The sequence below is a fragment of the Dama dama genome, chromosome 20, assembly GCF_033118175.1.
Source record: "Dama dama isolate Ldn47 chromosome 20, ASM3311817v1, whole genome shotgun sequence".
NCBI classification, from domain to species: domain Eukaryota; kingdom Metazoa; phylum Chordata; class Mammalia; order Artiodactyla; family Cervidae; genus Dama; species Dama dama.
The window spans coordinates 13,987,627-14,059,715 of NC_083700.1; the positions used below are offsets into that span (position 1 = coordinate 13,987,627).

Below are 72,089 nucleotides of genomic sequence, written 5' to 3' on the forward strand. Positions count from 1 at the left end.
CTTTCTACCAGAAGGGTGAAACCATCTGCATATCTCAGATATGCAGAAACCTCAGATAACCATCTGCATATCTGAGGTTATTGATATTTCTCTCAGCAATCTTGATTCCAGGTTGTGACTCACCAAGCCCAGCATTTCAGACAATGTACTCTGCATATAAGGTAAATAAGCAGGATGACAATATACAGCCTTGACCTACTCCTTTTCTTGTTTGGAACCAGTCCAGTGTTTCAGGTTCTAACTGTTGCTTCTTGACCTGCTTACTAGAAGTATAAAAGCATGCACCTTTTATTAACCAACACTTTCATAAAGGTGTTGTGTTTTTAGCATTTTCAACATAACCATATCTCTTTGTAGTCTATTAGTTGCAAGTCCAAGAATCTAAAGAATTTCTCCAAATGATATATCATACTGATCCTCACTCATACTCTACTAGCCAAAAATTATTACCAGTGCCCAAGCTCTAGAGCCCTGCTGCATAACTGTTGCATCCATTGTCAAAAACAATGTGTCATATAATTAAAAATTCATTAAGAAGATAGACATCATGTAAAGTGTTCCTTCTATAATAGAAAAAGAAAGGAAAGGAGGAAGAAAGGAAGGAGGAAAGAAGAGAAGGGAAGAAGAAAATAAAGAAAGCATGATGGAGAACACACCAGACTCCTTTCAGCTCCTGTGATACTATAGTTTAAGGAGAGAAAGGAACATCATACATGTTGAGTCCTGCCCCAGGCCACAGGTGAGATGCCTTGCAAGGCCACAGAAGCAGAGCCCAAGGTCATCTCTGAAGCTGAATGAGACCCACTGTAACCATTGCCAAAAGCCCTTGATTATCAGTAGCAAGCTTCCTGACTCCTAGTTAGGCAAAGATGTCCACTCCAAGAAACATCCTATAGTCTCCCAACCAATCACCTAATGCCAACCTTCCAGCAGGAATTTTCTTTGTCTTGAGGCCATAAGAATTAGCTATTAAACCACAAAAACTGTCTGCTCTCCCTGGTCTGTCAGGAGGTCAGCCCTCTGTGCTCACAGTGCCCACTTTATCTCTGTTCGTTATTCTTAATAAACTTACTCCTTTCTGCAGTACTCTGTGCCTGGAAATTCTTTTCCAACCTGCACTTGGACTGCCTCAACAATGCAATCACATAAACACATACAGAAAAACAAAATTTGGTAACTGTCATGGGGGGAAAGAATAGAAAGACATTTGTTGAAAGAGGACTTCTTTCCCTTGTAGCCTCAGGGTGGCCTCCTCAAAGAAGGGAAACTTGATCAGAGATTTCTCTGTTTCTAATATAAAAATGTCTTTGAATGGTCATAAGTTTCTATCCTACTGAGAATGGTCTGTCTCTATGTGTAGAGCATGCTTTCCCAGCAGAGGTGATATCAACCTCAAGGCAGCAAAGACTGGTCCTTTTAGAGGTGAAAAAAAAATCTTATTTTTTATGTATAAAGCATATATAATAAATACATAAAGATATACAGCATATCTGTGCTATTGCTTCATACAGTAGGGAGGTGGTTAGGGAAAAAAAAAAAAAAATCTAAATAGGCCCTTTGGGATGTGCTAATGAAATAAATGTCAAGAAATCCTGGTCTAGAGTTTTTCATAGTTTCTTTAAAAAATAATTATTAAATGCCTCCCTGCAAGAGAAAATTGGTAGAGGCACAGGGGATACAATGTTGGGTAATATAAGCATGGGCCCTTAAATGTTAGCTGAGGAAAAGACATAAAAGCAAGCAAGAAAACAGAGGAAATAATTACAAATTATGCTGTGAAAAAAGGGTACAGAGGCCTGAAATAGAAAATAAACAGCTGATCTCTTTGAAAGTTTAGGGAAGGCCTCTCTGATAAGGGCTCTGGCTTTAAAAACAGAAGTTTCACAGTATGAGGCCTAACACCTGTCTTTCCTTTGTAAGGCAAACCCCTAACTTAAACTTTGTTTGCTGAGGCATCCACTTCAAAGAACTACTTTGAATAAACATGTTTCCAGCCGCTGGATAAAAAGGCAGCATGAAAGCCCATCCCCCAATCCCAGACTTCTTAGTTTTAGAGACATTGGTTGATTTTCATAACTGACAATTTGGGCTTGCTTTTTTTCCCTCTCTCTTCTTGTGCTTTAAATTCTGGCTTTTATGTTTTAAATTCACCAATAAGGACTGAGCCCTCAAAAACACTAGGCTCCCCCCCCCCCCCCCCGCCCATAAATAAAAGCAGAACCCCAGGCGCTTGACCTCATAGTATAGTTTCAGGCGTGCCACGTGCTCTCCCAGATCTGTGAGTAATAAACTTTTTTTTTTCAAAGTTTTTTCGTGCTTATTGCTGAGGGTTGTCAACTACAAATTGGCACTTGCTATCTACCTCTACGAGGATCAAATCATGTGCTGTTGCAGTTGCCAATTTTCAATACCCTCTGAAAGGAGTTCAGGGTGGAGATCAGAAATGAGGCACTCTGTGCTCAATGGGGGTGAGACTGGCTGGACAGGTCCTCAGATAGTTAGATATTTTCAGGAGCCGATTTTATGAGCCTAATTCTTGTATCTGCTCATATCTAGAAAAGCACATGATGATGACTATTCCTTACAACTAGCAGAAAGCTTCACGAGACTAGTAGAAATCGTCTGGAAAAATGTGTGCTTGATTGTAGATATTCCCCCTTCACCAAAATCACATATATACCGACCTTTCCCCACTGCCTCTTTGGAGAAGTTTCTCAGAGCTATCTGACATGCTGTCTCCTGGGCTGCAGTCCTTATTTTGCCCCCAAATAAAGCTTAACTCACAATTTTCACATTGCGCTTTTTTCTAAGTCAACAGTGTGTCTTGAGATCATAATCAGAACCACAATGTTCTGCCCAGCCACACCACTCGTTATATAGGCTGGGTGTTTGAGTGCTAAGTTGCCTCTGACTCTTTGAGACGCTATGGACTGTAGCCCATCAGGCTCCTCTGTCCATGGGATTCTCCAGGCAAGAATACTGGAGTGGGTTGCCATGCCCTCCTCCAGGAGATCTTCCTGACCAAGGAACCTGTGTCTCTTATGTCTCCTGCATAGGCAGGTGTGATGTTTTTACCACTAGTGCCACCTGGGAAGCCCAGTTATAGGCTGAGGTGGGCACAAAACCGTTTCCTATTTAATTCTTGTTCATTTATCTCCTAATTTGCACAGATCTGGGAGGACTTTAGGGACAGACCCTTTAGCTAGTCTGTGAATTAAAAAAAAAAAAAAAAAATTCCTTTTCAAACACTTTATGCCAGTTCGCCAAAAGGTTTTCATGTCTGCCTTGACACTTTGACTCTTTGTGACTCACACCACAAATCATAGTGGTACACCACAATCTATATTAGGATTAGTATGAATTCAAGGTAATGAGGGTTTTCCCCTTTAAAAAATGGAAAAAAAAAAAAAAAAAGTTATTTAAATACTAGCAAACCCATAGCATGACTAAAGAACCCAGCACAACCTTGGAGACAATTCTCCTAAGAGAGCTGAGCTGATTGAGAGCTGTTGAAAGATGACTGTCAACATCTGAAAATGCACAGCTGCCGGGGTTGAAATACAAACAACATTAAAGAAGGTAGCTATGTTAATTTTTCAGAACCCAACGTGAAATATGATTCTTTCAATTCCCTTTTTCTAATTCTTGCAGATCTCCTCTGAGTACCTCCCTTCTGTCTTCTTTGTGGATGGAAAATAAGCCCAGCTTTGGTGAGACAGATTTGCCCTGCCCTCAGCCACGCCAGTTCCCCATGTTTCTGTGGCTGCTGCTGCTGCTGATCCTGGGTGAGTAGATGGGCTGGACTGGACAGGGGCCTCTGTTCCTAATATCAGCCAGGGAAAAAACAAGGAACTTCTGTCTCTGCTTCTACTCAGGGTTCAGAGACATATAGCAAGTGTCAACCAAAAGAAAAATGTACAATGTAAAAGTGAATTAAGATTTATTCGGGAACCTTACTGAGGACCATCAACCAGGAGACAGTCTCTCAGATAGATCGGAGGAACTGCTCTGAAGAAGTAAGGCAGAAACCAGGATATATATAAACTTTTTTGCTGGGAAAAACATGTAGTCAAGCATCAAAAGATCACTGCTGTTCACAAAGAACAGGAATCTCAAGTTAGCAATTGAAATGCTTTTCAATATATGGGAAGATGAAAAAGTCGAGTCATTTGAATTTTTTTGTTAGTATTCAGCTTAACTATCTAAAGATAACTAAATCCAAAGCACAGAATGTTTTCTTTTCTTTCTTTTTTTTTTTCGTCCTGAATTGTCCTCTGAGCCTACTGCCAATGGGCAACCACAGCAGCTAATGGCTTGATCCTTGTATACCTGGAATAGCAAGCAACAGTTTTTTCCTTACAGTGCCCTTTGTTGGTCATAAATTTGACCAAGGTTTGGGAGGCGTTTCACGATAGATTTATCCCGTGGTGCTAAGAACGCTTACTCCTAATTAAGGCAAAGATCTCCATGATAGGCCATTCATGTACTATATCTGGATTAGGCCCTGTTAGTAACTCAAAGTTCTCTAGATCATCTATCTTACTAGTCTATTATGATCCAGGAAATGTTTTTCCCTTGTTACTTTTCCCCATGTCTAGAGTTGCACGATAACAATTGTTCTGTATAGAGTTATAAGTGTGATCATTGCTTCAAGACTTTTAGCCATCATTAATTTTGTTGGAGGCTTAACTATGCACAGTAGGTATTGTTGTCAAGGGACAACAATTTCACAAAATAGACAGAGTATAAGTAACAGAACTAGGAACATTAATAGGGTCAGACTAGAGCAGAAAGAGAAGCAAAGCATAGTTTGAAAACAACAAAGAGAGAACAGACTAAAATGATTCGTATAACTAGGTATAACCTGGATCACAATAAGTCATGAAGTCCAGAGGGGGGCCAGCTGCAAAAGCCAAATTCTGGAGGATCAGGTAGAGAGAAAACTATAAATGTTTCATATTTGTTTACAAAGGTATATGTTATCAATTGGTTGTAAGTCATAGTGTTAAAGGAAAGGTTTTCTGGAAAAATAAGGATGAAAAGTCAGCAATACTTCAGAAAAAGTACAAATTATAGGGACTTCCCTAGCAGTCCAGTGGTTAGGAGTCCACACTTCCAGTGCAAGTGGTGCAGGTTCGATCCCTGGTTAGGGAACTAAGATCCCACATGGTACATGGCAGTCAAACTTTTAAAAAAATTGTATTTATTAGCTATTTCAGTCCCATAAATTGATTCTTATTGATCTGGATGAAATCATTTTTTTTTTTTTCGTTTTGCAATTTCTTACCCAGTTCAGTGGTATGATTTAAAAGTCATCAGAAAACTTATTTGTTAAAAAGTCCTTTTTGTGAATCTTCTTAAAGATCTTCATTTTGTAAAACCATCAGAGTAAAACAATGACTGCCTATAAAAGACAACAGATTTTAAATGGCATGGTTAAATATCTGATTGCTATGTAATTGACAAAGAATGTACAATATTTTGCAACATACAACATTTTGAGATAATAGTTGGAATGATAACTAATAACATTATACCAGGATATATCAAATTTTTAGAAATTTCATATAGTTTTTGGAATCTCCATGTTAATGACATATATCCATATAATAAAACCTAAGAAGTTTTATCACCACTTATTTGACAATATTTCCCATGTATTAATAATTTAACATACCCAACAAACCTAATTAGTTTAATATTTCTCTTTACTTTGAAACATCTCAAAGTTAGCTAGACGTCTAAAGAACTTCATTTGGAATTTGACGTGGGAAGTTCATTAAAGATATTAAAAACTTTTTAAAATATTTGGTTAAGTACAACCATAGGTCACTGTGAAACAATACTTATTCATCCAACTAAAGTGATAATAAAAGATTTTAAAGGCAAATACAGACAGAAAGTTACAACAAATTACTTAAAAGGTAAAGAAACTTTACAATCCGTTAACAAAAGCAGATCAATATTCCAAAAAAACTGTTCTCTGAACATAAAAAAAAAAAATTCTAGCTTTGTACCAGCTTACTTTTAATATTTAAATTTATTTACTCAAGTTTTATTTTAATCTTAGCCAGTCCTGACCATGCGCAAAACTCTTTTAAAGCTCCTTTCCCACAAACTTTCTATAACTTTCTTTTTTGCTTTCAGATTTTGCCCTGGGATTTTTCTTTCTTTTTTTCTCTCCGGAATAAAATGACTACTTTTTTCCACAACAAAATGACTTTCCATTCTTTATGTCCTTTTCCTTTTACACAAAGATATTGCCCTTAATTATTTTAGTACTTTAGATTTTATATAAATTAGAATTCTTAACTTTTAAGTACCTTAATTTCTAGTAAACACTAAGAAGTAAAAAATGATGAACTGTCTTTTACATTAGCATTCTGTAGATTGGAAAGCATAAATATTATTTATGATTCCTAAAAATTTGTGCTTTTTATGGGATATTTTTTAGTGTGGCACCAAAATTTTTATTAATAGTTCTAAGTATCTATAGTTTCTCTGTAAAATGAAGCCTATATTTAGTAATCAATTTTCATTATTTTATTTGCAAATGATCTGACAATTAATAAATTTTCATCATTTGAATTCACTTAGAAAAATCCTAAAGCTTTAAGATATCAAAAATCTGGAAAAAAAAATTTTCAAGTAGATGTACCATAAAACACAATTATTTCTTAAGTGTTCACCTCAAAATTCTTACCCCATTTGTATCTATTAAATTAATTTGTTTTCAACAATTCTGTTTAGCTTATGCATGAAAACTTTATGAGATATGAGACCAAGTCATCCATCATCCCAAGCTATTTTTCTTGCTGATAAATTTTATAAGAGATAATATGATCTTATTTGAATTTTAGTAAAACTAAGTGTAATAAAAATAAAACATGTCTGTATTAATTAAACCAACAAACTTGAATATAATACCTAATGTTAATTTAATATTAAATATTTCCCAGATAGTGTGAATTTTAAATTCACTTGGGTAAGTTTCTAAAACATTTAAAAATATTTAATTAGTAAGTATCTACTTTTAAGCCAATTAAATAGAGAGCTGTTATAAATTTAATTTTGATAATATTATCTGAAGGTAAAGATATATCATCTGTATAACATACTTAATTCAGTTCAGTCTCTCAGTCATGTCTGACTTTTTGCGACCACATGGACTGCTGCACACCAGGCCCCCCTATCCATCACCAATTCCTGGAGCTTGCTCAAACTCATGTCCATCGAGTCGGTGATGCCATCCAACCATCTCATCCTCTGTTGTCCCCTTCTCCTCCAGCCTTCAATCTTTGGCAGCGTCAGAGTCTTTCCCAAGGAGTCAGTCCTTCATATCAGGTGGCCAAAGTATTGGAGCTTCAGCTTCAGCATCAATCCTTCCAATGAACATTCAGGACTGATTTCCTTTAGGATGGACTGGTTGGATCTCCTTGCAGTCCAAGGGACTCTCAAGAGTCTTCTCCAACACTGTAGTTCAAAAGCATCAATTCTTTGGTGCTCAGCTTTCTTTATAGTCCAACTCTCACATCCATACACAACTGCTGGAAAAAACATAACTTTGACTAGAGTGACCTTTGTTGGTAAAGAAATGTCTCTGCTTTCTAATACGCTGTCTAGGTTGATCATAGCTTTACTTCCAGAGAGCAAGCCATCTCAGGAGATGAGAGAGCCAGCAGTTTGAGTTTTAAGAGGTCTCTTTTTTCCTTTTTTCCCTCTTCAGCTTCAGATTCAACCTGATTAAGTTAATTAGGCTCAGTCTCAGGTCATTGTGAGTTGTATTTTCTGATTTGTAGCCATCTGAGGGATGAAGACTGTTGCTTTTAATTCCCCAAAGAACTGGTCTGCTGCCTAAATGATTTTAAAAAGTTGATTTGCCCAGCTACATCCAGCTATATTTTCTTTAATTTACTTTTTTTTTTAATCAACAAGATGATATTCAGCTAAACTGAAAGTCAAGAGTTCTATATTCTAGAACTTTAGGATTCAATTTATTATGTCTTCAAAAGTGTATACAAAATATTCAATAAGGACACTCTTTGTGAGTTGACAAGTTAAACATAGCAATTTATCCTAGAGAGAGAAAAAAAAATTTATTGCTTTTATTAGTCCCTGAATATTAGCCCCAGTTTTCACTTTATACTGTGTGGTCTCAGGTAACTCTATTGGTTTCTTTTAGTATGTTTAACTAATACTGCCCAAGGGGCAGATGTTTATGTCCCATCTTATAATATGAGGCAAGGGAAGCATTGCTCAGAGATGTAATGTCTATTCCACATTATAATTAGGTGAAAGAGATGTAACCATCTTCTTGAAAGCTCATTCAAATACTCCAGTTTTTATAAGATTTCATCTCAGTTTTATAACTCCTGTACCTTTAACTTTAGCTTCCCTCCATCAGGACCCCATCAACAAGTCTTGGTCTTAAAAGGAGTCCTGAAACTCTCCTTTTTATCTCCCTGGCCATTTAATCCATTTGTGTGTAAAATGTTTTTGGGTCACCAGTGAGGGGTCAAGCCCAGGGACACAGGCCCTTTTGATAGTCTTAACTTGATTAATTGATCTCACTGTTGTCCCAAGTAAATGCTAGTCAGGTATCTCAGCATAATTTTCTTCCAGCCTTTAAATTTTGTTTTTGTTGGTCCTTTAATGGACCGGAAGCTGGTGGTCTGGAGTCGACGACAAGAAAGCAAGAGAGAGAAATAGACTGATATCCCCTGGTTTACGGGAAAGCCAATAGAATCCTGTTCTTAGGACTCGTGCTGCTGCACGTAGGCACCGGGCGCCCTGTCAGGTGGGTGAAGGTGCAGTGCGCCTTCTCGAGAGGGTCTTAGAAGCCCGGGCAAGAGAGTGAGCTCAGCGGGCCTCCGTGCTCCAAGGAATTAGCCAGAAATAGAGAGAGAGACAGAGAGAGAGAGAAAGACAGAAAGAAAGACAGAAAGAAAGAATGAAAGACACGGGGAGCTAAGCTCTGATGGAGCAAAGGTGTTTTCATCAACATGGTGTGGGCATATATACTGTCTTACAAGGTGGTTATTCTCAGCAAAGATAAAGATTAAAATTCCAGACTTGCAAAACATAAGTCAATCCCTATTAAAGAGAGAGTTGCAAACAATCACATTTTCATAAGAAGGAAGAGGGTACTTATTACTGTAATGAGAAATGCCTGGATTCCTCAGCCCTGGGAAAGGCGTGCCTCTCTTCTTCATTCCTGAATATTCAGGAATTAATAAGGGCCAGAGGGTTCCTGACAGATCCAAAACAGCCAGAGGATGCCTCTTGCTAAATGCTTCCTGACAGTTTTAAAACAGGGATAAGTAGACCGAATTACACTGTTGCAGGGACCAACTGGGAGGTCCCTTTGGTCTATCCGACCTCAGTTCAGTCGCTCAGTCGTGTCCCACTCTTTGCGACCCCATGAATCGCAGCACACCAGGCCTCCCGGTCCATCACAAACACCCGGAGTTTACTCAAACTCAAGTTCATTGAGTCGGTCATCGGTCATCTCATCCTCTGTCGTCCCCTTCTCCTCCTGCCCTCAACCCCTCCCAGCATCAGGGTCTTTTCCAATGAGTCAACTCATCGCATGATGTGGCCAAAGTATTGGAGTTTGTTTCAGCATCAGTCCTTTCAATGAACACCCAGGACTGATCTCCTTTAGGATGGACTGGTTGGATCTCCTTGAAGTCCAAGGGACTCTCAAGAGTCTTCTCCAACACCACAGTTCAAAAGCATCAATTTTTCGGCACTCAGCTTTCTTCACAGTCCAACTCTCACATCCATACATTACCATTGGAAAAACCATAGCCTTGACTAGATGGACCTTTGTTGGCAAAGTAATGTCTCTGCCTTTTAATATGCTGTCTAGGTTGGTCATAACTTTCCTTCCAAGAAGTAAGCGTCTTTTAATTTCATGGCCGCAGTCACCATCTGCAGTGATTCTGAAGCCCCCAAAAATAAAGTCAGCTACTGTTTCCACTGTCTCCCCATCTATTTCCCATGAAGTGATGGGACCGGATGCCATGATCTTAGGTTTCTGAATGTTGAGCTTCAAGCAAACTTTTTCACTCTCCTCTTTCACTTTCATCGAGAGGCTCTTTAGTTCCTCTTCACTTTCTGCCATAAGGGTGGTGTCATCTGCATATCTGAGGTTATTGATATTTCTCCTGGCAATCTTGATTCCAGCTTGTGCTTCCTCCAGCTCAGCGTTTCTCATGATGTACTCTGCATATAATTTAAATAAGCAGGATGACAATATACAGCCTTGACGTACTCCTTTTCCTATTGGGAACCAGTCGGTTGTTCCATGTCCAGTTCTAACTGTTGCTTGCTGACATGCATATGGGTTTCTCAAGAGGCAGGTCAGGTGGTCTGGTATTCCCATCTCCTTCAGAATTTTCCACAGTTTATTGTGATGCACACAGTCAAAGGCTTTGGCATAGTCAATAAAGCAGAAATAGATGTTTTTCTGGAACTCTCTTGCTTTTTCAATGATCCAGCGGATGTTGACAATTTGATCTCTGGTTCCTCTGCCTTTTCTAAAGACAGCTTGAACATCTGGAAGTTCATGGTTCATGTATGAGCCATGGCTTGGAGAATTTTGAGCCTGACTTGGAGAATTTTGAGCATTACTTTACTAGCGTGTGAGATGAGTGCAGTTGTGTGGTAGTTTAAGCATTCTTTGGGGTTGCCTTTCTTCAGGATTGGAATGAAAATGGACCTTTTCCAGTCCTGTGGCCACTGCTGAATTTTCCAAATTTGCTGGCATATTGAGTGCAGCACTTTCACAGCATCATCTTTCAGGATTTGAAATAGCTCAACTGGAATTCCATCACCTCCACTAACTTTGTTCATAGTGATGCTTTCTAAGGCCCACTTGACTTTCCAGGATGTCTGGCTCTAGGTGAGTGATCACACCATCGTGATTATCTGGGTCATGAAGATCTTTTTTGTACAGTTCTTCTGTGTATTCTTGCCACCTCTTCTTTATATATTCTGCTTCTGTTAGGTGCATACCATTTCTGTCCTTTATTGAACCTATTTTTGCATGAAATGTTCCCTTGGTATCTCTAATTTTCTTTAAGAGATCTCTAGTCTTTCCCATTCTGTTGTTTTCTTCTATTTCTTTGCATTGATTGCTGAGGAAGGCTTTCTTATCTCTCCTTGCTATTCTTTGGAACTCCGCATCCAAATGGGAATATCTTTCCTTTTCTCCTTTGTTTTTCACTATCCAACCTCAGGTAGTGTTAACTCAAAACCTTTGTTTTAATCCCATCAGCAGCTATTTTATTAATCTCATTTCCCGATAACCATCTAAAGATTTCCATCCTATTGAGATAAGTCCCTTTAAAATTTCCACCTTGTTAGAAAGAATTCTCTTGACTTCCCTCAGTTTCTTATTTCTCTGTTAATCTATCTATTTTACATTAATTAAGCAAATGTTTTATTAGCATCTTTAAGGCTTATTGAAGGGAACCTGATACCACAAATAAAGCTTCTCCAAAAAGCCTTTTTTTTTTTTTTTTTAAACTAAGGGAGTTTTTAAGATTAGCTGTTACATATGTGTAGTATTTGGAAAACTCAGCAGTGGCCACAGGACTGGAAAAGGTCCGTTTTCATTCCAATCCCTAAGAAAGGCAATACCAAGGAATGCTCAAACTACCACACAATTGCACTCATCTCACACGCTAGTAAAGTAATGCTCAAAATTCTCCAAGTTAGGCTTCAGCAATACGTGAACCATTAACTTCCAGATGCTCAAGCTGGTTTTAGAAAAGGCAGAGGAACCAGAGATCAAGTTGCCAACATCCGCTGGATCATCGAAACAGCAAGAGAGTTCCAGAAAAACATCTATTTCTGCTTTATTGACTATGCCAAAGCCTTTGACTGTGTGCATCACAATAAACTGTGGAAAATTCTGAAAGAGATGGGAATACCAGACCACCTGACCTGCCTCTTGAGAAACCTGTATACAGGTCAGGAAGCAACAGTTAGAACTGGACATGGAACAACCGACTGGTTCCCAATAGGAAAAGGAGTACGTCAAGGCTGTAATTGTCACCCTGCTTTATTTAACTTATGTGCAGGGTACATCATGAGAAACGCTGAGCTGGAGGAAGCACAAGCTGGAATCAAGATTGCCAGGAGAAATATCAATAACCTCAGATATGCAGATGACACCACCCTTATGGCAGAAAGTGAAGAGGAACTAAAAAGCCTCTTGATGAAAGTGACAGAGGAGTGAAAAAGTTGGTTTAAAGCTTAACATTCAGAAACCTAAGATCATGGCATCCGGTCCCATCACTTCATGGGAAATAGATGGGGAGACAGTGGAAACAGTGTCAGACTTTATTTTTTTGGGCTCCAGAATCACTGCAAATGGTGACTGCAGCCATGAAATTAAAAGATGCTTACTCCTTGGATGGAAAGTTATGACCAACCTAGACAGCATATTAAAAAGCAGAGACATTACTTTGCCAACAAAGGTCCGTCTGGTCAAGGCTATGGTTTTTCCAGTGGTCATGTATGGATGTGAGAGTTGGACTGTGAAGAAAGCTGAGAGCTGAAAAAAGTTGATGGTTTTGAAGTGTGGTGTTGGAGAAGACTTTTGAGAGTCCCCTGGACCACAAGGAGATCCAACCAGTCCATCCTAAAGGAGATCAGTCCTGGGTGTTCATTGGAAGGACTGATGTCGAAGCTGAAACTCCAATACTTTGGCCACCTCATGGGAAGAGTTGACTCATTGGAAAAGACCCTGATGCTGGGAGGGGTTGAGGGCAGGAGGAGAAGGGGACGACAGAGAATGAGATGGCTGGATGGCATCAATGACTCGATGGGCATGGGTTTGAGTCAAGTCCGGGAGTTTGTGATGGACAGGGAGGCCTGGCATGCTGCGATTCATGGGGTCATAAAGAGTCGGACACGGCTGAGCGACTGAACTGATGTGTACTATTTTTCATAGGCAACAATAGAACAGCTCTTTATTTATTTATTTATGTAATCTTTGACTAGCATTTTTATTTTTTTCCTTTTATTTTTATTAGTTGGAGGCTAATTACTTTACAATATTTTAGTGGTTTTTGCCATACATTGACATGAATCAGATATGGAAGCAACCTAGATGCCCATCAGCAGACAAATGGATAAGAACAGCTCTTTAATTTCAGAGTTCTCTAAAAATTTACCAGTTTAGAAGTTTCTCCTATTTAAAGAATCCATTGTCTGGCCATTGATGAATATTATCTTGTGAGCATGCTAAGTTGCTTTAGTTGTGTCCTACTCTGTGGCCCTCTGGACTGTAGCCTGCCAGGTTCCTCTGTCCATGGGATTTTTCAGGCAAGAATACTGGAGTTGGTTGCCATGCCTCCTCCAAGGGGATCTTCCCAATCTAGGGATCGAATCCTCATCTCTTACATCTCCTGCATTGATAGGTTGGTTCTTTACCACTAGTGCCACCAGAGAAGCCCTGAATAGTATCTAAATACTGATTCAAACTAATAAGACACAAGAGGCATTCTCAGAAGAGAATGCAAAGGATGCCAGCTTCACAAGATACAGAAAGCTTATTCCCCAAAATAGTCTAAGAAATTAATGCCTTTGTTGTACAGGTAGACACAGCAAAGATTGAAATGACAAAGGCCCTTTATGGGCTAGGATTCTTTTTTTTTTTTTTTTTCCCTTTCTTTTAATTGGAGGCTAATTACTTTACAATATTGTGGTGGTTTTTTGCCATACATTGACACGAATCAGCCATGGGTTTACGTGTGATCCCCATTCTGAACCCACCTCCCACTTCCCTCCCCATCCCATCCCTCAGGGTCGTCCCAGTGCACCAGCCCTGAGCACCCTGTTTCATGCATCTAACCTGGACTGGCGATTTATTTCACATATGATAATATACATGTTTCAATGCTATTCTCTCAAATCATCCCACCATTGCCTTCTCCAAAAGTCTGTTCTTTACATCTGTGTCTCTTTTGTTGTCTCGCATATAGGGTCATGGTTACCATCTTTCTAAATTACATGTATATGTGTTAATATACTGTATTGGTGTTTTTCTTTCTGACTTACTTCACTCTGTATAATAGGCTCCAGTTTCATCCACCTCATTAGAACTGATTCAAATGCATTCTTTTTAATAGCTGAGTAATATTCCATCATGTATATGTACCACAGCTTTCTTATCCATTTGTCTGCCTATGGTTGTCTGTCTAGGTTGCTTCCATTTCTTGGCTATTGTAAACGAGGCTGAGATGAACATTGGGGTACAAGTGTCTCTTTCAATTCTGGTTTCCTCGGTGTGTATGCCCAGCAGTGGGATTGCTGGGTTGTATGGCAGTTCTATTTCCAGTTTTTAAAAGAATCCCCACACTGTTTTCCATAGTGGCTGTACTAGTTTGCATTTCCAATAACAGTGTAAGAGGGTTCCCTTTTCTCTGCACCCTCTCCATCATTTATTGTTTGTAGGCTTTTTGATAGCAGCCATTCTGACCAGTGTGAGATGGTACTTCATTGTGGTTTTGATTTGCATTTCTCTGATAATGAGCGATGGTGAGCATCTTTTCATGTGGGCTAGGATTCTTTATGACAAATTTTTCCAAGAGCTGGCATAGCCAGACAAAATGGCAGCTTGAAATCCCAGTTGATTCAATTGCCTGCCAAATGTACACCATATGTATACCTTCCCATGGCAGAGACTTAGCTCTCAAAACACAGAATCAAATGCCTAAGAAGTCAAGACATAACATTTACATCTCAAAGGCACAAGGAGAGAAATGCAAGTTCCCCCTGGATGGGCTTTGTTCCTTTAAGGTCAGAAGTTGAAAAGATGTTTTATCAGGCTGACTTTCTTCTAATCAGTCTTGAAATGTCAAAAGAAGCTTATCTTGGCCACTTTAGGACAAGATTTCCTTTGATTTCCAATTAAGCAAGTACCTATAAGAATAAATTCCATAGGTACATAAACAAGGCTTGAGTGTTAGTTGGAGGCTGACTTTCTGTTGCCCCTCATTTCACCCAGTCTAGACCACTCAGTGTCTTTCAACTGAGTAAATCCTCCTGGCTTTCAACCAGGCTCCCCCAGTATCTTTAAACTGGGGTCAGGGGAGGCGGAGGCTAGATCCCTGTTGTATACCACAGAATAAAACTCAGGATCATCAGCCAATAATTGGGAGATCCAAGAACTAGGAGGGACTCATCCAAATTTGTCTAAGTTCACAGAGGAGAAGAATGGGACAAGAGTTCTTGATGGTATCAGGGCTCCAGATCTTTGTAGAGTTCAGGCAAAGGAATGAAGTCTGTGATCACCAATGCCATTGAATGAAAGAGAATGAAAGAGAAGCTCACAACGTAAAATTCGAGTCAAGTTTTATTTGTGCCCTTACTGAGGACTATAGTCCAAAAGATAGCTTCAGATAGCTCTGAGGAACTGGTCTGAAGAAGTAAGGCAGGAGCCAGGACATACACACAAACTTTTTTGGTGGGAAAAACATGCAGTCAAGCATCAAAAGGTTACTGCTAACCACATGGAAGAGAAATCTTATAATTTTATAAGATTTATAATAATTTTAGTGCTTTTCTATGTATGGGAAAACATAAGAATCATTTGAAAGTTTCCCTTAGATATGTATCTTAACTATCTAAGGAGCCAATATACCCAAAGCACAGAATGTTTCCTGTCTTTCTTTATCCTGAATTCCCTTCAGAGTACACTGTCTCTGGGCAACTGTAGTGGCTAATAGCTTGATCCTTGTACAAACTGGAATGGCAGGCAACATTTTTTTTTTTTTCCTTTATACAAGAGATGGAAAATGAGCAGAGCTGGGTCCCAGGAAAACTAAAAGACTCTACACATAACCAAGATGGCAAATCAAGTATATTACCCTTGGTTCCTCAACCAATTTTTTTTTTTTTTCATTTCATAGGAAGTTTGGATGTTTCTTTCTGTCAAACCCCCTCTATATCCCTCAAATAAATAATTATTTTCAAAATTTAGGTGAGTAAGGGAAGATCTACTGAGAAATATGGCTCCCTTCTTGAGACTTGAAGCCATAATTTAACCAGAGATCAAAAAAGGAGGAGGAACAATGCCCAAGAAATGAGGGGAGAATAAACCACTTCTACAAGCCCTTCTCTACATTGCTGAGTTCAGCCTAGAGAAGAGTGGAAAGGAATGAACTATGAAGCTGCTAAGAGGGTTGTGGATACAAGTCATTCATATTTATAAAGCAAATTACAGGCTATTCTTTTTTTGTTTGTTTGAGGACTATGGGAATCATAGAATGGGGGCAAAGAAATGGGAAGAAAAATGGAAAGAGTGGTGGTGGCTGTGTTATTGGAACATTTCTTAAATTGTCTAAGTGAAATGTTTGAAAAATTTTGCTCTGTGCTAATCTTTAAATCTTGGCTCCCTCACAGCTCCTGGAAGAGATCAATCAGGTCAGTTTTCCCTTTTCTCTGTTCCTCCCAGTCTCTGGGCGTTGGTCCTCCCAGCCAGCACTACCTGTCCCCATAAATGGGGCCTGTGGTAATGCACCAACATCAGTGGTGTTGCTACTCTGAGGTCACCCCTATTGTGATAGTGGGTGAGCAAACCCTCCTCTGATTTTTTCCTGTCTTTAGTTCTTTCCCTATTACTGAATGCCACAGTGTAGAAGGGAAGAAAATGTTTGCAGGAGGAAAGACAGAGGCAGGAAACTGAGGTTTAAAGAACCTCAGATCTAATCTCTATTCCCTAAGACCCCACCCTCTGTATGTTCAAGCTGGTGCCACTATCAAAGAACACAGAAATAGCTCCTATTCACAGAGGCCAAATCTTTATATATCTCCAAAAGAAACTCATGTCACTGAACTGTTTCAATTTCTGGTCCCATTGGTCATTTGCAATTATATACACAAATATGATTATGCAAGTAGTCCATGCCCCTTTGTTCAATCTTTTTTTGTGTGTCATGTGTCAATTGCTGATTATGTTCACCTTAGGTGGAGAGTTGAAAAACATTGCCCTCTCCATAAAATCTAAAATTAAGCAAGGTTTAAGAGAATTGTAAGTGAAAAAAATCTTGCTCATTAAATATTAACAACCAAGGAGGAACTGGTTTTTCAGTCTAGAAACTGCTTCTGAGGTATATACATCCCAGGTTCATTTTACCTTGACAAGAATGTGTAGGACAAGAGCTTTCAGAATCAGCCCAATTACAGAGGCCCTCAGCTTATAGCTCAGTCTTCATGCATCTATAAATCATATCTCCTGAACTTTTCTGAGCCCATTCCAGGAATCTACCCCCACTACCACTAGGCAAAAAAAAAAAAAAAAAAAAAAAAAAAAACCACACCAGATTCTGTATGAAGTATTTCTCCAAGTTAATACCTCCACATGGAGGTATTACTCCATTTCCAATCCTGTCCCTGATAGGAATTAGTCCAGAAAAACTTCTAGTTGCAGCTGGGCCTTTCCCTATGTTCCACCCACCTCCCATTCACCTTCACAGGCCTTCGTCTTCCTATTTCCTCTTTAGGAGTAACTCCAAAAGCTTTCCTTCTCCTCAACCCTCCATGGTCCACAAACTTCCACAAAGACAAAATGACTCTCACATGCAGGGGTTCCCTTTCTCTACCCCCAAGGAGACATATCTTGGTATTGTAATGAGAATTTGTTGAATAAAAAATCTGAAGAGATCCAAATAGACAAGACTGGGTATTACAAATGTAAGACCCAAAGATCTTCTCTCAGTGACCCCATACATGTGGATTTTTCACTTGGTGAGAAAGGAAAGGGGGTGGTTTCTGAACTTAAACCCCTGGGCAGCATGTCTAAGGGCTGGGCAAATGCAGGGAGCTAAGATAAGATTGTAAATAAGCATGAGAATATTTGACGTACTGACCCCAGTGGGGAAAATAAGGAGATAAGGCAGCAACAGGATGCTGTCTTGTCCATCTTTTCCATCCAGAGAAGTATAAGTCAGAAATCACCAGGTAAAAGGGATTCAAGTCTGAAGAAAGATGAGGTATAAAATTCCTCTTTTAACAATATGCATGGGGATTTCTTAAGGACATTTTCTCCCTAGGATAAGGGAGAATTGGATTTGGGGACCATGCAGAAATATTGATGGAGGATATTTTCAGGGGTACAGGGTTGTAGCTCTTTCTTTATGGGAAAACGAGAGTTTGAAGAAAGAAGCATCAAGGAATAAACTGGGTGTATTCCTCTACTCTTTGCAGACAAGCTGATCCTTCAGGCTCCACGCTCTGTCTTTGAAGGAGATGAGGTTTTTCTCAGATGCCAGGCGAGAGAAGACGCAAAAGAAATACATTTTTACAGAAATGAATATCAAATTCAACCAAACTTCACTCTAAAGTCAGTCTCCAGGAACGATGACAAATATCACTGTTCTGCTCTTATGAGAGGCTTTTGGGGATGGAAGAAAGAAAATTCAAAACATCTAACGATTCAAGTTCAAGGTAATGGCTGCCCTCCTGTGGGTAATATGACTCAGCGGGGAAACTGTGTGTGATGATTTAGGGAGTGGTTCATCAATGGGGATTTCAGGAAACGCCTCCTGTTCTGGGAGGGAGATGGGAGGTGATTCCAGCTGCTTGGGTCCTTGTGTTCTACTGGCTGATGCTGAGTGCTCATATGCATCTTTCCAGGATGCCTGAGCTGTGCTACCTTGAGAACTGTGTTTGTTCTTCCCTCTAGAGCTGTTTCCCCCTCCTATGCTGATAGCCAGACCCTCCTCACCCACAGAGGGGAGCCCGGTGACCCTGAAATGTGAGACGTGGCTCCCTCCACAGAGGTCAGACATTCAGCTTCGATTCTGCTTCTTCAGAAAAGACGAGGCTTTGGGGTCTGGCTGGAACAGCTCTCCAGAGCTCGAATTACCCACTGTGTGGAGTGAAGATGCAGAGTCTTACTGGTGCCAGGCAGAGGCAGTGACTCCACGTATCAGAAAAAGAAGTTTGAGATCCCAGTTATATGTGCAGAGTGAGTATTTATGGAGTTGCTCTTCCAGAGTCAGAGCTGGGGAGATGGGAGCAGAGCAATGATGTTTCCTGCTCTCTGGGGCAGTGAACATAACTGAGAGGAGCTTTCTGCTATCCTGATACCCTTCTCATGTCAGGTTCAACACTGGCCTAATGTCCCTAGAACATTCTCTTCCATCTAACTCAGTTAATAGCAATTGCTGATCAACTGCTGGGTCCCCAGCCCTTTGGGGGTGACAGAGCCATACAGCATATGTTCCCTCGAGAGTCACAGATAATTGGAAGCACAGATGACCACATGCAGTCTTTAGAGATCCCTATGCTTCTTCCATTTGTTGACCTAAACATATTCCAAAAGGAAAAGAGGATGTTAAACACGAATTGGTGTAATTAGGAAAAAATGTGGGAAGATGGGGGTGAGACTGGAGAAGAGTCTTGAAGGATAGCAGAGGGATTTGAATTTCAGGACAGAAGTAATATTCTCAGAGTTCTGTTTCTTTTGAACAGAAGTAAGACCACTTTTATTTTGTGGTCATTGGTGCACCAAAGAGTCCTTAAGTATAAATGTCCATAAAATGTGACTGCTATCAATATTAGGTTTAAGATCAAGAACCCATCCCCACATTCTCCAAGGATGGGAACTGTTGTGTGTGGTGCAAGGGTACCTTTATAATAACATACATGATTAATTCCCTGTTTCTCACTTTGGCCCCCTGCTTATTGTGTCTGCTGCTGTTGACTTATTCATGGCAGAACCAGCCTTCTCCTTGACCCTGAAGTTTCTGCCACGAGAATCTTCATGTGTCATCTTCTGTCCTCCTAGGAATCCCTGTGTCTGATGTAAATCTAGAGATCCAGCCCCCTGAGGGGCAGCTTACTGAAGGAGAAAATCTGCTCCTTATCTGCTCAGTAGCCAAGGGAACAGGGACTGTCACATTCTCCTGGCACAGAGAGGGCACAGTAAGAAGTTTGGGAAGAAAGACCCAGCGTTCCTTGTCGGCGGAGCTGCAGATACTCACTGTGAAGAAGAGCGATGCTGGGAGATACTACTGTGCCGCTGACAACATTCATGGTCCCGTCCTCAGCAAACTGGTCAGAGTCACACTGAGCAGTAAGTTCTCAATTCCTTCTATTCAGCCTCAGTTCACAAGCCAGGGTTTAGCTTATCAATTTGCCATGAAGCTGTTTGGAAGGAGGCAAAGGAATAGAGGTGTAAAGATTTAGAAGCTAACTAATGAATGGCAAAGATGACAAAAGCTGAAGACATCTTATGCCTTGTGGAGCAAACTGAAAACAGTAGTAGTGATGAAAGCAAAATCATCTAAGATTACTCTTCATGGTTCAGTCGGTATATCTGTATTTAGGCTTCCCTGGTAGCTCAGTTGGTAAAGAATCTGCCTGCAATGCAGGAGACCAGGGTTTGATCCCTGGGTTGGGAAGGTCCCCTGGAGAAGGAAATGGCAATGCTGTCCAGTATTATTGCCTGAAAAATCCCTTGGATAAAGGAGCCTGGCAGGCTAGTCCATGGGGTCATAAGAGTTAGACACAACTTAGCAACTAAACCATCACCAGGCTTCTTGGGTGTGGTTATGAGTCTGGCACAGCATCAGAGTCCTCTGACAACTCTTTTGTATCTTTCAGTTCCAGTATCTCGCCCTGTCCTCACCCTCACGTCTCCTAGGACGAAGGCTATGGTGGGGGATGTGGTGGAGCTTCACTGTGAGTCCCAAAGTGGCTCTCCTCCTATCTTGTACCGATTTTATCATGAGAATGTCACCCTTGGAAGCAGCTCAGTTCCCTCTGGAAGAGCAGCCTTCAAATTTTCTCTGACTGCGGAACATTCTGGAAACTACTCCTGTGAGGCTGAGAATAGCCTGGGGGTCCAGCGCAGTGACAGGGTGATTCTCAGTGTCACAGGTGAGTAGGATATGCCTACAGCAGTTACAGACAAGAACAGAGTATGTCCTCTCCTTTGGGCTACTTGCTGGAGCGACATTCCATCAGATGCCTTGTTTTTCTGCCTCTACTGGAGAGTCATGGGATTCTTTCTTCCGACAATACATTCAGGAACTTAGGCCATTCCTAATGTTTTTCCTACATTTCTTGAGATGATCATATGGTTTGTATTCTTCACTTTATTAATATGGCATATCATGTTGATTGGTTTGCAAATGTTGAACCATCCTTGCATACATGGAATAAGTCCCACTTGATCATAGGGTGCGATCTTTTTAAAGTATTGTTGTGTTTGGTTTACTAATAGCTTGTTGAGGATTTTTTGTGTCTATGTTATGTGAGATAATGGCCTATAATTTTCTTTGTCTGGTTTTGGTATCAGAATGCTGGCTTTGTAAAATGTCAGGAAGTAATCCTTTCTCTTCAGTTTTTTAAAAAATATTTTATTTATTTATTTTTTCAGTGGGTTTTGTCATACATTGATATGAATCAGCCATAGATTTACACGTATTCCCCATCCCGATCCCCGCTCCCACCTCCCTCTCCACCCGATTCCTCTGTGTCTTCCCAGTGCACCAGGCCCAAGCACTTGTCTCATGCATCCCACCTGGGCTGGTGAAACTCAACAGGCAGGCTTTATGTTTTGAGAAATTAACTATGAAAACTCTTTATTTTTATTATAAAAATGTAGCAATTTAACCCATGGGGAAAATATTGTAATTTGTACTCTTGTCTGAACCCATAGTTTCTGTTTGTTAATAAAATGATTACACTGGGGAAAAAAAAAATATTTTGAGAAGAATAGGATTTAAATCATTTTTGACTATTTGGTAGAATTTAACCTGTGAAGTCGATGGGCATGAGCTTGAGTAAACTCCAGGAGCTGGTGATGGACAGGGAGGCCTGGCATGCTGCGATTCATGGGGTCGAAAAGAGTCGGACACGACTGAGTGACTGAACTGACTGACTGACTGACTGACTGAACCTGAGAAGTCATCTGATCCTGTGCTTTTTTATTCTTGGGAGTTTTTGATTACTGTTTTCCTCTTTACCAGAGATTGGTCATTCAAATTTCACTTTTTATGGTTCAGTCTTGGAAGGTTGTATGATTCTAAGAATTTGTCCATTTATTCTAGGTTGCCCAATTTGTTGGCATATCAGTTTAGTTCAGTTCAGTTGCTCAGTCGTGTCCGACTCTTTGCGACCCCATGGACCTCAGCATGCCAGGCCTCCCTGTCCATCACCAACTCCCGGCGTCCACCCAAACCCATGTCCATTGAGTTGGTGATGCCATCCAACCATCTCATCCTCTGTCGTCCCCTTCTCCTCCTGCCCTCAATCTTTCCCAGCATCAGGGTTTTTCCAATGAGTCAGCTCTTAGCATCAGGTGGCCAAAGTACTGGAGTTTCAGCTTCAACATCAGTCCTTCCAATGAACACCCAGGACTGATCTCCTTTAGGATGGACTGGTTGGATCTCCTTGCAGTCCAAGGGACTCTCAAGAGTCTTCTCCAACACCACACTTCAAAACCATCAATTTTTCAGCCCTCAGCTTTCTTCACAGTCCAACTCTCGCATCCATACATGACCACTGGAAAAACCATAGCCTTGACTAGATGGACCTTTGCTGACAAAGTAATGTCTCTGCTTTTTAATATGCTGTCTAGGTTGGTCATAACTTTCCTTCCAAGAAGTAAGCGTCTTTTCATTTCATGGCTGCAATCACCATCTGCAGTGATTCTGGAGCCCCCAAAAATAAAGTCAGCCACTGTTTCCACTGTTTTCCCCATCTATTTGCCATGAAGTGATGGGACCGGATGCCATGATCTTAGTTTTCTGAATGTTGAGCTTTAAGCCAACTTTTCCACTCTCCTCTTTCACTTTCATTGAGAGGCTCTTTAGTTCCTCTTCACTTTCTGCCATAAGGGTGGTGTCATCTGCATATCTGAAGTTATTGATATTTCTCCCGGCAATCTTGATTCCAGCATATATAACTGTTCATAATATTCTTATATCCTCTGTATTTTGGGACATTCATTGTTATAGCTCCTCTTTTGCTTCTGATTTTATTTATCAAAGCTTTGTTTCATTTTTCTTAGTGAATCTAGCAAAAGGTTTGTCAATTTTTGTCCATCTTTTAAAAGAAGCAGGTCTTAGTTTTTATCAATCTTTTGTATTTTGCTTCTAGTGTATATGCCATTTCTCTTCTAATCTTTATCATTCCCTTCCTCATACTGACTCTGGGCTTTATTTGTTCTTTTTCTAGTTCCTTTATGTGTAAAGTTAGATTTTTTATGTCATATTTTCATTTTCATTTGTCTTCATTTTTTCCATGTCTCCTTTGCTGTCTTGTTGGACCCAATAGTTGTTCCTCAGCATGTTATTCAGTCTTCACATATTTGTGATTTTCCAGATTTCTTTTTGTGGTTAATCTCCAGTTTCATACCACTGTAATCAAGAAAGATGGTTGATATGATTTCAATCTTAAAGTCATTGAGACTTGTTTTGTGTTCCAATATATGGTCAATCATTGAGAAAGTTTCATGAGCAACTAAGTATGTGTATTGTACTGCATTTGAGTGGAATGTTCTATATAAATTTATCAAGACTCCCTGGTCTAATGTTTCTTTTAAGGCTGTTATTTCCTTGTTGACTTTTTGTCTGTATGATCTGTTCATTAATATAGGTGAGGTGTTGTAGTTCCCTATTATTATTGTGTTGCTCTCCAATTCTCCCCTTAGGTCTGTTAATAATTGCTTTGTATATTTGGGTGCTGCTATGTTAGCTACATATGTGTTTATCACTGTTTTATCTTCTTGGTGAATTGTCCCCTTTACCATTACATAATATCCATTTTTGTCCTTTGTTACCTTTCTTGGTTTGAGGCCTATTTCATTTAATGTGAGTATGACTACACCCACTTTATTTTTGTTGCCATATACATGGAGTATCATCTTCTTTTACTCTGTCTAGCCACTCTATGTCTTTTGATTGGTGAATTCAATCCATTTACATTTAAGGTGATTATTGATAAAGGAGAACTTTAGTGCTGCCCACTTTACCTTTTATTTTTTGGTTGCTCTATATCTCCTTTTTTTCTCCTCTTAAGGTTCTGCATATCACCTTGGTTTTGTGGCTTTCTATGATATTTTTCTCAATTTCCTCTTTTTTTTTTTTTTGTTTTGTATCTCTGCTTTAGATTTATGTTATGTGGTTACCTTGAGGTTTGCATAAAACCTCTCATAGATAAAGTAGTCCATTTTCTGTATTCTGGCCTGGAGAATCCCATGGACAGAGAAGCCTTGGTGGGCTACAGTCCATAGGGTCACAAAGAGTTGGACACAACTGCTGCACACACTGCTAATAGCATTTTATTTTCATTTACCTATGTGAGTTCTATTCTTTCCCTCTTCCTTTTTTACGTTTTTGTCTCAAATTATCTCTTTTTATGTTGTGAGATTGCTACCAAATTGAAGTAAGCAATAGTTGTGGGTTTTTTTTTTTTTTTTTTGCTTCCTCCTTTTACCTTTATGCTATAATAAAGTATTTAAAGCCTATTCTGAGTTGCAATTTTCTGATTCTAGATATAATGTTCTTCAAAGTATTGTGTATTTTTGCCTTTTTGTTTTTAGTAGAGAGCCTCTTTAAACATTTGTTATAAGCAGAACGAGTGTTGATGAATTCCCTCAGCTTTCATTTGTCTGGGAAGAGCTTTGTTTTTCCTTCACATATGAATAATAACTTTGCTAGAAAAAATAGTCTTGAGTGACACCTTTTATTTGTCAGTATTTTGAGAATGCCCCTCTATTCCCTCTTGTCCTGCAGAGTTTCTGCTGAGAAACCTGATCATAGGCTCATGGGGATTCTCATGTAGGTACCATCTTTTTTCCTCCTGGCTGCCTTAAAAATCCTTTCTTTGTCATTGACTTTTGACAATTTTAATATAATATGTCTTGTGCAAGGTCTTTTTGCATTGAGGTAATTAGGTGTTAGCTTCATGAATTTGTATACCCAATTTCTTTCCCAGGTTTGGGAAGTTCTCAGCTATTATTTGTTTAAATATAACTGAGAGACTTCCCCTTCCCCTGTATTCTCCTGGGATACCCCTTACTCTAATGTTGCCTTTTCTAACAGTCATATAGCTTCTGGAGAATTCCTTCATTTTTAAATTATCTTACTTCTCTCTCCTCATATACTCGTAGCATTTCTACGTTTCTATCATCAAGCCTGCTAATTCTCTCTTTCATACAGTCTAATCTATTTCCAAAGCTTTCCAAGGCATTATTCTTAACATTTACTGGCTTCTTCAATTCCAAAGTTTCTGTTTGGCTCTTTTTTTAGAGTTTTAATGTCTCTGGTGTTTTTTCTGTTTGCTAGTTTTATTTCTGAGCTCGTTAGTCTGGCTTTCTGATTTTTCTTGCAGCTTGCTGAGTTTCTTCATGAAAGCCATTTTGAGTTCTTTCTCAGTTAGATCATAATATTTTATGACAGTAAGTTTGCTTTCTGGAGAATTGCCATTTTCTTTTTGTGGTACAGCATTACCGTGATTCTTCATGGTACTTGAATTTTTCCTCTGCTGGTGCGTTTGATGTACTGTTAGAAATTAGAGGCCTTTCTTTTGTTTTCCAGTAGGTGGTGCTATGGCATAAGTTTTGTTTTCTCACACCTAGGCTTGCTCTGGTTATATTATATTTGGGAGTAGTCACTTTCCATCCTCCCACGTCTCTGCAAAAGGTGTGGGTCCTGTATCACTTCTTGTGTCTCTGGGGTTATTGCCGCTTTGCCCCCGGAAGTGATGCATTATTGTCACCTGGTGCCGCCGGACGGAGGGCTCTTCCCTCATGTCTGGGATCCCCTGAGTCATCGTTTCACCAATGCAGAGAGAAAGAAAGGGTAGGAGGGGAGCCAGGGTGAGACTGGCACCTCTGCCTTGTCTCTTGTTGGAAAGTTTGTGGACTCTGATGCTGCGGGTTAAGGGGTAGGGGCCAGAACTGGGTTCATGGGGAACCCATTAAAAAACGAGTAAAGGACTTGAATAGGCATCTCTCCAAAGAAGATATATAAATGGCTATAAGTACACACACACACACACACACACACACACACGCACACGCACAAAGCTCAGCATTACTCACTATTAGGGAAATTCAAACCAAAAAAAAGCTACAATGAAATACTACCTATACTCATTAGGATGGATGCTATTAAAAACAAACAAACAAACAAACAAAAAACCAGAAAATAACAAGTATTGGCCAGGATGTGGAGAAATTGGAGTCCTTGTGTAATCCTTGTGAGTGATCACATCGTCATGGTTATTTGGGTCATGAAGATCTTTTTTGTATAGTTCTTCTGTGTATTCTTGTCACCTCTTCTTAATATCTTCTGCTTCTGTTAGGTCCATGCCGTTTCTGTCCTTTATTGAACCCATCTTTGCATGAAATGTTCCCTTGGTATCTCTAATTTTCTTGAAGAGATCTCTAGTCTTTCCCATTCTATTATTTTCTTCTATTTCTTTGCATTCATGACTGAAAAAGGCTTTCTTATCTCTCCTTGCTATTCTTTGGAAGTCTACATTCAGATGGGTATATCTTTCTTTTTCTCTTTTGCCTTTCGCTTCTCTTCTTTTCTCAGCCATTTGTAAGGACTCCTCAGACAACCATTTTGCCTTTTTACATTTCTTTTTCTTGGGGATGGTCTTGATCACTGCCCCCTGTACAATGTCACAAACCTCCATCCATAGTTCTTCAGGCACCCTGCCTATCAGATCTAATCCTTTGAATCTATTTCTCACTTCCACTGTATAGTCATAAGGGATTTGATTTAGGTCATACATGAATGGTCTAGTGGTTTTCCCTACTTTCTTCAATTTAAGTCTGAATTTTGCAATAAGGAGTTCACGAACTGAGCCACAGTCAGTTCCCAGTCTTGTTTTTGCTGACTGTATAGAGCTTCTCCATCTTCGGCTGCAAAGAATATGATCAATCTGATTTCGGTGTTGACCATCTGGTGATGTCCATGAATAGAGTAGTCTCTAGTGTTGTTGGAACAGGGTGTTTGCTATGACAGTGTGTTCTCTTGGCAAAACTCTGTTAGCCTTTGCCCTGCTTCATTTTGTACTCCAAGGCCAAACTTGCCTGTTACTCCAGGTATCTCTTGACTTCCTACTTTTGCATTCCAGTCCCCCTATGATGAAAAGGACATCTTTTTTGGCTGTTAGTTCTAGAAGGTCTTGTAGGTCTTCATAGAACTATTCAACTTCAGCTTCTTTGGCATTAGTGGTTGGGGCATAGACTTGGATTTTTGTGATATTGAATGGTTGGGCTTCCCTGATAGCTCTGTTGGTAAAGAATCTACCTGCAATGCAGGAGACCCCAGTTTGATTCCTGGGTTGGGAAGATCTTCTGGAGAAGGGAAAGTCTACCCACTCCGGTATTCTTGGACTTCCCTTGTGGCTCAGCTGGTAGAGAATCCACCTGCAATGTGGAAGACCTGGGTTTGATCCCTCAGTTGGGAAGATCTCCTGGAGAAGGAAAAGCTACCCACTTGAGTATTCTGGCCTGGAGAATTCCTTGGACTGTATAGTCCATGGGGTCGCAAAGAGTCAAACATGACTGGGTGACTTTCACTTGCCTTGGAAATGAACAGAGATCATTCTGTCATTTTTGAGATTGCACCCAAGTACTACGTTTCAGACTCTTCTGTTGACTATGAGGGCTACTCCATTTCTTCTAAGGGATTCTAGCCCAAAGCAGTAGATATAATGATCATCTGAGTTAAATTCAACCATGATGGTCCATTTTAGTTCACTGATTCCTAAAATGTCAATGTTCATCCTTGCCATCTCCTGTATGACCACTTCCAATTTACCTTGATTCATGGACCTAACATTCCAGGTTCCTATGCAATATTGTTCTTTACAATATCAGACTTTACTGCCATCACCAGTCACATCCACAATTGGGCATTGTTTTTGCTTTGGTGCCATCTCTTCATTCTTTCTGGAGTTATTTCTCCACTCTTCTTCAGTAGTATTTTGGTTACCTACTGACCCAGGGAGTTCATCTTTCAGTGTCATATTTTTTGCCTTTTCATACTGTTCATGGGGTTCTCAAGGCCAGAATACTGTAGTGGTTTGCCATTCCCTTCTCCAGTGGGCCATGTTTTGTCAGAACTCTCCACAATGACCCGTCTGTCTTGGGTGGCCCTACACAGCACGACTCATAGTTTCATTGAGTTAGACAAGGCTGTGGTCCATGTGATCAGATTGGCTAGTTTTCTGTGATTGTGGTTTTCATTCTGTCTGCCCTCTGATGATGAGGATAAGAGGCTTATGGGAGCTTCTTGATGGGAGAGACTGACTGTGGGGGAAACTGGTCTTATTCTGATGGGTGGTGCCGTGTTCAGCAAATCTTTAATCCTACTTTCTGTTGATGGTCAGGGCTGTGTTCCCTCTCTGTTGTTTGGCTTGAGGCCAAACTGTCAACCCACACCTCCACCACAGACTCCTGGACACTCACAGGCAAGTCTGGCTCAGTCTCTTGTGGGGACACTGCTTCTTTCTCCTTTCTCCTGGTGCACACAAGGTTTAGTTTGTGCCCTCCAACAGCCTGTTTCCCCAATCTTGTGGAAGTTCTGTAATCAAATCCCACTGTCTTCCAAAGTCAAATTCCCTGGGGGTTCCCAGTCCCTTTGCAGGATCTCCAGGTTGGGAAATCTGTTGTGGGTCCTAGAACTTTCTTAACAGTGAGAGAATTTCTTTGGTATAATTGTCCTGCAGTTTGTGGGTCATCTGCTCAGCGGCTCTATGGTGGGTCTAATGGTGACCTCCTTCAAGAGGGCTTATGCCACATGCTGCATGACCCAGATCTGCTGCAGCCAGCCAGAGTCCCTGTCCCCGCAGCAGGCAACTGCTGACCCGTGCCTCCACAGGAGATACTCAAACTCTCAAAGGCAGCTCTGGCTCAGTCTCTGCGGGGTTTCTGGGTCCTGGTGCACACAAGGTTTTGTTTGAGCCCTCTGAGCATCTCTGGCGGGTATGGAGTTTGATTCTAAATGTTGTGTAATTTTGGTGGGAATGTAAAATGATGAAATCACTATTGAGACCACTATGGAAGCTCCTAAGAAAATTAAAAATAGAGCTACCATATGACACAGAAATTCCACCTGTGAGTTGTTGTTGTTGTTCAGTCTCTAAGTCTTGTCTGACTCTTTGTGACCCCATAGACTGCATCACATCAGCCTTCTCTGACCTTCACTATCTCCCTAAGTTTGCTCAAACCCATGTCCATTGAGTCAGTGATGCCATCCAAACATCTCATCCTCTGTCACCCCCTTCTCCTCTTGCCCTTAGTCTTCCCCAGCATCAGGGCCTTTTCCAGTGAGTCAGCTCTTTGAATCAGGTGGCCAAAGTATTGGAGCTTCAGCTTCAGCATCAGTCCTTCCAATGAATATTCAGGACTGATTTCCTTTAGGATTGACTGGTTTGATCTCCTTGCTGTCCAAGAGTCTTCTCCAGCACCACAGTTTGAAAGAATCAATTCTTAGGTGCTCAGCCTTCTTTATGGTCCACCTCTCATATCTGTACACGACTACTGGAAAAACCATAGCTTTGACTATATGGACCTTTGTTGGCAAAATGATGTCTCTGCTTTTTAATACATTGTCTAGGCTTGTCATTGCTATTCTTCCAAGGAATAAGCATCTTTTAATTTCATAGCTGCGATTACTGTCTGAAGTGATTTCACAGCCCAAGAAAATGAAATCTGAGACTGTTTCCTCATTTTCCCCATCTATTTGCCATAAAGTGATGGCACTGGATGCCATGATCTTAGTTTGTTGAATGTTGAGTTTTAAGCCAACTTTTCCACTCTCCTCTTTCACCTTCATCAAGAGGCTCTTTAGTTCCTCTTCACTTTCTGCCAGTAAAGTGGTGTCATTTGCATATCTGAAGTTGTTGATATTTCTTCCAGCAATCTTGATTGCAGCTTGAGATTCATCTAGCCCAGCACTTCATGTGGTGTTCTCTGCATATGAGTTAAATAGGCAGTGTGATAATATGCAGCCTTAATGTACTCCTTTCCCAATTTTGAAGCAGTCCATTATTCCATGTCCAGTTCTAACTGCTGCTTGTTGTCCTGCGTACAGGTTTTTCAGGAGGCAGGTGATGTGGACTGGTATTTCATCTCATTAAGAATATTTCACAATTTGCTGTGATCCACAAAGTCAAAGGCTTTAGTATAGTCAGTGAAGCAGAAGGATATATATTTTTTTAATTCTCTTTCTTTTTCTATGATCCAGTGTATGCTGGGAGTTTGATCTCTGGTTTCTCTGCCTTTTCTAAATCCAGCTTGTACATCTGGAAGTTCTTGATTCATGTACTGCTGAAGCCCAGCTTGAAGGATTTTGAGCAAAATCTTGCTAGCATGTGAAATGAGTGCAATTGTACAGTAATTTGAACATTCTTTGGCCTTGCCTTTCTTTGGGATTGGAATGAAAACTGACCTTTTACAGTTCTCTGGCCACTGTTGAGTTTTCCAAATTTGCAGGCATAATGAGTGCAGTGCGTTAACAGCATCATCTTTTAAGATTTGAAATAGCTCAGCCGGAATTCTACCACTTCCACTAGCTTTGTTTGTAGTGATGCTTCCTAAGGCCCACTTGACTTCTCAGTTCAGGATGTCTGGCTCTAGGTGAGTGACCACACCATCATGGTTATCTGGGTCATTAAGACCTTTTTTGTATAGTTCTTTTGTGTATTCTTGCTACATTTTCTTAATCTCTTCTGTTTTTGTTAAGTCCTTGCCATTTTTGTCCTTTATTGTGCCTATCTTTGTATGAAATATTATCTTGGTAGCTCCAGTTTTCTTAAAGAGATCTCTAATCATCCCCTTTCTATTGTTCTTCTGAATACTGCTCACCCTCCACAAAAAAGAAAAAATTGAAAATATATTCTCACAAAGACATTTGTATACTCATGTACAGAACATTATTCATAAAAGCTAAAACATGGGAACACCCCAGGTGTCCATTAAAAGATAAATGGGTAATCAAAATATGGTATACACATGACATGGAACTTATTCAGACTTATAAAGAAAGAAAATTCAGATACATGCAACAACATGGATGAATCTTGAGGTCATTATTGTAAGTGAAATAAACCAGTCAAAAGTAACAAATACTATATGATCCCACTTATATAATATATTCAGAGTAATCAAAATCATAGAAATAGAAAGTAGACTGATATTTGTCAGGGGCTGAGGAGAAGGAGCATAGGGACTTATTGTTTAATGGGTATGTAATTTCAGTTTTACACGAAAAATGTTATGGAAATTGATGATGGTGTTGGTTTCACAATGTTATGAAAGTATTTATACCACTTCACTATACACTTAAAAAGTTTATGGTGGAATATTTTAAGGTATGTATGTATATTTTACAGCAATAAAAATTGAATAAAAATATATGAAGTGGTGACATGGGTGAAAAGGCAAACTGAGGTGCACAAACATATAAAGACTTACCCCTGAGACCCTTAGCATTTGGCCCAAGTCATTGTATATTGTAAAGGATATACAGAAGGGCAAAACTCAAGCTATCTGTTTGAATTTTACGAAAGCATGACTTGGCATTTCTACCCAAATGAGACCACTGGTGCCATCTGCCTTATAGCCAGCAGATGGTGCATTTTTGAGTTGAATTATCCCCATTCAACTGATTGTCTCCATTACCCCTCTCCTTTACCCTATCTCAGATGCAAAGCTAAGCTCTAGATCCTTGCCAAACTTCTCTTGCCAATGAAGCGCACCATTTATATCTAAAGCACTGCACACAGCCTGGTTTACCTGGGTTTCCTCACAACTTAATGGAATCAGCAATCTTACAGTTCACATTTCACGTTAATTAATTATGGATGAATAATTCCATATATTAATTTAAAACATAATGATTTTCTGTTTTTCCTGGCTTCCCTATTTCTATAATCACAAATTAAAATGGAAATCTTTGTTGCTATTTCTGTATCTGGATATTTTGGGGCCAAATATAGATTAATTTACTTATCCACTTATTCACCAATTATTGATAAACTATTACATGCCAAGGCAAAATTCTAGCAGTTGGAAATACAATAATGAACAAAGAGTTAAGTCCTCATTCTTATGAAGCTTACATTCTATTGGGGGAATCAGATATATAACCATGATAAATAGATAGATACATAGAAAACAGATTGATAGATGTTAGTGCTAATGCTAAGTAGAAAAATAGAGCAAGGTAACTGAGTAGAGGATACTTCAAATAGGTGTGGATGTCTAGGTTTAAAGTTAAGTCTCAGAAATTAATAATATGGAGCAACAAACCTTGCTTCTAGTAATTATTCCTATCAGCAACAGTAGCTAGTATTTATTGAGTGCTTTACATACGTGATTCTTACTATTACCTCCACTTTACAAAGGAATAAACTGAGACTTGGAGAAGGTAAAATGTTTTAAAACATCGAGATCACAGGGCTAATAAAGGGCAGTGAAAGTGTTATTCACTCAGCTGTGTCTGACCCTTTGTGACCCCATGGACCGTAGCCTGCCAGGTTCCTCTGTCCATGGAATTCTCCAGGTAAGAATACTGGAGTGGATAGCCATTCCCTTCTCCAGACCCAGGGAATGAACCTGGGTCTCCTGCACTGCTGACAGATTCTTTACCATCTAAGACACCAAGGAACTTGAGTTTAAATCCTTTCTCTGCCATTAATAAAGAGCAGAGATGGGATTTAAGTTCGGGTTTTGCTGAATTCCAAGTCCATGCTCCTAGTACTGAACTATGCTGGATATTTCCTTTATTAAATTATTTTGTACTTACTTAACCAAGACTGCTCATAAGCTGTGCTGCCTTTTTCAGTTCCAGTGTCCCATCCTGTCGTCACCTTCGGTCCTGCTGGGGCCCAGGCTGTGGTGGGAGATGTGTTAGAGCTTCGCTGTGAGGCCCAAAGGGGCTCTCCCCCAATCCTGTATTGGTTTTATTACAAGAATGTCACGCTGGGGAGCAAAGAGGCCCCCTTTGGAGGAGGAGCATCCTTCAACCTCACTCTGATGGCAGAGCATTCCGGAAACTTCTCTTGTGGGGCTGACAATGGCCTAGGGGTACAGCACAGTGAGATGGTGATACTCAGCATCATAGGTAGGTTGGTGGTACCCGGGCTACAGGTTACATTTATAATCAACAAAATATTTCTCCAATAGACTGTACAAATCCTCCCAATGTCAAAGAGTTATTAACATGAAACCAAGGCTTGGGGCTTCTGGAGATTGGTACTGATTTCGTGGGGACAGGGGAGGGAAAAGAAATAAATTTTAATGTTAGATTCTGGCAATCACTCTCCCTGTGTTATTATTCTAAAAATACAAATTATACTGGAAATGATTCCAATTGAGAAATCAGAACCTGGCAAAAACCTGTCCTAATATATAGCTACTCCCCCACCTACATAGTTTTTGTCTAGATGAAATATATTTGGCACTGAACTCAAGTACAGGTCTCTTCACTTAGGACCACCCAGTAACAAAACAACCCTTATCACTGAGGGAGTCACCTCAGGGCTACTGAGCATCCTTGGCCTTGCTGCTACTGCTGCTCTGGTGCATCACTTCAGGACCCAAAGGAGTTCAGGTAAGTGGCTATATCTTACTCTTTGATGTTGTGACTTTTGCCATTGCTATTATTATTTCAACTTGTGTAGTGTATCCTACAAAGGTTAATTATTCTTTTACAAGTACTGATCACACAGATTGGCAGAGATAAAAAGGCAGAACAAATTTCTTAATGAAGTTGTTATTCCATGTGTTTCATTTGAATTTTAAATCAGAGAGTAGAGTTTTGTTTCCATTTAAAAATTAGAAAGTTAAGTATTTACTGTTCCAACCTCAGTCCAAAGCTTACTGAAAATAAAAAGAATGAAAGAGAAAGTCCTTCATCTGCAAAAACAACAGAAATAAACAATAGCCATAGGTACAATCCATAAACTCATATATTTATTTAAATACCATTTAAATATAGTGATATTTAGATAAAATTAAGAAATTCTGAGAATGAAATTAAAGTTTCAGTTTCTGATTGTTTGTTGCTACTATGTGTGTGTTAGTTGCTCAGCCATGTCCAACTCTTTGTGACCCTGTGGACTCTAGTCCGCTGGGCTCCTCTGTGCGTGAGATCCTCCAGGAAAGAATACTGGAATGGATCACCAGTTCCTTCTTCAGGGTATCTTCCCAACCCAGGGATTGAGTGGGTCTCCCACATTACAGGCAGATTGTTTAACTTCTGAGCCACCAAGGAAGCCCCTTGTTGCTAGTATATAGAAATTCAATTGATGTTTCTATATCCGTCTCATATCCTACAACTTTGCTAAGTGCACTTATTAGTTATAGTATTAGTTTTGTCGATTTCATCAGATTTTCTACATAGATGACCAAGTCATCTATGAATAAAGATAATTTTATGCCTTCCTTTCCAATCTTGATTCCTGTTTTCTTTTTCCTTAGTGTACTGCCTAGAACCTCCTGGACAATGTTGAACAGAAGTGTTAAGAGAACATACATCTTTGTCTTGTTCTTGAGCTCAGGGAGGGGAAAGTATTTGAACTTTCACCATTTACGTATGATAATCTTAGCTGTGGATTTCTTGTAGCTACAGTTTATTAGGCTGAAGAAATCCCTACAAATTGTAATTTACTGACAGTTTTTATAGAACAATGACAAATGCTTTTTCTAGGCTGAGAAAATCATATAATTTTATTTTTTAGTCTACTGATACAGATTTTGGATTTTGAATGTTAAATGTTGAAACAGCTTTGCATTTCTAGGGTTAACCTTCCTTGGTTATAATTTTTGAATTTGATTTGCTAAAATTTTGTTAAGAATATTTGCACCTATGTTCATAAGGGATATTGGTTTGGTAGCTTTATTTCTTATCATTTCTTTTTCTGGCTGGATGTCAAGGTAATACCCATTTAGTTATGACCTCCAGAATCCTTCATTCCTCTTTGTATATATATACATCCACATGGTATCATTTTCTCTCTGCCTAAAGGATTTCTTTTTAACATTTCTTGTAGTATGAGTTTGTTGGTGAATTTGATTGATAGTGTTGCTGAAGTCTTTGATATCTGTACTGATTTTTCTCTTACTTTATTGATTATTGAGAGAAGGATATTAAAATTTTCAACAATAATTGTGGGTTTTTTCATTTTTTCTTGCAATTCTATCAGATTTACTTCATGAATTTTGAAACTCTATTATTAGGTGCACAAATATTTATCACTGTTATGTGTTTTTGATGAAATGACCACATAATCCTTTATGACTTTATGACCTTATGACCTTTTTGTTCCTGGTGGTATCATTTAACCCTGAAACACTATTTGATATTAACAAAAAATTAATTAATGTTGTATTAACTATAGGGCTTCTCTGGTGGCTCAGATAATAAAGAATATGCCTGTAATGCAGGAGACCCAGGTTTGATCCCTGGGTTGGGAAGACCCCCCTGGAGAAAGGAATGGCTACCCACTCCAATATTCTGGCCTAGAGAATCCCATGGAAAGAGGAGCCTATATTAATATATTTATATCAAATAATATTTCAAGGTAAATTATACTACCAGGAATAAAAAATTATATAATTAATATTGGGCTTCCCAGGTGGCTCAGTGGTAAAGAATCTGCCTGCCAAAGCAGGGGACACAAGAGATGTGGGCTTGATCCCTGGGTTGGGAAGGTCCCCTGGAGGAGGACATGGCAACTTGCTCCAGTACTGTTGCCTGGAGAAGCCCATGAACAGAGGAGCCTGGAGGGTTACAGTCCGTGAGGTGGCAAAGAGTTGGACACAACTGAGCACGTATGCACATAATTAATGTTAGCTTGATATTTCTTTTTTCCACTCTTTAAAATTTTAACCTATTTGTGCTTCTATATTTAAAGCATATTTTTATAGATATCATATAGTTAATTCTGTTTTTTATCTAATATGGCAGTCTCTTTCTACTTTCTAACTTTAAGAACTTTGACCATTTGCATTAATATGATTGTTGATACAACTAGGTTCCTATGTCTATTATTTTCCTATTTGCTCTCTGCTTGTCTCATTTGTTCTTTGTTTTCCATTTCCTTTTTTTGTCTACCCTCTTGGGTATTTTTGTGACTCAATTTTATTTCCTTTGTTGGTTTATTAGCTATATAACTCTGTTTTGTTATTTTAGTGGTTATTTTAAGGTGTATGGTATACATATCTAACTATCTGTCTATTTACAAGTGATGTTGCATCACTGCGTGTCTAGCATAAGAATATTATCATTGTGTACTCCATTTCCCCCTTCGCTGGTACATTGTTATTACTTTTGTAAACAATCAGTTATTTTTAAAAGAAACTTACATATAATTAAAAAATACTATACATTTACTCACACAGTTAACACTCAGTGTTCTTCATTCCTTTGTGTGTATCCATATTTTCATCTGATATCATTTCTTTTCTGCTAAAAAGATTTCTTGTAGGATGGGTCTGCTAGTGATTGATTATCTCAGCTTCTGTATGACTATAAAAGTCTTTGTTTTGCATTCATTTATGAGAAATAGTTTTACTGGTATAGAATCCTAAGTTGAAAAAAAAATTTTTTTCTTTCAATATGTAAAAGATGTTGCTGTACTGTCTTCCTGTGTGCATGACTTCTGATAGGGAATCTGCCATCATCCTTGACTTTGTTCTTATGTGACTGCTTTAATTTTTCTCTCTGAATGCTTTTCGTGGATCAGAAATCTTGGGATGTATGGACTGTTTTATTCAGTGCTTTGGGTGCTTATAAGGTTTCAAGACTTTATATTTGGAATTACTAATCCTTGACTTTCTGTCTTTCTCTGTGGTATAACACGAGCTCTCCTTTTCTATCAGGCCAAATGATTCTATTTTCCTTTTTTTAGGGCTTATACTGAAAAATCAAGCAAATAAACAAATAACTGGGTCTCAGTTTAATGAAAACTTCTTAATGATGGTGGTTAAGCATGTCTTCTTACTTCTACTTTCAGGTCAATCAATGGTCTTTTATCTTTCTGCTTCTTTGTATGAAAAATGGCACCATTTCACATCATTTTGTGACTGATATTTACAGCTACCTAATATTTTTTTCAAATAATATTATGTATACAATTTTTGTGCAGCACTAACCCTGATCAGTTCAGTTCAGTCGCTCAGTCATGTCCAACTCTGAGACCCCATGGACTGCAGCATGCCAGGCCTCCCTGTCCATCACCAACTCTGGAGCTTACTCAAACTCATGTCAGTGATGCCACCCAACCATCTCATCTTCTGTTGTCCGCTTCTCCTCCTGCCCTCAATCTTTCCCAGCACCAGGGTCTTTTCAAATGAGTCAGTTCTCTGCATCAGTTGGCCAAAGTATTGGAGTTTCAGCTTCAGCATCAGTCCTTGCAGTGAATATTCAGAACTGATTTCCTTTAGGATGGACTGGTTGGATCTCCTTGCAGTCCAAAGCGCCTCTCAAGAGTCTTCTCTAACATCACAATTCAAAAGCATCAATTGTTTGATGTTCAGTTTTCTTTACAGTCCAACTCTCACATCCATACATGAGTACTGGAAAAACCATAGCTTTGACTAGATGGACCTTTGTCCTAGTAATGTCTGCTTTCTAATATGATGTCTACATCATAACTTTTCTTCCAAGGAGCAAGTGTCTTTTAATTTTATGGCTGCAGTCACCGTCTACAGTGATTTTGGAACCCCCCAAAATAAAGCCTCTCACTCTTTCCACTGTTTCCCCATCTATTTACCATGAAGTGATGGGGCTAGATGCCATGATCTTAGTTTTCTGAATGTTTAGCTTTAAGCCAACTTTTTCATTCTCCTCTTTCACTTTCATCAGGAGGCTCTTTCTGCCATAAGCGTGGTGTCATCTGCATATCTGAGGTTTTTGCTGTTTCTCCTGGCAATCTTGATTCCAGCTTGTGCTTCATCCAGCTTGGCATTTCACATGATGTACTTTGCATATAAGTTAAATAAGCAGGGTGACAAAATATAGCCTCAACATACTCTTTTCCCAATTTGGAACCAGTCTGTTGTTCCATGTCCAGTTCTAACTGTTGCTTCTTGACCTGCATACAGATTTCTGAGGAGATAGGTAAGATGGTCTGGTATTCCCATCTCTTTAAGAATTTTCCACAGTTTGTTGTGATCCACTCAGTCAAAGGCTTTGGCATAGTCAATAAAGCAGAAATAGATGTTTTTCTGGAACTCTCTTGCTTTTTTGATGATCCAACTGATGTTGGCAACTTGATCTCTGGTTCCCCTGCCTTTTCTAAATCCAGCTTGAATATCTGGAAGTTCACAGTTCACATATTGTTGAAGCCTGGCTTGGAGAATTTTGAGCATTACTTTGCTAGCGTGTGATGAGTGCAGTTGTGTGGTAGTTTGAACATTCTTTGGCATTGCCTTTCTTTGGGATTGGAATGAAAACTGACCTTTTCCAGTCCTGTGGCCACAGCTGAGTTTTCCAAATTTGCTGACATATTGAGTGCAACACTTTTACAGCATCATCTTTTAGGATTTGAAATAGCTCAGTTGGAATTCCATCACCTCCACTAGCTTTGTTTATAGTGATGCTTCCTAAGGCCCACTTGACTTCACATTCCAAGATGTCTGGATCTAGTCCAGTGATCACACCATCATGGTTATCTGAGTCACTAAAATCTTTTTTTTGTATAGTCCTTCTGTGTTCTTGCCAGGTCTTCTTAATATCTTCTGCTTCTGTTAGGTCCATACAATTTCTGTCCTTTATTGAGCCCATCTTTGCATGAAATGTTCCCTTGTTATCTCTAATTTTCTAGAGATCTCTAGTCTTCCCATTCTATTGTTTTCCTCTATTTCTTTGCATTGATCACTGAAGAAGGCTTTCTTATCTCTCCTTGCTATTCTTTGGAACTCTGCTTTCAAATGGGTATATCTTTCCTTTTCTCCTTTACCTTTCACTTCTCTTCTTTTCTCAGCTGTTTGTAAGCCTCCTCAGACAACCATTTTGCCTTTTTGCATGTCTTTTTCTTGGGGATGGTCTTGATCCCTGCCTCCTGTACCATATCTCAAACCTCCATGTCCATAGTTCTTCAGGCACCCCATCCATCAGATCTAATCCCTTGAATCTATTTGTCATTTCCACTGTATAATTGTAAGGGATTTGTTTTAGGTCATACCTGAATGGTCTAGTGGTTTTCCCTACTTTCTTCAATTTAAGTCTGAGTTTTGCAATGAGGAGTTGTTTAACTGAGCCCCTGTCAACTCCCAGTCTTGTTTTTGATGATTGTATAGAGCTTCTCCATCTTCAGCTGCAAAGAATATAATCAATCTGATTTTGGTATTGGCCATTTGGTGATGTTCATGTGTTGAATCTTCTCTGGGTTATTGGAAGAGGGCATTTGCTATGACCAATGTAAGGAGTCTAACCCTGATAGTACTCATCATAACATCTACCATTCATTTGGAATCTATTATATGTGATTTCTTAATGTGTCCAGTTTTGCGTACATTTGAATTCAATTCAACCACTATTGTTATAGCTATATTGAAGATGAAGAAATGAAGAATTCGGGAAGTTAGCAACCTTTCCAGATTCATGTATATCTAGTAAGAGTCAGAGTTAGGGTATAACTGGGCTCTCCCTAGCCCTTAAGTCCATATTTTCTCCTTTACATCCTTTTTTTTTTTTTTTTTTTTTTTTTTTTAAGTCACTCAGTCATGTCTGACTCTTTGAGACCCCATGGCCTATTCAGTCCATGGAATTCTCCAGGCCAGAATACTGGAGTGGGTAGCCTTTCCCTTCTCCAGGGGATCTTCCCAACCCAGGGATTGAACCCAGGTCTCCTGCATTGCAAACGGATTCTTTACCAGCTGAGCCACAAGGGAAGCCCAAGAATACTGGAGTGGGTAGCCTATCCCTTCTCCAGGGGATCTTTCCAACCAAGGAATTGAACTGGGATCTCCTGGATTCTTTACCAATTGAGCTATCAGGGAAGCCCTCATTACATCTTGGCGCCTTGTAAAATGCTGGTTTTACCTCCTACTTTAAAAAGTTACTTTTCTATATCCTTGCCTGTCTGGATTTCATTTATTAATCAATAATATACTAGACATGCAGACATGAGAACCTCAGTATTGCAGTTTATAATACTAAAAAACAAAAACAGATAGCTGTCAATACAACACCAAATAACACAAGAGAAGGAAAGACTACCAATCATTGTTTTATGTGGTCCATGAAGTCAGAGGCCCAGGAGATTCTGTCCTCCAGATTTAGGGGAAATTGTTGTTTTAAAGGTCAAATATGACTAAGAAATTCTGACAGGCTATAGGGTCTCTGCCTATCACAACTCAAAATCTTACTACTGTACTTCCCTCCAAGCAAAGTCTTCCATCTCATTATTGACCAGTCTTCTCAGGGAAAAGCTCAGGCCTTCCAAGTTCTTCTAAAAATGAAGAATTCTGCTTCTTAAGCCTGACTGTTTCCTCCAAGTTACCAAAAGGAGTGGTATATTTATTAGCTCTATAACTGCTTGGATTAGCATTCTGGTAATGTTAACGCCCTCCAAACCCCAGTCTCCTTAGTTCTGTGATGGTCATAATAATAGTATCTACATTATAGGCACTATGAGACAATCTGTGTAAACTGCTTAGCATAGTGCCTGGCCAAAATATCTTCAGTGAATATTAGCTTATATTATAAATAGCCACATTTTGGGTCTGTTTTCCTTCAGGCAAATGAAGAGATAGTCTGACTCTCAGATGCACCCTGAACTTAGATAACCTGTCTACAAGTAAGAATATTGGTTGTTGATTGATGAGGTTACAATTCCAGAGGAGAGAGATACAGGCCAGGATCACACTTACACACCTTTAGTTTAAGTCGGGACACCTGGTTCCCAAAGGCAGGATTTGAAGGCATAAATCAGTCATTTTTTGTGGTATGTAAAGGTGGCTCAGTGATAAAGAATCCACCTGCCAATGCAGGAGACACAGGGAACATGGGTTTGGTCCCTGGGTCAGGAAGATCCCCTGGAGAAGGAAGTGGCAACCCACTCCAGTATTCTTGCCTGGGAAATCCTATGGATGAAGAAGTCTGGCAGGCTACAGTCCATGGGGTTGCAAAGACTTAGACACAACTGAGTGACTTCACTTCACTTCATTTCAGGTAATTGTCAACAGTTGTTTTTTAGTCCTTGTAGTACATAGTTTAAGTTGTTCAGTTGTTTAACACATCTTTATTAAATATTTCAAACTTCTAAGCACAGGAAATACAAAAATAATTAAGAGGAGTTTTATACCCTCAAGTAACACACCCTTTCATGAAGCAGTGTTAGAGGCAAACACAGAAATTGATAATTACAATGCAATATGGTAATTTTAATACAGCAGGGTTCTATGTGCACCAGGGGAAGCTCTGGAGGAGGAAGGATAAATTGGAATTAGGTGAAAAGGAAGGAAATAAGGGATATGGAGAAAACAATACACACCAAATGCTGTTGAAATGGACTTGCAAGGACATAGACAAAGGAAGGTCTGACTACAAGAGTCTTGTAGTCCCATTGAACCATACTTGTGTAACAATTCAGTATTAATTTTAACCCCTCTGTAGGCCACAGTCACCCCCTCATGGGGCTGCAGTCAGAATAGAGAAGTGGGAAGAGGGGTAGCACTTGGCCTAGAGTTAAACATTAAGTAGTCTCTCTTCTGCCACTCAGTTACAAACTGTGTAGAGTTCATTCTATTGATTGAATGACTGAGAATAATTGTGATTCTGTGCAAACATCTCTTCAGATCCCACCTTCCTTCTCTATAACATTACCTAAGGGTTGGAGCCAGATGTTCTCAAAGACTTGCCATAGCTGAATTCTAGAATGAATTTGATTTCTGGGAAAGGACATTCTAACATATAGCACATTGTCCACACAGATCACTTATCATCAATGTTCCTTTGCTGTTTTTCAGAAAGACCTTCTACCACTGGGACACCTAGGTAAGGTTTATGCTTCTGGTGCTGCCAGCCTTTTCATTTTATTTATGTTTCCAGGATAGAACATGAAACACTGTGCACTTAAAAGCATTTTTGCTGGATTTCCTATTAAAATTTTCAAATGCTTGGTGGGGAGGGAGAAATCAGAACAGGATTGACACACACACATTACAATATATATCAATAAGATAGACACCTTATTGTCTAATAAGGTGTTATTAGAAAAGGGTCTTGGAAAAGGCCCTGATGCTGGGAAAGATTGAAGGCAGGAGGAGAAGGGGACGACAGAGGATGAGATGGTTGGATGGCATCACCGACTCAATGGACATGAGTTTGGGTAAACTCCAGGAGTTGGTGCTGGACAGGGAGGCCTGGTGTGCTGCAGGTGTTATTGTCTAATAAGGACCTACTGTATAGCACAGGGAACTCTACTCAATATTCTGTGATGGCCTACATGGAAAAAGAATCTAAAAAAGGGTAGATATATGTATATGTTATAACAGATTCACTTTGCTGTACATGTGAAACTAACACAACATTGCAGATTATACCCCAATTTTTTTTTTTAAGTTTCAAATTCTTATGACATAAATGTGGTACTGCAGATGGTGACTGCAGCCATGAAATTAAAAGATGCTTACTCCTTGGAAGGAAAGTTATCACCAATCTAGACAGCATATTAAAAAGCAGAGATGTTACTTTGCCAACAAAGGTCCATCTAGTCAAGGCTATGGTTTTTCCAGTGGTCATGTATGGATGCGAGAGTTGGACTATAAAGAAAGCTGAGCGCCGAAGAATTGATGCTTTTGAAGTGTGGTGTTGGAGAAGACTCTTGAGAGTCCCTTGGACTGCAAGGAGATCCAACCAGTCCATCCTAAAGGAGATTAGTCCTTAGTGTTCATTGGAAGGACTGATGTTGAAGCTGAAACTCCAATACTTTGGCCACCTGATGTGAAGAACTGACTCCTTGGAAAAGATCCTGATGCTGGGAAAGATTGAAGGCAGGAGGAGAAGGGGACAACAGAGGATGAGATGGTTGGATGGCATCACCGACTCAATGGACATGAGTTTGGATAAACTCCGGGAGCTGGTGCTGGACAGGGAGGCCTGGCATGCTGCAGTCCATGAGATTGCAAGGAGTCAGACACGACTGAGTGACTGAACTGAACTGAACTGAAATGTGGTTAGGAAGGCATTCAATCATAGTTGTGAATGAGCATACTTATACTTGGACTATAAAGAAGACTAAGTGCCAAAGAATTGATGCTTTTGAACCGTGGTGCTTGAGAAGACTCTTGAGAGTCCCTTGGACTACAAGGAGATAAAACTAGTCAATCTTGAAGGAAACCAACCCTAAACATTCATTGGAAGGACTGGTGCTGAAGCTGAAGCTCCAATACTTTGGCCACCTGATGTGAAGAGTTGACTCATTAGAAAAGACCTGATGCTGGGAAAGACTGAAGGCAGGAGGAAAAGGGGACAACAGAGGATGAGATGGTTGGATGGCATCACCAACTCAATAGACATGAGTTTGAGCAAATTCTAGTAGATGGTGAAGGGCAGAGAAGCCTGGCATGCTGCAGTCCATGGGGTTGCAAAGAGTCAGACATGACTGAGCAACTGAACAACAAAATACTTACTTATATATGGAATTAATGTTATTTACTATCCATCCATCTTAATTTATCTTTTTCCTTAAGTGTGCTCCAGCAGAGAACTGACCACTTAATGACATCATCTTTCTTAAGGCTATATTTATTTGTTCCCTTATTGTTCATTATCCCACTCATATACTTATTCACAAGACTATGATTGAATGCTGGCCATGTTCAACTCACAATGTTAACTGTGGAATGAAATGAAATTGGAAAAAAACACTTTTCCTGAAGAGCTTTCATAGTATTTTACAGGAAATGTAGATCATTATAATATGAGGTAGAAAACTGAAAGGGAACTTAAAAAAAGACAAAGGCCAATTTCTGAGGGAATGTAGAAGCCTCTGTTAATTGATGCTGAAACATTTCAACTTTTGAAAATAATTTTAAAAATAGGTAAATATAAGTGCTTACTCTATCAAAGGGATCTTGATCTGTGTAGTCTTTGCCCTCTGACCTTGCCTCAGCTGGTCTTCTCTGTAAGAGAGAAGACCTGTTGCCCTGGCTATATCTTGCATCATACTTCTGACATTTTCTCAAAAGAGCCATGCAGACTTTTAGAGTAAGCAGCCATTATATTTTACATAACCATGCTGGCCTCTCCCTGCATATTGATTTTCCTGAAATTCTATGTAATCCACAAATACATTTCTCTTTTTTTTCTCTCATCCTCATCACAGTTGCAGTCCTAGGGAGTTTCAGGAACCTTCCAGAACCCCCAACACAAATCCCCAAGAGCCACCGGACCCAGTGCAACTGCAGCCAGTGTACGACAATGGTGAGGACTTCCTAAGGGACAGAGAGCTCCAGGACTGAATCAGGGAGGGAAGAGAGATTGAGCAATAGTCCATAGTTCAGTCACATTCAATTTTAAAATGTCATTTCTGGCCCTATGTCAGGAATAGAAGGTGATTATAAACTTGGTGACTGGAAGAAGAGTCTGTAGTGTGAGGTCTTGACTACAGCCATCTGTAATCTATTCTTTCACAGTGAATCCTAGAGATAGCGACCTGGTTTATTCCGAGATCTGGAGCACCCAACATACAAAAGAAAATTCAGGTAAGACAAACTTGAAATAAGTAGAGGTAAGGTGGCAGTGTTTTACCAGATCCAGCAAGTGAGTTTTGATCAAAGAGTCATCTCAAATATGAATCCAATATGAAAGGCATTAACTACTCTTCTTATATCATAAATCCTATAATCATATCTATTCCTTCTTACTTGTGTACACTGCCGTCATTACCCCATAAATTCTTTAAGGACAGATACTGTATTTCTTTGCTAATATGTCAATAGCATCTAGTGTTATGCTTAGAAAACTATAGGCCCCCTCAAATATTTTCTTTTAGTGAATGAATGCACATAATAACTAAATTAAGCCTTTTATTATCTAATGAGTAAACAATTGTAATTCTTTTAACTGGTCTCTTTATTTCCAATATTGTTCTCCTTCCAACCTTGGGTTTGATCCCTGGGTTCCTGGGTTGGGAAGATCCCCTGGAGAAGGAAAAGGCTACCCACTACAGTATTCTGGCCTGGAGAATTTCATAGAATGTATAGTCCATGGGGCTGCAAAGAGTCAGACATGACTGAGTGACTTTAACTTTCCAACCTTCCAACAATCTGTTTCCGGCATGATCCCTCTGAGATGCGCAGTTGATCACATCATTGTCTAGATTAACTGCCCTCAATGATTCTTCACTTTAAAGCATGACCTTTGCCTCCCTGCATGCTTTTGTCCTTCCTCTAAGTTCTGCCTTCTGTCCTTGCTTTAGCCATGTTAGACTCTCAGCATTTCCTTGATCAAATGAGCTATTCTGTGCTTCTTATCTGTCTTGTAATGTTCTTGCCTCTAGTTGGCCTATAACCGTTAGTCACATTTCAAGGCATAATTCAGTTATCACTGCGAAACTCACAATGATTCCGATCAGCCTTCCCTACCTCCAAACCTGAGAGAAACTGATTACTCTTCGGGGCAGCAGCATAGTTTAATATACATTTTAATCTTGGTGCTAATAATACTTGTTGAATTTGTTTTCATCTCTATTTTTCTCCTTAATGGTAAGATTCCTGATCATATGCACTGAGTTTGTGTCAATTTTGCCTTCTTATAGATTACTAATGCTTAATAGTAGGTCATTATTCATTGAATGCTTACTGGGTGATTAAGTAAATGAAAGAAATCCAAATAGCCTCTTGGGAGGATAGGAGAAATACACACATTGAATTTTCTGTGTTAATGCTGCAAATCTTTGGCTTACTGGGAATTTTCTTTGTGGTCTTAGAATCCTAAGCTGCCATTGGAGAAGCCTCCTCCAATTTCTCTGTGCAGTGAAGTGAATCATATTTACTTCCTTCTCCCAAAAGACCAATATAGACATTGTTGTTGTTGCTTAGTTGTTAAGTTGTGTCCAACTCTTTGTGACCCCATGGACTGAGGCAGACCAGATTTCTCTGCCCTTCACTATTTCCCTGAGTTTGCTCAAACTCATGGCCATTGAGTTGGTGATGCCATCCAACCATCTCATCCTTGGATGCCCCCTTCTCCTTCTGTCCTCAATCTCTCCCAGCATTGCGGTCTTTTCCAATCAGTCAGCTCTTCTCATCAGGTAGCCAAAGTTTTGCAGCTTGATCTTCAGCATCAGTCCTTCCAATAAATATTCAGGACTGATTTCCTTTAGGATTGACTGATTTGATCTCCTTGCTGTTCAAGGACTCTCAAGAGTCTTCTCCAGTACTACAGTTTGAAAGCATCAATTCTTCAGTGTCCAGAGAAGAATTACTTTATGGTCCAACTCTCACATCTATACATGACTACTAAAAAAAACCCATAGCTTTGACTAAATGGACCTTTGTTGGCAAAGTGATGTCTTTGCTTTTCAATACATTTATCTAGGTTCATCACAGCTTTTCTTCCAGAGACCAAGCATCTTTTAATTTCATAGCTGCAGTCACCATCCCCAGTGATTTTGGAGCCCAAGAAAATGAAATCTGTCACTGCTTCCACTTTTCCTCTTTCTATTTGCCATGAAGTGATGGGACCAGATTCCACGAGCTTCAGTTTTTTAATGTTGAGTTGTAAGCCAGCTTTTTCACTCTCCTCTTTCACCTTCATAAAGAGGCTTTTAGTTCCTCTTCACTTTCTGCCACTAAATGGTATCACCTGCATATCTGAGGTTATTGATATTTCTCCCAGCAATCTTGATTCCAGCTTGTGAGTCATCCAGCCCAGCATTTTGTATGACATACTCTGCATGTAAGTTAAATAAGCAGACTGACAATATACAAACTTCATGTATTCCTTTTCCAATTTTGAACCAGTCCACTGTTCCATGTACAGTTCAAACTGTTGCTTCTTGTCCTGCATACAGGTCTCTCAGGAGGCAGGTAATGTGGTCTGGTATTCCCATCTCTTTAAGAATATTCCACAGTTTGTTGTGATCCACACAGTCAAAGGCTTTAGCATAGTCTATGAAACAGAAGTAGATGTTTTTTTGGAATTTCATTGCTTTTTCTATGATCCAGCATATGTTGGCAATTTGATCTCTGGTTCCTCTGCCTTTTCTAAATCCAGCTTGTACATATGGAACTTCTTGGTTCACTTACTGCTGAAGCCTAGCTTGAAGGATTTTGAGCAAAGTCTTGCTAGCATATGAAATGAGTGCAATTGTATAGTAATTTGAACGTTCTTTGGCATTGTCTTTCTTTGACATTGGAATGAAAACTCACCTTTTCCAGTCCTGTGGCCACTGCTGAGTTTTCCATATTTGCTGGTATATTGACTGCAGTGCTTTAACAGCATCATCTTTTAGGATTTGAAATAGCTTGGCTGGAATTCCATCAACTGCACTAGCTTTGTTTGTAGCAATCTTTCCTAAGGCCCACTTGACTTTGCACTCCAGAATGTCTGGCTCTAGGAGAGTGACCATACCATCATGGTTATCTGGGGGTATTAAGAGCCTTTTCGTACAGTTCTTCTGTGTATTCTGTGTAGTGCCTCCTCTTCTTAATCTCTTCTGCTTCTGTTAAGTCCTTGCCATTTTTGTCCTTTATTGTGCCTGTCTTTGCACGAAATGTTCCTTTGTTATCTCCAATTTTCTTAAAGAGATTGATAGTCTTCCCCATTCTCTTGTTTCCCTCTATTTCTTTGCATTGTTCACTTTAGAAGGCTTCCTTATCTCTCCTTGCTATTCTCTGAAACTCTGCATTCAGTTGAGTATATCTGCTTTTGTTTCTTTATATCCTTTCCTTTTGTTTCTCTTTTTTTCCTCAGCTATTTGTAAGGCCCCCTCAGACAACCACCTTGCCTCTTGCATTTCTTTTTTTTTTGGGTATGGTTTTGGTCACTGCCTCCTGCACAGTGTTATGAACCTCCATCCAGTTTTTCAGACACTTTGTCTACCAGATCTAGTCCCTTGAATCTGTTCATCACCTTCACTGTGTAATCACAGGGATTTGATTTAGGTCAAACATGAATGGCCTAGTGGTTTTCCCTACTTCCTTCAATTTGAGCCTGAATTTTGCAATAAGCAGCTGATGATATGAGCCACAGCCAGCACCAGGTCTTATTTTTGAAGACTGTATAGTGCTTCTCCATCTTCAGCTGCAAAGAATATAATCAATCTGATCTCCATAATGACCATCTGGTGATGTCCATGTGTAGAGTCATCTCTTGTGTTGTTGGAAGCCATTGAGGCACTGAATAGAGGTGGGGAGGTGGAAATAGCAGGGCTTCTCTGCTATAGTTGTGATGAGCAGTGGAGAAAGAAAGATATATTCAGGAAAGTCATTATGGACATTTTAAGGGCAGAGGAAAGGCTTTATTGTATGTGTGTGAGGATAGGATACTTGGTCTGTGAGGGCTTCAAAGAATTCATCAGAGGAGATGGTTAGGGAATGAGTCAGCAGAGGAAAAATTGGTTTAGAATGCTTTGTGAGTATGTTGTAAGTTACAGTATGTTACCCACAATTTAATACTTTTCTTTCCTCTTCCAATTTAACAGCAAATTCACCAAGGAAACATCAGGAAGATAAAGTGAGTCACATTTCCTGGCTTTCTTTCCCCTCTGCTCTTCCATACTTACATTTTGGTACTAACTGTTTGTGCTTTTCCCCTTTCCACTAGGAGCCCACAGTCATCTATTCAGATGTGAAGAGGGCGTATCCAGATGACTCTGCAGGGCAAGCCAGCATTGGAGATAGTGACCTTGAAGACGCTGCAGAAAACTATGAGAATGTTCCAAGCATATTATCAGCCTTAGACCACTAGCTCTGTACCCATAGTGGCTCAGAGACCCTCTGAAGCAGCTTGTGCCATTCTCTTGGTTATCTTCAGCCACACTTCTTCTTTCCCTCCAGTGCCCAGCATCCCAAAGACTGGACAATGGGGGACGTGAGACTCTGTGAAAGTTCTGCCAACTTCCTCTGTGCCCAAGTCTGTGTGTTCTCTAGGAACAGAGTGAGCAGCATTTGAGTGAATTCTGCAGTCTTTTCACAATAGGGATACTTGTAAATGCAAGGCAGGTAGGCCTTCAGCTCCTAGGCCTGTTAAAGAAAGGAAAAGCAGTCTAGCCAGGATCACAAGGATGCAATCATTGAAAGTTGATCTGAGAGGGATCAAAAACTTTTAGGGTACTGTCTCTACACAAAGAGTTTGTTTGTTCTAAACATCTTGTTTCCCTTTCCGTTTTTGTTGATAGTGTCATTGATGATGTTCTGGCGCACATGCGTTGTTCCAGCTACCCACTGCAAATGACCAAAAAGCTTCATTCTGTCCACAGATATGCTATTTCTTCATGAAATATACATCAGTGCTAAGATTTTAAAAAACAACCCATTCTGTTTAGTGGGCTGCTGCTGCTGCTGCTATGTCACTTCAGTCCTGTCCAACTCTGTGTGACCCCATAGACAGCAGCCCACCAGGCTCCTCTGTCCACGGGATTCTTTCAGCAAGAATACTGGAGTGGGTTGCTATTTCCTTCTTCAGTTTAATGGGCAAGAGCTTCCAAACTGTCTGATTAAACAGTATTATGGACCAATTGTATTCTGTCAAAGTTCAGTGTGAACATTCTTGGAGATAGGACCTTTTAGGAGGTACCTACAGTTAAATGAGATTTTAAGGGGGGCCCCTAATCGAAGTGGACAGGTGTCTTTGCAAGAAGAAGAGGAGACAACAGAGCCCTCTCTTTCTTCATGCACACTGAGGAAAGGCCATGTGGAGACAAACAAGAAGACAGGCATCTATAAAGTCAGAGAAGGCAGGAAGAGAGATCTCAGCAGAAGCCAAGTTTGCCAGCACCTTGATCTTGGGCTTCTAGAACTATGATAAAATAGATTTTTGATGTTTAAGCCACCAAGTCTGTGATATTTTGTTGCGACAGCCAGAGCAGACTAGCACAGATTTATACATAGATAGATGAAAAATGATTGAGGATGATAATTATGGTAGATAGACAGGTAATAGTTAGATACATAGATAAGATTGATGCTGGTGTGTGACAGTGTTTGTGCATCCCAACCCACACAGAATTTGTAGTCTTCAAGATACTTCCTCTCTCATAAGATCAAATATTCCTCCTACCAGTAGCAGCTCAATTTTACTGTTTAATTATTCAGCACCCACTATTTGATGCCTACAGAAGCATCAACACCAATCTTAGAAAGTCATTAGAGCTAGTGATTCACATGACTCAGATGAAAAAGTTTAGTGTCAATCAGGAGCCCTCTTGAGCTGAGCTGGCAGTATATGTAGAGATGGAAGGTAATTAGTAGGCTCAAAGGAGGACAGCCTTTGCATTGCTCAGTGACTCCTAATCAATTCCTCAATTGACTGACAGGCTTTGGGTGTCTACCAATGAAGAATAAAACATCTTTTTAAGCATGTCAGAAAAAAATGGCAGAAACACTTTATCATGAGTCCTGCTGAGGCAGAAAAGGGATAAATGAAATTGTTAGCCTCTATTACCTAATGTTATACAGAAATTTTTTTATCTCTGAAAACAAAAAATCAGAACTTAAGAAGCTAGAAGGTCATTGAGGACTGATGCACCTAAACTGATACAATTTATGGGCATTGTTGATTTTACACCAGCCATTGTTGATAACTGTAAATAAATAATGCAACTATACTTTGTAAACTTGAAAACAACTCAAGCATAAAAGTATTGTGTATTTCAAATTTTATATTTTTCCCCATGGGTGTCAGAATCTTAGACATCAGAAAGTTTAAGATATATCAGAACACAATCTCCCTTGAGGCTTTCATCTTCAACCAATGAATTCAAGGAGATCCAAACAGTCCATCCTAAAGGAGATCAGTCCTGGGTGTTCATTGGAAGGACTAATGCTGAAGCTGAAACTCCAATACTTTGGCCACCTCACGCTAAGAGTTGAGTCATTGGAAGAGACCCTGATGCTGGGAGGGATTGGGGGCAGGAGAAGAAGGGGACGACAGAGGGTGAGATGGCTGGATGGCATCACTGATTCGGTGGATATGAGTTTGAGTAAACTCCGGGAGTTTGTGATGGACAGGGAGGCCTGGCGTGCTGCGATTCATGGGGTTGCAAAGAGTAGGACATGACTGAGCGACTGAACTGAACTGAATGAATTCAACTAGCAGGATCATTGGGCTTCCCTTGTGGCTCAGTTGGTAAAGAATCTGCCTGCAATGTGGGAGACCTGGGTTCCATCCCTGGGTTGGGAAGAGCCCCTGGAAAAGGGGATCTTCACATTCATCCTGGAATGCAAAGTCAAGTGGGCCTTAGGAAGCATCACTATGAACAAAGGTAGTGGATGTGATGGAATTCCAGCTGAGCTATTTCAAATCCTAAAAGATGCTGCTGCTAAAGTCCTGCACTCAATAAGCCAGCCAATTTGGAAAACTCAGCAGTGGCCACAGGACCAGAAAATATCAGTTTTCATTCCAATCCCAAAGAAAGGCAATGCTAAAGAATGCTCAAACTACCACACAATTGCACTCATCTCATACGCTAGTAAAGTAATGCTCAAAATTCTCCAAGCCAGGCTTCAACAGTAAGTGAACCGTGAACTTCCAGATGTTGAAGCTGGTTTTAGAAAAGGCAGAGGAGCCAGAGATCAAATTGCCAACATCTGCTGGATCATCGTAAAAGCAAGCGAGTTCCAGAAAACATCTATTTCTGCTTTATTGACTATGCCAAAGTCTTTGACTGTGTGGATCACAAGAAACTGTGGAAAATTCTTTTAGAGATGGGAATACCAGACCACCTGATCTGCCTCCTGAGAAATTTGTATGCAGGTCAAGAAGCGACAGCTAGAACTAGACATGGAACAACAGACTGGTTCCAAATAATAAAAAGAGTATGTCAAGGCTATATACTGTCACCCTGCTTATTTGACATATGCAAAGTATATCATGAGAAATGCCTGGCTGGATGAAGCACAAGCTGGAATCAAGATTGCCAGGAGAAATAACAATAACTTCAGATATGCAGATGACACCACCCTTATGGCAGAAAGTGAAAAGGAACTAAAGAGCCTGTTGATGAAAGTGAAAGAGTAGAGTAAAAACCTGGCTTAAAACTTAACATTCAGAAAACTAAGATTATGGTATCCAGTTCTATCACTTAAGGGCAAATAGATGGGGAAACAATGGAAACAGTGACAGACTTCATTTTTGGGGGCTCCAAAATCACTGCAGATGGTGACTACAGCCATGAAATTAAAAGACACTTTCTCCTTGGAAGAAAAGCTATGACCAGCTAGACAGCATGCTAAAAAGCAGAGACATTACTTTGCTGACAAAGGTCCGTCTAGTCAAAGCTGTGATTTTTCCAGTAGTCATGTATGGATGTGAGAGTTGGACTATAAGGAAAGCTGAGTGCCAAAGAATTGATGCTTTTAAACTGTGGTGTTGGAGAAGACTCTTGAGAGTCCCTTGGACTGCAAGGAGATCCAACCAGTCCATCCTAAAGGAAATCAATTCTGAATACTCATTGGAAGGACTAATGCTGAAGCTGAAACTCCAATACTTGGGCCACCTGATGTGAAGAACTGACTCATTTGAAGAGACCCTGATGCTGGGACAGATTGAGAGTGGGAGGAGAAGGGGACGACAGAGGATAAGGTGGTTGGATGGCATCACTGACTTGATGGACATGAGTTTGAGTAAACTCCAGGAGTAGGTGATGGACAGGGAAGCCCGGCATGCTGTAGTCTATGGGGTCTCAAAGAGTCAGACACAGCTGAGCAACTAAACTGATTGACTGAGTAAGGTCATTTGCTGAGGGAAAAAATGATCACCTTCTTAAAGAGGAAATAAATATTTTTATTATGAAAGAGGGACTTAACATGTCTTGTTCTGTGTTAATAGGTACACTATACAATCCATAATAATGTATGTCTGGCCTTTAGCAAGAGCAGGGAATACAGGTCTGTGTCTGAGCCTAAATTTTGCTCCAAATGTCTCCCCACTCTGAGTTCCAGAATGAATAAAAGTATACAGGGAAAAGGGAACATGCCACTAGATCCAGCTGTGGAAGCCCATCTAAGAGCGGTGGCAAAAGCCAGATTTTCTCTATTGACTTGATAGGGGAAAAAAATTCCTAAGGGAGAAAGACAAGGTTGAAGTAGCTTCCCATGGATAGTGAAAGTCATTCTTCAGGAGTGCAAGCCAGAAGTGCAAGCAGCACCAAGGACAGCAATAACTAAGATGAAGAGAATCAGGAAATACCAACAAGAAAGAGGGACACCAGAGGGGATCTAAGCCCATGGAATAGTTCCAAGTGTATGGAAGACATTCCTCCCCTTATACAAGCCTTCAAATGGAAGGCAGATAGAGTATCTGTAAGTAGTCAGGGAGAGTCTAAGGAATATTTGGGAGAAGATTCATGAGGAAATTTTGTTTCCAACTAGTTGGTAAAGACTCTGCCTGCAATGCAGGAGACCCAGTTTCAATCCTTGGGTTGGGAACATTTTCTGGAGAAGGGAATGGCTATCCACTCCAGTATTCTTGGCCAGAGAATCCCATAGACAGAGAGGCCTGGCGGGCTACAGTCTATGGGGTTACAAAGAGTAGGACACCACTGAGTAACTAACACTTTCACTTTCAGTCAAAAGGTAACAATTGAGGCATTAGGATTAAAGATGTTATTATAATTTTTTCTTTATATTTATTTTATTTGTTTATAAATAATTTAATAATTTATGCATAGTAAGTTGCACCTATTTAAAGTGTACAATTTAATGAATTTTGATAAATATACACATTGGTGAAACCACTACCACAATCAAGATCCCAAATATCTCCATCACCTCCAGAGTTTCCTTATCTCCTAAGCAATAGTTTTTCCCCTCCACCTTTATCTTATATAATCACTGATATGCTTTCTGTCACTGTAGATTTCAGTGTAGTCTCTAATGTTTTTACAGATAGAATCATAGAGTACATACTCTTCTGTGCCTGGCTTCCTTTACCAAGCAGAAAGATTTTGAGGTTCATTCACATTGTTTCATGTATTCATAGTGTATATATTTTATTGCTGCATAAATATTCCATTATCCAGATATACCACTTTTGATTATCCACTTATCTCTTAATGGACATTTGGATTGTTTCCTTTGTTATGAAAATTCATGTACAGTTCTTTGAATGGACATATGTTTCCACTGCTACTTTGTAAACACTTTGGAGTGTAATTGCTGGGTCACATAGTAGATTGATGCTTAACATTTTAGGAGGCTCCATCACTCTTTTCCAAAATGGCTGTACCATTTTACACCCCCATAAGCAATGCTTGATAGTTACAGTTGCTTGATATCCTTGCCAACACTTGGCATTTTCTGTCTTTAATTTTGGTTGCTCTAAGGAGCATGCTCTAAAGATCCCACAGAGTCTGAGATAAAACTGTGTTTGAGCATCTCTTCTGGAGGTACAGGTCAGCAGTGGACTACCACAGGGATGGGGGCTCTGGGTGCAGCAGGCCTGGGTGTGGCATAAGCCCTCTTGGAGGAGGTCGCCATTAACCCCACCATGGAGCTGCCAGAACTTACACAGGACTGGGAAATAGACTCTTGGAGAGCACAAACAGAAACTTGTGTGCATCAGGACCCAGAAGAAAGGAACAGTGACTCCACAAGAGACTGAACCAGGCTTGCCTGTGACTGTCTAGGAGTCTCCAGTGGAGGCGTGAGTCAGTGGTGGCCTGCTGCAGGGTTGGGGGCACTGAATGTAGAAGTACTTGCATGAGATCTTTTGAAGGAGGTCACCATTGTCTTCATTACCTCCACCATAGTTTGGCCCCAGGTAAATAGCAGGGAGGGAACACAGCTCCACCCATAAACAGAAAATTAAATTAAAGATCTACTGAGCATGGCCCCACCCATCAGAATAAGACCCAGTCCCCCCCACTCCCCCCCCCCCCGCCCCAGTCAGTTTCTCCCATCAGGAAGCTTCCATAAGCCTTTTATCCTCCATCAGAGGGCAGACAGACTGAAAACCACAATCACAGAAAACACCAATCTAATCACATGGACCACAGCTTTGTCTAACTCAATGAAATTATGAGCCATGCCATGTAGGGCCACCCAAGACAGATGGGTCACGGTGGAGAGTTTTCACAAAATGTGGTCCACTGGAGAAGGGAATGCCAAACCAATTCAGTATTCTTGCCTTGAGAACTCCATGAACATTATGAAGAGGCAAAAAGATAGGACACTGAAAGATGAAATCCCCAGGTCTGTAGGTGCCCAATATGCTACTGGATATCAGCAGAGAAATAACTCCAGAAAGAGTGAAGAGACAGAGTCAAAGCAAAAACAACACCCAGTTGTGGATGTGACTGGTGATGGAAGTAAAGTCCAATGTTGTAAAGAACAATATTGCATAGGAACCTAGGATGTTAGGTCCATGAATCAAAGCAAATTGGAAGTGGTCAAACAGGAGATGGCAAGAGGGAACGTCAACATTTTAGGAATCAGCAAACTAAAATGAACTGGAAAGGGCGAATTTAACTCAGACAACCATTATATCTACTACTTTGGGCAAGAATCCCTTAGAAGAAATGGAGTGGCCATCATAGTCAACAAAAGAGTCCAAAATGCAGTACTTGGATGCAATCTCAAAAACGACAGGATGAGCTCTGTTCATTTCCAAGGTAAACCATTCAATGTCACGGTAATCTAAGTATATGCCCTGACCAGTAATGCTGAAGAAGCTGAAGTTGAATGGTTCTATGAAGACCTTCTAGAACTAACACCCAAAAAGATGTCCTTTTCATTATAGGGGGCTGGAATGCAAAAGTAGGAAGTCAAGAAACACCTGGAGTAACAGGCAAATTTGGCCTTGGAGTACAGAATGAAGGAGGGCAAAGGATAATAGAGTTTTGCCAAGAGAATGCACTGGTCGTAGCAAACAACCTCTTCCAACAACACAAGAGAAGACTCTACTCATGGACATCACCAGATGGTCAACACTGAAATCAGATTGATTATATTCTTTGCAGCCAAAAATGGAGAAGCTCTATACAGTCAGCAAAAACAAGACCAGGAGCTGACTGTGGCTCAGATTGTGAACTCCAAATTGCCAAATTCAGATTTAAATTAAGAAAGTAGGGGAAACCAGTAGACCATTCAGGTATCACCTAAATCAAATTCCTTACAATTATACAGTGGAAGTGAGAAATAGATTTAAGGGATTAGATCTGATAGAGTGCCTGATGAACTATAGACAAAGGTACATGACATTAATAGGAAACAGGGATCAAGACCATCCCCAAGAAAAAGAAATGCAAAAAATGCAAAAAAGTAAGAGGAGGCATTAAAAATAGCTGTGAAAAGAAGCAAAGGAGAAAAGGAAAGATATACCCACTTGAATGTAGAATTCCAAAGAATAGCAAGGAGAGAAGAAAGCCTTCCTCACTGATCAGTGCAAAGAAATAGGGGAAAACAATAGAATGGGAAAGACTAGAGATCTCTTCAAGAAAATTAGAGATACCAAGGGAACATTTCATGCAAAGATGGGTTCGATAAAGGACAGAAATGGTAAGGACCTAACAGAAGCAGAAGATATTAAGAAGAGGTGACAAGAATACACAGAAGAACTATACAAAATAGATCTTCACCACCCAGATAATCACGATGGTGTGATCACTCACCTAGAGCCAGACATCTTGGAATGTGAAGTCATAGCATCACTATGAACAAAGCTGGTGGAGGTCAAGGAATTGCAACTGAACTTTTTCAAATCCTAAAAAATGCTGCTGCTAAAGTGCTGCACTCAATATGCCAGCAAATTTGGAAAACTCAGCAGTGGCCACAGGACTGGAGAAGGTCAGTTTTCATACCAATCTCAAAGAAAGGCAATGCCAAAGAATGCTCAAACTACCACACAATTGCACTCATCTCATACGCTAGTAAAGTAATGCTCAAAATTCTCCAAGTCAGGCTTCAACAATACATGAACTGTGAACTTCCAGATATTCAAGCTGGATTTAGAAAAGGCAGAGGAGCCACAGATCAAATTGCCAATATCCGTTGGATCATCATAAAAGCAAGAGAGTTCCAGAAAAACATCTATTTCTGCTTTATTGACTACACCAAAGCCTTTGACTGTGTGGATCACAAGAAACTGTGGAAAATTCTTCAAGAGATGGGAATACCAGACCACCTGACCTACCTCTTGACAAATCTGTATGCAGGTCAGGAAGCAACAGTTAGAACTAGACATGGAACAACAGACTGGTTCCAAATAGGAGAAGGAGTATGTCAAGGCTGTATATTGTCACCCTGCCTATTAAACTTACATGCAGAGTACGTCATGAGAAACGCTGGGCTGGATGAAGCACAGGCTGGGATCAAGATTGCCAGGAGAAATATCAATAACCTCAGATATGCAGATGACACCACCCTTATGGCAGAAAGCAAAGAAGAACTGAAGAGCCTCTTGATGAAGGTGAAAGAGGAGAGTGAAAAAGTTGGCTTAAAATTTAACATTCAGAAAACTAAGATCATGGCATCTGGTCTCACCACTTCATGGCAAATAGATGGGGAAACACTGGAAACAGTGTCAGACTTTATTTTTTGGGGCTCCAAAATCACTGCAAATGGTGACTGCTACCATGAAATTAAAAGACGCTTACTTCTTGGAAGAAAAGCTATGACCAACCTAGACAGCGTATTAAAGAGCAGAGACATCACTTTGCCAACAAAGGTCTGTCTAGTCAAGGCTGTGGTTTTTCCAGTGGTCATGTATGGATGTGAGAGTGGGACTATAAAGAAAGCTTAGCGTTGAAGAATTGATGCTTTTGAACTGTGGTGTTGGAGAAGACTCTTGAGAGTCCCTTGGACTGCAAGAAGATCCAACTAGCCCATCCTTAAGCAAATCAGTCCTGAGTGTTCATTGGAAGGACCGATGCTGAAGCTGAAACTCCAATACTTGGGCCACCTGATGCAAAGAACTGACTCATTTGAAAAGGCCCTGATGCTGGGAAAGATGGAGGGCAGAAGGAGAAGGGGATGACAGAGGATGAGATGGCTGGATGGCATCACTGACTCAGTAGATATGAGTATGAGTTGGTGATGGACAGGGAGGCCTGGCATGCTGCAGTCCATGGGGTCGCAAAAAGTCAGACATGACTGAGGGACTGAACTGAACTGAACTGAAGGAGTGTGTAGTGTGGTATAGCATTATTTCACTGTGATTTGATTTCCCCAATAATCAATGATATTGACTATCTTCTCAATTCCCTATTAACAGTTTGTAGATCTTCTTTGGTGAAGTGTCTATTCATACATTTTACCTTGTCTTTACTGGATTTTCTTATTATTGAGTTGAAAGAGTTTTTTGTTTTTTTTTTTTTTTTAATTTCCTGGTCTAATTTATGTGTTACAAATGTTTTCTCCATGTCTATAGCCTGCCCTTCACTTTTTTAAAGGTGTCTTTGAAGAGAAGATTTTTGTTTGTTTTGATAAATTTCAGTTAATCAACTTTCTCATTTTGTTGGCAAGCTTTGTGTTTTTATATAAGAATATATACCCTGAAATCAAAAGATTCCTTCCTATTTGTTTTTCTAGAAATGTTATAGTTTTAACTCTTACATATAAGCCTAGGAGCCATCTAGAGTGAAAATTTTTGTGTGTATAGTATGAGGGAAAAGTGTTCATTTTCTTCCTGTGAATATCCAGTTGTTCCAGGACTATTTGCTGAATAAGCTCTCTTGCCTCTTTATAATTTGAATTCTTTGTCTTCTTATTACTGAGGTAATAAATTCTTTACTTATTTGGGATATGTACACCTTTGTCAGATACATGCTTAGCAAATATTTTCTCTTGCTATGTGACTTGCCTTTACAGTTTCTCAACTGTATCTTCCCAAGAGCAACCATCTTAAATTTGATGAAAATTATTTATCAGTTTTTTCTCTTATGATTCATATTTTGTGTATCCTGTTTTAAAACAATTTGCCTAACTGGATGTTATGAAGATTTTCTTCTATATTGTTTTTTAGAAATTTAATAGTTTCAGCTCTTGTGTTTAGAAACACGATGCATTTCAGATTAACTTTTGTATGCATAATTAAGTAAAAGTTGATGTCACTTTTTTTTCCCACACAGATATCCAATTATCTCACCATCATTTCCTGAAGGAAAAAAAACCTAACTTTTTCTCATTGGATCACCTTGTCAACTCTGTCAACAATCAACTGACCATTTAAATGTGGGTCTACTTCTACACTACTTTGTTCCGTTGTTATCATACATCTACCTATCTGAAAGAGTTTGAGTGAGACTGATTATTTTACTTAAAAATATTTAATAGAATACATCAGAAGAAGCTGCTTGAATCTGGATTTTTCTTTGTGAAAAAGCTTATTTTTATACAAGAAATATAAGTTATTAATACATAAAGGACTAGTCACACTTTTTTTTAAATTCTTTTGGTGTCTATTTTGGCAATGTGCATTTTTCAAGGAATTTGCCCATTTCATTTGATTGTCAAATTTGTTAGCATACCATTTTATATAATATTTTATTACCTTTTTACTGTCTGAGGTATTTGTAGTGCTAGCCTCTCATTCCTAATATTGCTGGTGTATCTGTTTCCTTTTATTCTTGATCTGTTCAGCAGAAAGTTTCTAAATTTTGTTGATCATTTCAAAGAATCAGGTTTTCTCTTTATTGATTGACTATTTTTTTCTGCCTTACTCTTTCATTATTATTTCATTCCTCTGTTTATTTTGTGTGCAGTAGTGATCTTGGAGGGAGAACAAACAGTGAGTGGTCCTAAAGAGAGATCTTAGTTCCCTCCCCAGGAATTGAATGTAGGTAGTCTGGATGAAAACCACTGACCTAACCACTAGACATCCATGGGCTAGAGACTAGAGACAAACTGGTTCTGATTCTTTTCCCCGCTTGAAAGCAAGACTGTTTCAAGGAGGTGAAAACTGTAAAAACAGGTGCAAAGAGTATCATTAGAGACACAGCACAATGCATGGCAGAGCGCTCAGAGAAGCAGTTGATTTAATCAGAAGCTGGGCAGAAACAGGCCTGGAGAGGAGTGTGGGCATCCTGAATGAAGACTGCAGTAAAGAGGTGATTTAAATCACTTTACATAGGACAGTCCTTCCGGGCCTTTGTTTACCTTTGGCCAGTTATCTTGTTTCTTTCTTCACACCTGACCAGTCCTAGTGTTGCTGAAACTTGGCCCCTGTTCACTGGTGCCAAACAGAAAGACAGAGACTGAGTTTTGGGTGAAGTAGAAAAGGGTAGCTTTTATTGCTTTGAGAGGCAAAAGGGGCCACAGTCGGCTAATGCCCTCAAGGTTGTGTCAGCCACCCTATAGTGGTTAGTGAGAAGGAGTTAGTGAGGAGTCTTACAATGTTCAAGGAGCAGGGCATGATCAGCTCATGGACCATTCTTGGATTGGTTGGCATCAAGGTGAAGTTTCAAGCATCATCAACCCTCTGGTTTCACTCAGTCTATGTTCTTGTGTTCAGTTTTCATCTGAAGAGTATCCGCTTCCTGTAAAAACAACTTAGGAATGCCTGTCAGGCCTTTATCTATATCTTTCAGGGAACTGGAAGTTCAGTGATTCTGCTATTTGGTAGATTTATAGTCTAATTTTTACCAGTTTCCCTTTCCCTGGTCATTAACCCTAGAGTCAGCCTTTTATTTTAAAAGACAAGGACACAGCGACTTGTACATGGTTTTGATACTGATTTCTAATTTAATTGCATTGTTATTGGAGAACATTCTAGTATTTCAATCATTTCAGACCTATTGGGACTTGTTTTATGACCCAGTAGATAGTCTATCTAGATGAATATACCATGTACACTTGAAAATAATATGTATTCTGCAACTTTGAAGTCTCCTATAAATATCAATTAAGTTGAGGAAGTTCAGAGTGGTATTCAAATTTTCTGCATCTTCATTGAGCTTTTGACTAATGTTCTTTCAAGAGTTGAGAAAAGAAGGCTAAAATTTCCTACTACCATTTTGGAATTACCAATTTTTCCATTTTTACCTTCAATTTTTGCATCACATATTTTGAGGCTCTCATACTAGATGTATGCACATTAATAATTATGGCTTCCTGAAATTATCTCTTTTATCGTTATGAAATTCTATTTTATCTCTAATAATAATCTGTCTTGAAGTCTATTTTATCCAATATTAGTGTAATCACCCCAGTTTTCTTATGCTGATTGTTTGAATAATATGTTTTTCTATCCACATACTTTTGATCTATTTGTATTTATAGTCCAAGTGTGTTTCTTGTAAGCAATGTATAGTTGGGCCTTATTTTTTAAATTATTCAGATAATCTCTTTCCTTTCATTAGTGTTTAGACCACTAACATTTCATACAATTATTTATATAGCTGGGTTTATTAATTTTATTTTTGTTTCTAATTTTTCTCTACTGTTTTTTGTTCCTTTATTTCCACCTTTCCCTTTTTGAATTCTTTGTATATTTCAGTATCTTATTTTAGTATGTTAAATTTGGTAATTTTATCATCTTTTTAGCTTTATGTTTGTATTATTTTTGGAGGCTAATCTAGAGATTACAATACACATTCTTAATCTTTCCTGATCTCCTTGAAATTAGTTTTCTACTTCTCCATAGAAAATGTAGAAAGTTTGAAACCATATAGATATCTTTATATCCCTGGCTTTTGAATTCTTTATATTTGTCACAGGTTATATTTGGCACAGGTACTGTATTTACATACATGTAAAAAATCACGTAAGTGATGGTTATAATTTATGTTTTAAGAAGCCACACATATTTTAAATGGGTAGAAAATTGTAATCTTCTATTTTTCTACAGATATTTGCTACTTCAATATTACTAACTTTTCCTGAAGATCCAAGTTTCCCTCTGATATCATTTTCCTTCAGTACTTAACATATTTCAACATTTTTTATGCTCTTAAATGCTCTTCTAAAACATGAGTTTAATAGTTATATAGTATTGCACCATATACTCTAATGACCACTTTTCCATTTTGGAATTTTGATTTTTTTTTTCTACTCTTGTAAAAATTTTCAAATGTAATAACTTCTGTCTGCATCTCTGATTTTTTTTCACAATAAATTTTTATTAAGAAAAGGAGTATAAAGAATATTAAAGTTCTTAATTCAATACAAATTTATATTTTATTTTTCCAGAAAAGTATATGAGTTCCAGCTTTGGATGGTGTATTTTTTTTTTACATATATGAAAGTAGAAGTTATATTTGATTGCTTACAGTTTATTTAGTCATTAGCAAACTTGAATATCATTTCATGTGTTTGGGGTATTCTATTTTTTTTAAACCAATAGTTTGTGATAATATTTTTATATTTCTTTCTAGAAATTGAAATCTTCTTTTTCTAGTGAACTATGTGATTACTTTCAGGTGGGTTCTTTACCGCTAGAGCCCCCTGGGACGACCCATGAACTAATGATAGATAGTAATCCTTTATTAGGTATGATGTAGATATTCATGGTGTGTCTTTTGCCTTATACTTTTGCCCAGAGTATTTTAATATGCCAAAGTTATCTAGTAGAATATAAAGATATATTCATTTATGAAAATGCCTCTTCTAGCCATGTGTAAAAAGACAGGACATCTGCTGAAACTTCTCTAAATTCTCTAAACATGAAACCAAAACCTGGCCTGAGGAGAAGAAATACCCATGCGTAATCCAGAAGACAGGCCACTTCTTGAGTTGTATTCTTTGAGCAGAGTAGTGTCATGATGCTCAAAATTCTGAAAATTAGATGCCAGACAGAAATAATTAAAGCCAGGGATTCCTAACTGCAACCTAACAGCAAGGGACAATTTCAGAACCATGGACTAAGGGTTACTCTTTAAAAGAACCATAGGCATGCTAAGTCGCTTCAATCATATCTGACTCTTTGTGAACCTGTGGACTGTAGCCCGCCAGGCTCCTCTGTCCATGGGATTCTCCAGGCAAAAATACTGCAGTGGGTTGCCATGCCCTCCTCCAGGAGATCTTCCTGACTGAGGAATCAAACCTGCAGTTCTTATGTCTCCTGCATTGGCAGGTGGGTTTTTTTTTTTTTTTTTTTACCACTAACACCACCTGGGAAGCCCTAAAAGAACCATAATCCTTGGGTTATTCCATCTAGAGAACAGCTTCATTTTTCCAAAAGCAAGTATGGTGGAATATATATTAAAGCATCCACTTTCACCTATGCTATGCACTTACAGGGGGACATACTCTTAATACACAAACCAAAAGCAGTGACTTGTTCATAAGTAAAAACACATGTATATCAAGGATTATAACTTACAATGCAGTAGCCTCTCACAGATCCCTTTGGCATTTTAGTTTCCTCCCTGCATTGTCCTTTTAATAGATGAAATCATATTTGCATATTACCCTCCCTGATAATTGTAAATTCTTCTCTCTCTCTCCCCTGGATTGAAGGAAGTTCCCTCTTCTCTACTGATGAATAATTAATGTTTAACAACTGCTATTTCTTCAGCCCTTTAACTAGGACAGGACTGCTTTACATATGGTGTGAGGGGTAAAAAAGGAACAGAGGGAAGTAAGCACAAAAGGAAGAAGTAGTGGTTAGTAGGTTGCTGAGAAAGTTCTCAGAAGTTTGCAAATTGAAAAGATTGGAAAATGAGCAATTCTGTGCTAGTGGCTGGTTTCTTTTCTTTGACAGTTCCAGGAAGAAGAAGAAGAAAATCTACAACTTCTGTTCTTGCTTTATGATTTCCAGGCAAGGTTAGCTCTCTTTGTCAGTAAACTAGAAGAGTCATAAATATCTATCCAAGATATTAGATAGATATCTATCCAAGCCCCTTCTCTCTAATGCTACAAGAGTGTGACTCCCATCACTTGAGGCCAAGGGAGCACAGTAATTATACCCATCTGTACTATAATCGCCTGCCTGTCATTCTGTGCGACCAGGGTCTGTCTGCCCTAAAAGATAGCCTTATCTGCTAAGAAATGCTAACGAGGCAGGACTAAGAGCTCTTCAAAGAGAAGAGCAGGTTATACAGGGGGCTATTGATGGAACATCGTCTGTGCCATCAGTCTTCCAGGGGTTCGGCAATTGAGATGGATCTTGAAAGCAAACGGAATCTTACAGATAAATCCATGATCCATGTCCAGAATACAGTAGTATTCTTGTGATCAACCTCTGCTTTCAATATCCAACCCTGTCATTTAGTTTCAGCTTCAGATTAAGCAGGTGCCTTAAATATTTCTATCTACAATTTTTTGTCCTTAATACATGATGGAAAGAAATTCCCCTAACACTAATGTTAATATGGTAAAGAGAAGAGCCTTGCTCTCCACACAGGTTTCAATCTACTGAAAGTGGAAGTTTCTCTTTTATTCATAAAATATTGGCAGCACTCTTTTGGTATCAGGGAGCATGGACCAACTTATGTGACCTTTGATAGAAATGGGGAATTATTATTTAAAAAACACAATTTCTTTTAGAAAACTAATCAGGAAGGTCAGAAACAAACTGGCATCAAAAATTGGGATGCTGTGGGAACCTTGACACTAATCTGCCTCTGAAACCAGGGAGATGCCTCCACCTGTGACATGTGTCCTTGGACAAGATACTCAACTTTCTTATTCTTCAGTTTCCTCATGTTAAAATGAGATTAATTTATTTTCTCATAAGATTTTGTGATGATTAAATGAGTTAACGTATTCAAAGGGCTTGGAACTATGTCTGAAATTTACTAAGCATTCAAATAGTAGCTATTTTCTTTTTTGCTATTGTTGTTGCTTGTTTCATTCTATTTGCCCACATATTTTGATTTCTATTGTGTTTCTTTCATAGAAAGCCCCACAGTCTGAAATCATCTTATTTACATAATCATTTATTTGTATAACATCTGCCTTCTCTTCTAGTATGTAAGTTTCTTTACAGCCTCAAGGACAATGGGAGTCTTGTGTGCCCTGTTTGCTGGTACAGAGAACTCTCAGCTTGCTTCTTACCCAGACTTGCACTCTGGAAACTGTAACTGTGTCTCATCTCCAGGGCTGGTTCTATCTCCCTAGCTAAAAGCTGCACTTCCTGCCCCATGGAGGGGAGCTCCTTGAGCCTCAACTGTAAGGATAAATTAATCAGAATTCATTTGGTTTAAAATCAGACTGACTGAGAAGACGACCAATATATAATGCTTGAAGTTCTGCCCCTTGGAAGGATTCCCTTCATCATGTTCTTTCAAGAACAATCCTGGTTGGGGTTGTAACTCTATAGTGGTTCACTTCCAATTAATTTCAGCATTTTGTACAAAGTCATCATGAAACAGGCACTGGTTTTTCTTCTTTAGTTAACTAGTTATAAGGAACTCAACATGAAGCTGTAGGTGTGGACTGAGAGAGAGGATGAAACAAGGCAAAAGTGCTGCCATAGCAACCTGTGCTACGTGCTCATACAACCTAGTTATGTCTGCTTGAATCCAGTCTTTTTTTTTTCCCCCTCTTAAAGATACACACTATGATTATACAACATCAGGTGGCTCAGATGGTAAAGAAACTGCCTGCAATGCCGGAGACCCAGTTTGATCCCTGGGTTGGGAAGATCCCCTGGACTGGGAAATGGCAACCCACTTCAGTACTCTTCCCTGGAAAACTCCATGGGCAGAGGAGCCTGGTGGGCTACAGTCAATGGGGTCACAAACAGTCCGACACGACTGAATGACTAACAGTTTCACTTTCGGTTCATGAGGAGAAGTTCAGATTGTGTGGTCACTTGATGTCCCACAGTTAAGCATTTGATTTCCAGTAAGACCACATAGCAACTTTGATGCTACTTCTCAAAAGAAGAAGAGTTACCTAAGAGCTATCTCCAGAAGAGGGTATATAGTTTTGCTCTAAACTCCTAGGATCCTGTGTTGTAATTCTCCTTTCCCGGCTCCTCAGATGTCCCATGCAACGTCCTTCTTTCCACAGTCACTTCAGGCAACGTCAGATCTTCTGAATCGTACCCCTCATACAGTTGAGCAGCTTCCATGGCAACTTGGACTCGTTGCAGAGTGGCCTCTTGCCCCGGGCCTCACTCAGAACTGACAGTCGTTTGGGCTGCTCAGTGACTGGGTCGGAGGGGCATACTTAAATGTGAAAGACAGTGCCTCCAAAATAAAAACAAAAATGTACCAAATATTTTGCCTCTTCTTTGGTGATAAGGGGAGGTGCAAGCTAGCTCTTATGATGTTGGGGGTGATGATGATTCTGTTTATTATTGTTACTATATTTGAAATTTCAGCAAGACTGCATAGTGAAGTCCTTTTCAGACCTTTAAAACCTTTCCTTCTTCCCACTCCTCACCATTGCACAATATAATAAACACAGTCAGAAAGGAGTAGAGACCTCATCTGAGGTAGTCACAATTGTATTCATATCTCATAAAGAGCAGCTATCAAATTCAAGAAGCCAGCTTAGATCTCCACTGTAAAGTTAATGAACAGGAATTGCAATTAGAGCCAGGGACCAGCAGGGGGCGCTCTCACACCCTGTGACGATTGTGGAGCCGGACCAGGAAGAGAAGGAGGAAGACTCTTCTGGAAAGACTCAGCAGCTAATGAAGTCCTGGACTCAGTTTACTGTAGCCCTCGCAACCTCCTTTCCATATGTAGAAGCATTCTCCTTCCCATGCTGTATGCGGACTTACATGTAACTCACCATGGTTGCAGACCCTGAACTGTAATTCCGATTCCAAATAAACCCATCTTTGCTGGAGAAGTATCTAGTGGCCTATTTGAACCAGGTCAACTGTACAAACTGCCGTTATATGTTCAAATCATTTCATATGTATTATATTCTAGTGAAGTCCTAGACTATTTTTTTTTTTTTTTTAAGCAAGAAATTGACAAGAAGTGAAGTATGTCCTTGGTCCATACTTGCTGAGTATATTTGGGTGAATGTGTATGCAGGGCAGGGGTGTGGGGACAAACAGGGGAACAGCCACCTCCACCCCCAGGAGGACAACAGGCCTTTGGGTTCCTAAATACCAAATCCTCTATAATTCTAAGAAGAATAAACAAGACTTTATGTGTTTCTGTGGGCTAAGGCCTTCCTAACAGACAATTTCAATTTGTTACTTTCAAAAAAGGAATGAATACTTTCAGTTTAGAAGGTGTGAAATGGAAATCAGTTCAGTTCAGTTCAGTCGCTCAGTCATGTCTGTGAAACCATGGACTACAACACGTTAGGGTTCCCTCCCCATCACCAAGTCCCAGAGCTTACTCAAACTCATGTCCATCGAGTCAGTAATGCCATCCAACTATCTCATCCTCTGCCATCCCCTTCTCCTCCTGCCTTAAATCTTCCCCAGCATCAGGGCCTTTTCAAATGAGTCAGTTCTTCATATCAGGTGGCCAAAGTATCGGAGCTTCACCTTCAGCATCAGTCCTTCCAATGAATATTCAGGACTGATCTCCTTTAGGATGGACTGGTTGAATCTCCTCGCAGTCCAAGGGACTCTCAAGAGTCTTCTCCAACACCACAGTTCAAAAACATCAATTCTTTGGTGCTTAGCTTTCTTTATAGTCCAACTCTCACACCCATACATGACTACTGGAAAACCATAGCCATGACAAGGTGGTCCTTTGTTGGCAAAGTAATGTCTCTGCTTTTTCACATGCTATCTAGGTTGGTCATAGCTTTTCTTCCAAGGAGCAAGTGTCTTTAAATTTCATGGCTGCAATCACCATCTGCAGTGACTCTGGAGCCCCGCAAAATAAGTCTGTCACTGTTTCCGTTGTTTCCTCATCTATTTGCCATGAAATGGGATCTATTTGCCATGAAATGGAAATATCTCCTGCCATATCAACAAACAAGAAATGTCACAGCCATCAGTGATTTATGGCCTCCAAAAGTGAATGAAGTTTCCCCAAACTGTACCCTCACCCCACCCCGTGGTGATTGCTGAGGAGTGGGAGGTGGGGGTGGGGCTTGGGCAGGGCCAGAAACAGCCCATCTGCCACACCTGCCACTCCTTAAGGTGACTAAGGAAACAGGATTTGGCCCCAGATAGCTGAAATGCATATGAAAGGAATGAATCCAGTGAGCCCAGAGGCTTGTATCTTCCCATATATAGAATGCTGAATTCCTTAACTTCATAGCTGATCTTGGATGTTCAGACTGCTCCCTTTGTTGCAAACTTGGTAGAAAGTGAAGAAGAACTAAAGAGCCTCTTGATGAAAGTGAAAGAGGAGAGTGAAAAAGTTGGCTGAAAGCTCAACATTCAGAAAACTAAGATCATGGCATCCAGTCTCATCACTTCATGGCAAATAGATGGGGAAACAGTGGAAACAGTGGCTGACTTTATTTTTTTGGGCTCCAAAATCACTGCAGATGGTGATTGCAGCCATGAAATTAAAAGACACTTGCTCCTTGGAAGGAAAGTTATGACCAACCTAGATAGCATATTAAAAAGCAGAGACATTACTTTGTCAGCAAAGGTCCATCTAGTCAAGGCTATGGTTTTTCCAGTGGTCATGTATGGAAGTGAGAGTTGGACTATAAAGAAAGCTGAGCGCCAAAGAATTGATGTTTTTGAACTGTGGTATTGGAGAAGACTCTTGAGAGTCCCTTGGACTGCAAGGAGATCCAACCAGTCCATGCTAAAGGAGATCAGTCCTGGGTGTTCATTGGAAGGACTGATGTTGAAACTGAAACTCCAATACTTTGGCCACCTGATGCAAAGAGCTGACTCATTTGAAAAGACCCTGATGCTGGGAAAGATTGAGGGCAGGAGGAGAAGGGGATGACAGAGGATGAGATCCTCTGGATGGCATCACCAACTCAGTGGACATGGGTTTGGGTGGACTCCGGGAGTTGGTGATGGACAGGGAGGCCTGGCGTGCTGTGGTTCACGGGGTCGCAAAGAGTCAGACACAACTGAGCGACTGAACTGAATTGAACTGAACTGTATATAGTCTGATTCCCACTCCCACCTCCTAGGATCAGTTTTCTCAGAGCTACTGAGATGATGGCTCCCTGCTCAGAGTCCTAACTAAACATTCTCACCAAATAAAATAACTCTCTACTTTTAGGTTGTGACTATATTTTTTTTTTAGTTGACAAGGCAGAGGCAGTGGTAGACCTGGAATGAGAATAGGGGAAGGAAAAGAAACAGAGGCTTTGGGTCCAGGAGAGAGGTAGTCACCTGCTCCTGAACAGATGGCTCTCCTGAGTATCTCTTTCATACTGCTTCCAGGTTCTGTCTGTGTCCCAGGACATCCCAAGATCAATCAGCCATAGGCTCCACTACTGGGAGGGGCATCTTGAAAGTATCCAGCAGTGATGGACACTGCTAAATGGACAGTGGTGGACACTAGCAGTGATGGACAGATGCTAAAACAGAGGACTCACCCTAGAGGTACTCTTTGCAAGGAAGCACTCCTGCCACATGAGTGATATCATCATCACCCATGGGCTTCAGTGCACTGAACACCACTTACCTGTGGAACTGGAGCAGGACATATCCCAGGAAACCTGCAAGCCGGATAGAATCACTAGAAAACCCAGGGATGGAGGAGCTGGAGTGCATGTGAAAGCAGCTCTTGGCAGGAAACTGCCCTCAGCAAGAAATGCTTTTTCTTGTTATTTTTATCAAAGCTACATTGTAACTAACTTTTAAGCCAAGGCCCCACCTCCAACTCCACCCCCTACCCTGGGCTCTACTCATCTCCAGGCTTAGCACAGCTTTCAAATCATTTGATCACACAACACTTTGTTGGTTCTTTCCTAGATCAAAAAGTAGAAATGAAGACTAAGTAATTAATAGAAAACCAGATCTCTTCCCTAGCTTCCTCTTCAGTAATCTTGCAAACAAACTATGTGACCAAACTAGCATCTAGAGGAAGATCACAAGAAGTCAATGGGCCTGCACACAGTGGGGGATGGTGATGACTCTGCTCCCCTATCTCAGTGATTAACAGATCACTTCCCTTTTTTCCTTTAAAACTCTCATGGTCCAACAGCGTCTTTGGAGATAGTTTTTGGGGGACACTGAGTCCCCTATCTTCCCAGATTGCTGGCATTTTGCTTAAAAGCAACTTCCCTTTTTACCAATATCTTTCTTTCTTGAGGTTTTATTTTTTGAGCTGTGATTTAGTAATTTAGTAATGAATACACTCTGGAGGTGAATGGAAACAATTTGGTGCACAATGAGTATGGGACAGACAGACAGATATTCCCTTCAATCATTTATTTCGTATATGTGTCAGGTACTAATTTAAGTGTTTTTACATAGCAACTTTTAGTGGAGAAGTTGAGATTTCTGCTCGAGGTGAGAGACAATTCAGCCTTAGAGCATATGAGTATGTTTGCAGGCTGTGGGCAGAGTAGAAACTACATATAAGGAACCACATGGAGCATAAACAAGTGATAGATGAGAAGCATTCTGTTGAGAGACATCAAGTAAGTTTTTGGTCTTACCAGGAAAATAGAAGATATGTCATTCTTTACGTCAGCTTCATTCAACACAACACAGCCAGGAAGATACGACTCACCTATATAACTCAGTCCGTGAGACTGTACATAAGCAATGCATGCCAAGTCGTTTCAGTCATGTTCAATTCTTTGAGACACTATGGACTGTGGCCCACCAGGCTCCTCTGTCCTCAGGGATTCTCCAGGCATGAGTACTGGAGTGGGTTGCCATGTCCTCCTCCAGGGGATCTTCCCAACCCAGGGACTGAACCCACACGTCTTATGTCTCCTGCATTGGCAGGTGGATTCTTTACCACTAGCGCCACCTGGCAAACCCAAAAAAGCAGTAGTTGAAATGAAATCCCATCCCCCCCCCCCCGCCAAAGACAGAAACTAGGGAGATTATAATATTATATAATATTATTATAATGAGATACCAGTCTCATGTTTCTGGATGACTTTCAACTACTTTAGCTACACTGTTGATCTATATTTAAGTAAATCTATAAACAAGAGAACAATTTCACTTCCCTAGAACCCACAGCAGAGGAAACGGCAATTAGCAAATATCAGTGTCCTTGGCTTCCCCTTTCTAAAATCTTCTGGGCCATGCTTATTGGTGCCACTATGGACAGCCTCTGTCCTCAGATCCAAGGACAACTGTCAGTTTCCAAGAGAAGCTTCCTCGGAGTCTCCTGGAACAGGACTTCATGCTGCAGTGGTTCTTGCTACAGGTTCTAGAAGAGTGGGCACCACAGAGCAGAACCTGGATGGGATGGATTGCTCAGCCTCCTCAGAGCACTCAGCTCAGATGCCCATAAAGTCTTCCCTCGGGCTTTGCACTCAGACATTCCCTAGAGTTAGAAGGGCCTGGGTGAGCTTTTCTTGGAATGTGCATCTTTATCTTCTCAAATGAGGATTTAGCAGCATATCAAAATAAAAATGATGACAATAGAAATGCTAATGTTTACTGAGTGTTCACTAGTAATTTGTGTGCTCCTTGTGTATGCTCACTTGCTCAGTCATGTCCAACTCTTTGTGACCCTAGAGACCAGCCTGCCAGGCTCCTCTGTCCATGGAATTTCCCAGGCAAGAATACTGGAGCAAATTGACATTTTCTACTCCAGGATATCTTCCCAACCCAGGGATTGAACTTGCATCTCTTGTGTCTCCTGCATTGGCATGTGGAGTCTTTACCACTGTGCCACCTGGGCTCCTCACCAGCAATTTGCTTGTGTGAAGTATTTCCATCTTACGATGCTGCTGCTGCTGCTGCTAAGTCGCTTCAGTCGTCTCCGACTCTGTGCAACCCCATAGACTGTAGCCCACCAAGGCTCCCCCGTCCCTGGGATTCTCCAGGCAAGAACACTGGAGTGGGTTGCCATTTCCATCTCACACTAACTACTACCAAATAGAATTTGTGTCAGAATTGAAGAATGTGTAAGTCTATTGTTACTACATAATAAGCCGCATCAAAATGCCAAATAAAAATAAATGGTGAAAACAGGTGCCAAAGATATTAGAATAGGTATTAAAA

General features: G+C 39.9%; 1 protein-coding gene across 5 annotated transcripts; it reads left to right on the forward strand.

The window, feature by feature from the left end:
• The first annotated feature begins 2,238 nt into the window (after positions 1-2,238).
• On the forward strand, positions 2,239-52,983 carry LOC133040581 (Fc receptor-like protein 3). 5 transcript variants are annotated; one of them, XM_061120445.1, is made up of 14 exons: positions 2,239-2,278; positions 3,652-3,785; positions 16,420-16,440; positions 18,223-18,462; positions 18,701-18,985; positions 19,808-20,095; positions 20,626-20,901; positions 32,841-33,119; positions 33,489-33,608; positions 41,939-42,002; positions 44,335-44,432; positions 44,645-44,713; positions 48,658-48,689; positions 48,780-52,983. In XM_061120445.1, exons 2-14 carry the CDS (start codon positions 3,689-3,691, stop codon positions 48,921-48,923), a joined length of 2,013 nt encoding a protein of 670 aa, XP_060976428.1. In that variant the 5' UTR covers positions 2,239-2,278; positions 3,652-3,688; the 3' UTR covers positions 48,924-52,983. The 5 variants fall into 5 exon arrangements, with proteins under 5 accessions (XP_060976428.1, XP_060976427.1, XP_060976430.1 ...); XM_061120444.1 differs by lacking the exon at positions 2,239-2,278 and adding an exon at positions 3,441-3,579; XM_061120447.1 differs by lacking the exon at positions 2,239-2,278 and adding an exon at positions 3,441-3,579 and having other exon boundaries at positions 41,975-42,002; positions 48,780-52,981.
• The last annotated feature ends 19,106 nt before the right edge of the window (positions 52,984-72,089 follow it).

Bases quoted from the DNA above. Each gene is read 5' to 3' on its own strand.
- LOC133040581 (XM_061120445.1), top strand. From the start codon at position 3,689: ATGGAAAATAAGCCCAGCTTTGGTGAGACAGATTTGCCCTGCCCTCAG. The intron at 16,441-18,222 runs GTCAGTTTTCCC...TACTCTTTGCAG, and splicing joins TCCTGGAAGAGATCAATCAG to ACAAGCTGATCCTTCAGGCT. The intron at 42,003-44,334 runs GTAAGGTTTATG...TCCTCATCACAG, and splicing joins TCTACCACTGGGACACCTAG to TTGCAGTCCTAGGGAGTTTC.